Source organism: Cajanus cajan, chromosome 2 (genome assembly GCF_000230855.2).
Source record: "Cajanus cajan strain Asha chromosome 2, NIPB_CcT2T_4, whole genome shotgun sequence".
NCBI lineage: Eukaryota > Viridiplantae > Streptophyta > Magnoliopsida > Fabales > Fabaceae > Cajanus > Cajanus cajan.
Genome location: NC_138518.1, coordinates 15,750,308 through 15,818,618, shown reverse-complemented (window position 1 = coordinate 15,818,618; position 68,311 = coordinate 15,750,308). Strand labels below are relative to the sequence as shown.

The 68,311-nt window shown below is 34.1% G+C and overlaps 3 protein-coding genes across 3 annotated transcripts; all 3 read left to right on the top strand.

The window, feature by feature from the left end:
* The first annotated feature begins 25,557 nt into the window (after nt 1-25,557).
* LOC145954772 (uncharacterized) lies at nt 25,558-26,412 on the top strand. Its single transcript, XM_083069458.1, has 2 exons — nt 25,558-25,792; nt 25,877-26,412. Exons 1-2 carry the CDS (start codon nt 25,558-25,560, stop codon nt 26,410-26,412), a joined length of 771 nt encoding a protein of 256 aa, XP_082925584.1.
* A 102-nt stretch (nt 26,413-26,514) lies between these two features.
* Nucleotides 26,515-28,242, top strand: LOC145954771 (uncharacterized). The gene is made up of 3 exons (XM_083069457.1): nt 26,515-26,821; nt 26,939-27,066; nt 27,409-28,242. The coding sequence occupies exons 1-3, from the start codon at nt 26,515-26,517 to the stop codon at nt 28,240-28,242; spliced, it is 1,269 nt and encodes a 422-aa protein (XP_082925583.1).
* Nucleotides 28,243-35,603: 7,361 nt separating this feature from the next.
* LOC145954770 (uncharacterized) lies at nt 35,604-37,409 on the top strand. The gene is made up of 2 exons (XM_083069456.1): nt 35,604-36,574; nt 36,653-37,409. Exons 1-2 carry the CDS (start codon nt 35,604-35,606, stop codon nt 37,407-37,409), a joined length of 1,728 nt encoding a protein of 575 aa, XP_082925582.1.
* Nucleotides 37,410-68,311: the final 30,902 nt, after the last annotated feature.

Genomic DNA, 68,311 nt, shown 5'->3' with positions numbered 1-68,311 from the left:
AAAATTAAGAAGTTTAGAGTAGCCTGGGTTGAAGCACGCAGAGCGCTATCCTTAGAGAGAAAACGCCCCCACTGCACTGGTAATTTTGAGCCTTATAGTGCGCTCCTCTCCCAAGATACGTCAACCCATTAGACCGTTCGAGTGCAGCGAAAGATCCCCGAACCAAAGAACACCGCTCCAAAATTATAATTTTGTAGTAGAGGAAATATTGAGGGAGAGAAAATATAAACTTGCAGTATAATTTTTCTACTCCGTTTCCCGTACCAGGTTCACCATATATAAGCACAATATAGGCACCTCTTTTTACCTCAACAGTACGTGCACCGTTTTCAAATTTGTTTTTCCGCAAAACTTTCGGAGCAAGTGCACGTATACTAACTAATAGGAAAAAGAATTGTGAGGCTTGGTCAAAGTTTGAAAACGGTTACATAAAAAAAAAAGATTAATTATATTAAATATTTAATTTAAATTTTAAATTATAAAATAATTTTTCAACAATCCCCCACTAATTTAAAATTTAAATATAGAAAACAAATTGATATATATATATATATATATATATATATAAACTTAAATATTTTAATGGAGCATGATATATTATATTTTCAGTACAAGGAACCTTCCGGGTTTGAGCCTTATACCTAGTGCATATGAACTTCCATTTGAGAGAATATGGAGACATAATTGTCTTGAGCCATATCCCTTTAACCAAACTTTAGAACATAACACGTATAATAAAGGTGTTCATTTGAGTTCTAATCAGTGGAGCGCATTACGGCCTTGCGCATGTATCTTGTTTCGTGAGTGTCATTTAGAGATTGTCCATATCTCACAGTAGCGGCCCCACCACCACACTCACTAGGTGAACCCTTCCAAGGGTGGTCTGTGACACCCACCCCTACAACAATTGTCATTGGGTTCATTAAGAGGTATTTTAATTTTAACACAATAAATATAAATATTTGAATACCTCAACCTTATTACTGTCACAGTTTACTTTAGAGTACACCTCGCCATAGGAATGGAACATGCAATAATTTTGCAATTTATAATGGTGTACTTAGTTAACAAACAATTTCGTTATTACCCATTGAACTCCATTTATGGGATCGCCATTTATGTGGAGACGGGTGTCCATTGTTGCAACTAGTTGATGGACTTTAGTCCCATTCCCCTCGACGATTCAAGTACTTGTTGACGCGTTAACCCTTTTGTGAGCGGATCCGCAAGATTATTTTCAGACCTGATAAAATCAACAGAAATAACACCATGAGTTATCAAATTTCTAATAGATTTGTGTCTTATTCTCAAGTGCCTTCTTTTTTCATTAAAGTTTTTGTTAGTAACTTTAGCAATGGCAACTTGACTATCACAATGCATTGAGATTGGAGGTATAGGCTTATTTAATAATGGCAAGTCATATAGTAAATTTTTAAGAAATTCAGCCTCACTACTAGCAATATCTAAGGCAATTATTTCAGCTTCCATAGTAGAACGAGAAATAATAGTTTGTTTTGCAGATTTCCAAGCTACTGCACCTCCAGCTAAAGTAAAGACATAACCACTAGTAGATTTAGTTTCATCAGAGTCAGAAATCCAATTTGCATCACAAAAACCTTCAATCACAGCAGGATAACATGCATAGTGAATGCCATAATTAACAGTTCCTTTGAGATATCTAAATAACCTTTCTAGAGCAAGCCAATGTAAATGATCAGGATTATGAGTATATCTTCCTAACCTACCAACAACATATGCAATGTCCGGTCTTGAGAAATTAGACAAATGCAACAAGGAACCAATAATTTGAGAATATTTAAGAGGAGAGACACTTTCACCAATATTTTTCTTCAATTTAATGCTAGGATCAAATGGGGTAGAAACTGGTTTCACATCAAAATAATTAAACTTTTTTAATATTTTTTCAATATAATGTGATTGTGTCAAAACAATACCATCATGATTCTTAATCAACTTAATACCTAAAATAACATCAACAGGACCAAGATCCTTCATTTCAAAATTACTAGACAAGAAGGACTTCACATCATTTATAACATGTAGATTACTACCAAAGATTAAAATATCATCCACATAGAGACATAAAATAACACATGAATTATCATCAAATTGTTTCACATAAACACATTTATCACTATTATTAAACTGAAATCCATATGAAGAAACAACTTGATCAAATTTATCATGCCATTGTTTAGGAGCCTGTTTTAAACCATACAAGGATTTAACAAGCTTGCAAACTTTATTTTCCATTCCAGGTTCTATAAAACCTTCAGGTTGATTCATGTAAATTTCTTCTTCTAAGTCACCATTTAAGAAGGCAGTTTTTACATCCATTTGATGAATTTCCAAATTATGAACACATGCAAGTGCAATTAAAACTCTAATAGTAGTAACTTTAGAAACAGGTGAGTACGTATCAAAGAAATCTACACCTTCTACTTGTTTATAACCAATAACAACAAGTCTTGCCTTAAACTTATCTATGGAGCCATCTGTTCTCAATTTTTTTCGAAAAATTCATTTACAACCTATACTCTTGCAACCAGGAGGAAAGTCAGTCAAAAACCAAGTTTTATTGATTTTAAGAGAATCTATTTCATCATTAATAGCTTCTTTCCAAAAAGGTACATCAACAGATCTCATAGCTTCACTATAAGTTTTAGGATCATCTTCAAGTAAAAAGGAATAAAATTCAGGACCAAAATCTTTAGCTTTTCTAATTCTTTTACTAATTCTAAGTTCAAAATCCTTGTTAACAATACTACTAGAAGATAAAACAGAGCTAGAAGTATCATAAACAGGTTTAGACAATTTATTCTTTAAAGGAAAAATATTTTCAAAGAAAACAGCATCTCTAGATTCCATGATTATATTATTAGAAATTTCAGAAACTTCAGAATTAATAACTAAAAATCTATAAGTGGTACTATGTAAAGAGTATCCTAGAAAAACACAATCAACCGTCTTAGGACCAATTTTTCTTTTCTTATTAATAGGAATATTCACCTTTGCAAGACACCCCCACACTTTGAGATATTTCAAATTTGGTTTTCTATTTTTCCAAAGTTCATAAGGGGTTTTATCAGAATTTTTATAAGGAATTCTATTCAAAATGTGACATGCAGTAAACAAAGCTTCCCCCCACAAATTATCAGGCAAACAAGAACTTATAAGCATAGTGTTTATCATGTCTAATAAAGTACGATTTTTTCTTTCAGCAATGCCATTAGATTGAGGAGCATAGGGAGGAGTAACTTCATGAATTATGCCATGTGTTTCAAAAAATTCACCCATTTCATTAGAAGAATATTCCCCTCCTCTATCAGAACGAAGAATTTTAATACTCTTTTCTAATTGATTTTCAACTTCTGCTTTATAAACCTTGAATTTTTCAAATAACTCACTTTTATGAATAATCAAGTATACATAGCAATATTTAGAGAAGTCATCAATGAAGGTAATAAAGTATTTCTTTCCACCACGAGTAATAACACCATTACTATCACATATATCACTATGAATGAGTTCAAGCACACAAGTTTCCTTTTGGACAGAATTTTGAAAAGATTTTCTAGGTTGTTTGGCTTGAACGCAAACTTCACATTTTTGTTTCAATTCATTAAAAGATTTAGGAATAAGATCAAGTGTCATCATTCTTTTAATAGAATTCAAGTTAACATGTCCAAGTCTACCATGCCAAATATCACAACATTCAACATTTGAAATAGAAGATGAAGAAATGCTAGAATTTTTATTAATAAAAGAAGACATGATAATAAGTTTAAATAAGCCATCACAAATATATCCTTTCCCAATAAAAGAACCATGTCGAGAAATTACAACTTTATTGGATTCAAAAACAACTTTAAAACCTTGTTGAACTAACAAAGCAGCACTAATCAAATTTTTCCTAATTTCAGAAACATGAAAAACTTCATCTAAAACAAGACAATTTCCAGAAGATAATTTTAATTCTACTCGGCCTAGACCAATGACGCGTGCTAGGCTCCCATTCCCCATGCTTACAGTACGTGTGCCACATTCCTGATATGAAGAAAATAATTTATTATCAGCACACACATGAACATTAGCTCCAGAGTCAATCCACCAATCATTTGAGTTATAAATAAAATTTAACTCTGGGCTAGTGACATGATACCTGTTAGATGGGGAATCCGAGCTAGCATTAGCGGTAATGACATTAGCTTGAGGCTGAGATGATGATTTGGGATCAGATGTAATGTCTTTTGGTTGACGACGACGATGAAAACAATCTTTAGCAAAGTGATTGTTTCTTCCACAAACAAAGCAAAAGGACTCATTCCCTTGAATTTTACTCTTTGGTTTGTAGTTGTTATTAAAAGCTTTGTTTTTATTTTTAGAGAAATGAGAGCTTTGACCAAATTTATTATTATTGGAAAAACCAGATTTTTTGAAATTTTTTTGTTTAGGCTTATTAGCGTTTTCTACTAAATGAGCCTTAGCCTGAAAAAGGGTTTTATTAGAAACCTTTTGTTAAATACGATGTTTATCTTCAATTCGCAAGGTAACCAATAAATCAGATAAAGTGAAGTTATCGGGTTTATGTTTAAGGTTTCTTGCAAATTCAGACCAAGAAGGAGGCAATTTAGAAATTAATAAGCTAACAAGCATTATGTCAGGCAAAGTAATTTCTTTCATTTTCATATCATAAATAATATTTTCAAATTCATGAACTTGGTCAGAAAAAGGTTTTCCATCTTCCATTTGAAAATAAATCATTCTTTCACAAGAGTATTTTCTTAAACCCTTTTCAGCAGAACCATACTTTAGTTCAAGAGCTTCCCATAACTCTAAAGCAATTTTTGTATGACAAAATATTTTATAAATATTATCAGACAGAGCACTCAAAATACGACCATGACACAAAATATCTTTATCACTAGAAGAACCAGCTTCAACCAAGGCACATTCAGAAGAATTTTCAGATTTTCCATTTAAAATAATAGAAAATAAATTCAATTCTGTAAGCCAAAATTTCATCTGTTGTTGCCAACATAAAAAAATTTTCACCAGTAAATTTTTCTGGCTTACTACTCAAAGAATTTAAAATATCCATTGCAGACATGTTGATATTGAACAAGAAAATAAAATTTTTCTCTCTAAGATTGTTGGAAAGATAAATAAATTTAATAGAGCACAGTAAAATAACTATTTAGATTTATCAATAGAACCAATATCAACAACACAATGAATATTATAAAATTAAAACAGAGCAATCAGTAACAACTAGTTAAACACAAAGAGTAAATAAAATTAAGAAGTTTAGAGTAGCCTGGGTTGAAGCACGCAGAGCGCTATCCTTAGAGAGAAAACGCCCCCACTGCACTGGTAATTTTGAGCCTTATAGTGCGCTCCTCTCCCAAGATACGTCAACCCGTTAGACCGTTCGAGTGCAGCGAAAGATCCCCGAACCAAAGAACACCGCTCCAAAATTATAATTTTGTAGTAGAGGAAATATTGAGGGAGAGAAAATATAAACTTGCAGTATAATTTTTCTACTCCGTTTCCCGTACCAGGTTCACCATATATAAGCACAATATAGGCACCTCTTTTTAACTCAACAGTATATGTGCACCGTTTTCAAATTTGTTTTTCCGCAAAACTTTCGGAGCAAGTGCACGTATACTATCTAATAGGAAAAAGAATTGTGAGGCTTGGTCAAAGTTTGAAAACGGTTACATAAAAAAAAAAGATTAATTATATTAAATATTTAATTTAAATTTTAAATTATAAAATAATTTCTCAACAATATAGAATGACCACTAGTGGAAAATTAGCATATTACGTCACCTCTTTTACGTCAGAAATACTTAAATCTGACGTAAAAAAAACACGGTGACATTTTTGTAATTTTTGCGAACTTTTTTACGTCGGACCTGGTAGGGTCCGACGTAAAAAGTCCAATCTACATCGGAGGTGTGTTGTGTCCGACGTAGATTGGACTTTTTACGTCGGACGCTACCAGGTCCGACGTAAAAAAGGACGCAAATTTGAATAAGAGAGCGCGAGGCACACTGCGCGCATTCACTCTTCCTCACTTTTCATTTTTTTCTCTCTAAACCCTCTCCCTCTCCTTTGTTACTGAATCGTTTTTTTTGTCTTTTGCAGAGAGATGAACCCTTTGTTACTCATTTGCACATTGTTGCTGCTCCTCAGGTATGAATCAAGGTTTCCTTAACACTTTTCTACTTCGCATTGCTACTCTGGCTATCTGTTTTATTTGATTTTTTGGTTGTCTATTTGTATAGGTAGTGGGCGTTTTCTTTTAAGTTGTTATACGAAGCTGAATGGCTTGTTCTGCAAGCAGAACGGGCCGTTCTGCTGGCATTTTTATGTTTTTTTATTTATTTTTTTCCTACTTTTTTACGTCAGATGTCGTAATGTCCGACGTAAATTTACGTCGGTTTTACAAATCCAACGTTTACGTCTCCCACTTCTACGTCGGTATGTTTTCTAACGTAAAAAGCTGAAAATGTGTGAACTTTTACTAATTTATTAATATATAATTAATCTATTATATATATATATAAATGGAATAGTATATAATTGAACAGATGGAATAGACTAGTAAATTTACATTATGTAACATCTTTATATTGTGTCACTTGTAAAAGTTAAAGTTATTAATGTCTTTTTCAGTAATAATTGCTCCTCGATTTTTTTTTTTTTTCATTTATAACTTATTTTATCTTTGTTGTTGATTTTTGCCTTTATCATTACTTTCCATCTTTCAATTTAATTTTTAACGGTATGGCCTTCACAAACAAGTGAAAACCTTGTCTCATGTTTTGTTAACTCACCTCCCACGAGCATCCTCATCCCTCTTAGAAAGAATAGGAATCATTGTATCAACACCTAACTCAAAATCATACTATAATTTCATGCGTTTGAGAAACAATATTGTAAATAGATAACCAACATCGAAGAGCTGTCACATTCAATGTATTTTTTTTCTTTAATTGTGTATAAATTCTCTATAAGTGTTTTCATGTTTATTTGATTGAAAATGTATTTATAATTAGTTTTGTTCTTTTTATGCTTGTGAATTAGTCTTGTTTCCTGAATTTTAGGGTTTGGGGATTGTATCCTCACATGCGGAATTGTAGATATGTAGACGATATATAATCCCACTGAAAATACTTAGAAATCAATTATTGACTATGATATTGCATAGAGTGATTGATGATTGACTCTAATCTAAACTTTTATGTGTAAAAAAATATTTTTACTAAAAGATAATTCTATAGAAAGAAAATGAAGTTAATAAACTAAATCTTAAATCCTAAATAATAAATCATAATCCCTAAACACTAAATATAAAAACATTTTAAATTATCAAAAAATAAAATATTTTAAATTTCAAATATGTAAGTTACAAAATAATCACCAAAATAATTTCAAGATTTGTAAATACTTTTTAGCATAAGATAATTTTGTTATTATAAAATATTTCTTAGATTTATCGAATCATCAACACTTATTTAATTTTTAAGAAATTTTACATAATATCTAACTTATGAAAGAAAATCGGACACAATATTTAAAAAAATACAAAAAGCACAAATATAATTTACTCTATTATTTATACATGAAACAGCGTTGACAGGTAGTATGGTGATATCATGTGGGGATTAATTTTAAAAATTTAATTAGCGACCACCATTTCTTTATGAAAATAAATATTTTGTTCTCTCTCTCGCCGAAAACTCGACAACACTACACAAACTTGTTTTATTCGAAATGTCACTCAAATAATTTTAAATCAAGTCACGAAATAAATATTGTTTTTTTTGGGAGAATTTGTTTCGTACAGCAAGGTGACACTTGACACATTATTATTTGTGGATTAAATTTTAGAGTAATATATATAAGGAGAACTTGCTAACAAGTGTTAATTTAAATTTTACTCGTGTTAATTATATATATTAAAATATTTTTATAAAAAATATTTTTTTATTTAAAAAAATTTATAGATATTTTTTTTTTCATTAAATAAGTTTCGTAACATAAAATAAAATTATTTCTTCTAAATTATTTGTCCTTTTAAAAAAACTATTTTCTCTCTCCATAATTTTATTATATTGCGTATCTCCCCTCATCTCCATTAATATGAAAAGAAAGTTTGGATGAAGAGGCGTGAATATGGTCGGTAATGAAAAGACTCAATTTGGTGGGTGTAAGATGCATGAAAATAGCGTAAATTTAAAAGATGTAAAATTAAGTAATTTAAAATAAGAGTTTTATTTTATTTTAAAAATGATAAGGATAAAGGAGGAGATGACACTCCACAATTACTGAATGTTAAACGGCATGTTGACAATTTTTGAAATATCATGATGTTTTGTTTTTATGCAAATAATCCTATTAACTTCACTTGTTTAAGTAAAATATTAAGCATGAAAGAATTTTTTTTTTCAAATAATTTGATACTTCGCAGCTAAAAGGAGCTGGTCAAAATTCAAATACTTAACTTATATGTAAATATTAAAGAGTAAGTTTTAAAGATCTAATCATTAAATTAAAAGTTATTAAGATATAAATTAAATTTATAAGTTTTTAAAATTTTTGAAAATATTTTATACTCCGTTTTGCTAATTCAAATTGTCAGATAATCATAAAAATATTTTATATGTTAATTTGTGTTTATATAATGAAGTATCATATAATTTTTAAATTTTTAAAATCTGTAAACTTGATCTATGCATTAAAAACTTTTAATTAAACGGTTGGATTATGAAAATTTAATGTAGAATATGAGTTATTGAGTGGAGTAAGTTTACCGGGACTTATTCTTAGAATTAGTAGATCCCTGTGTTCTCTTTCTCCCTTTCTCTTTCTCTTTCTCTCTCTATATATGAGGGATCCATTTACTCTAAGAGTAAGTCTACCTAGACTTATCTCATTCAATAACTCATATTCTACATCAAATTTCAACAATCCGACTGTTGAATTTAAAGTTCTTAATGTATAGATCAAATCTACAAATTTTTAAAAAAATTGAATACCATTTAATACTTCGTTCCATTTATTCAAATCAATGTATAAAATAATTTTATGATTATCTATCAATTTGAATTAATGAAATGAAGTATCAAATGATTTTCAAATTTTCTAAAATTTGCAAACTTGATCTATACATTAAGAACTTTAAATTCAATGGTTGGATTGTTAAAATTTGATATAGAACATGAGCTATTAAACGAAGTAGATCTAGGTAGACTTACTCCTAAAATAAACAGATCTCTTTTCACACACATACATATACACACACACACACACATATATATATATATATATATATATATATATATATATATAATTTTATTTCTTTTAGTCTTTTTCAGCTATTTTTATAAAGATTAAAAAGCAAAAGTTTTGCACTTAAAAGAACTAAAAAAAAAATAGTATATATAAAAACTAAAATAGATACTTTTAATTATATAAGGACCAAAAGATAAAACTATTAAAGTGATTCTAATGGTAAAAAATTATAATAGGAAAAATCTTAGTACATATACGAAACCCTAAAATCGTCATTATAATTCTTATAAATAGAAAAATAGGAATAAAAGAAAGTTTCCAGAGTTATAAGAAAAAAATTAAACCATAAATTAATATCTATCTTACAAAAAAAATATTAAAAATAACTTAAATCTTCTCTAAATTTTTTATTTATTTATAAAATTCAAATATAATTTTTTAAGCATAATTGTCTATTAGTATTATTCTCTAATTAAAATTAGAGATTTATCTTAATAATATACAATTATATTTAATACAAAATTTTTAACATGTATATTATCAAAATAAATCTTTAATTTTTTGGGTTTGATATAATTGAGTCATATTGAGTAAATCGTTAGTCACAAGCTAATTGTCAATGGATCCAGAAACTTTAGTAGCTTTTATTTTGTGATCAAAATTAACACACCTCATCATGTTGTCATCATAGCATAATAATTATGAATCGATTGATGCTCGTTGGTGTGAAAAGAAACGAGACAGAAGTACGAAGTGGTATGAGTGAATTCTTTTGTAACTATTTTGAAATTTTAGCCCATCTCCAACTCACTTTACATGGCCACGTGGAAGTTTGATTTTTTTTTTATTATAAAAAATACTTTTCAAAGGATAATTAAAGACTAATTCTTTTTTAAATGTAGAAATTACTACAATAAATTTCGTCACTCCTAATAAAATCTTCTCTATACACTACCAAAAATTAAAATCTTTATTGATATACTTAAAAGAAAACTATTTGTAATGAACGTGTGATTGTCACTGGTAGCATTTTCATGCAAAATGGCCCCGTCCTAATTATGAAATAATAGAAGCATTAAATATTTTTGGATTAAATATATTTTTAGTCTCTTAAATTTAGGATAAATTTATTTTTGGTCCCTCAAATTTAAAATTATTATTTTTAGTCCCTGTAATTTTAAAAAGTCTTATTTTAGTCCTTATATTTAAATTTTGTTAAAAAATTTATCAAATATTATTGCATAAAATCTACTTATTGGTGTCCCTATTAGTGAAAATATCACATTAAATCCGGTTGATATTGCATAACTGTCTTAATTAGTCACTTTCAAATATGTTATTGATGACCTAAGGGACTAAAACAAGATTTTTGAAAATTATAAGAACTAAAAACAACAATTTTAAATTTGAGAGACCAAAAACAAATTTGTCTTAAATTTGAGGGACTAAAAACATATTTAAGCCAAATATTTTTTATATTTCAAGACATTTAATATATTTACTTTTTTTTTGTTCGTCCCTAGAATATTCACCGTCGATAGTAGTGACTAATCTCCTCGCTACGTTGGAGGCACCTCAAAGGGTGGGATAGTTGGTCCCAAGATTTAACGCGACTGCATACACAAGGCAGGATTCGAACTCCTAACCTTGCTTAAGCGTGGATCAACCCCTACCGCTGAACCACACGCTTCTACAAAATGCTTCTACAAAATGCTATAAAAAAATATAACAACAACAATAATAATAATAATTATTGTATATTTTTTCAATTATAAGTCCTTACATTTCATTTGTCATTGTTTATCAATATATCAAAAAAGGTTATTTTAAAAAGTAGATTTGTGCTTAACTCAACATTACAAAATCAGCTTAATAGATTAAAATTGTTCCTCACTTATATATAATATTATAATATTATCTCTAGTCAATGTGGGATCTCTAACATCTCCTCATGCTGATGACTTCACTTCTCAAGCTTGAAGTTTGTAGAACTAAATATCTATGGGTTATTCGATAATAGTCGATAACGGATGGTTTGATAAGTTTAATAATAATTAATATTTATTAAGATAGGCTCTGATACTATATTATGAAAGTGGTTTAAAGTCTAACCCAACCTTATAAAAGTGACTTGTAAAATTAGTGTTGTCCTATATAAAATCCTTTTTTTTAAGAAATAATAAAATAAAATTGTTAAATAATATTTATAATATGGGCTTAATTAATTTATTTAATTGAACTTACAATATAGATAAAAATGTTTTAATAAATAAAATAAGAATAAGTGGTGGTTAAAGAATAGTCTTTGGATTGGACTCTTTAGCTAACTTGGGGTCTTATTGAAATAAAAGGAAAGGGGTTTTGTTAGTTTTGCATGTCAATTCTAAAGCCCTAAGAATGTCTGTAAAGGAAATCCTAGAGGAAAACCTCGAGGAGTGTGGACATTAGCTATGAAGACAATTGAGGAGTGTGCATGTGTCTCGGAGATTGTCACCCAAGGTAAGAGAGGGAGTGAAAATGTCTCGTTGTGAACACATATAAAGGTATGGATAGTGAGACGACCCTTATTCCTCTTAGGTTTATTTGTTGAAATTCATTTGACGCATATGTTGATGTTTTGAGATTGATGTTATAATTTTCATGGTTAACACTGATGAATTTTGTGATCTATATATATTTGTTATATGTTATGTGTTGTCTCTTTAAAAGGTTGGGGTTTGAATGACTAGGGTTTGATGCAATTGATTGATTTAATATAAATTGATGTAAAATAAACGTCCCTTGAGAATATTAAGAGTAATTACCCAGTTGGATTGGAGATTTAAGTGTTAAGATGAATTCAGATAGGTTTGGAGACTCTAATTCACAAATTTTGGGATTTTGCGAAGTGCAAAATTTGTGACGATGTTAAGTGAGCATTTAACGCGCTGAGCTTAGTGAGGGCGATTCTTGGCAGAGTGGAGAGGGCCACATCTAGCACAAAATAGTGTCTTATTGGGCTCCATTTGACATGATTTTTTTAGTATAAGAAGATGGGTGTGGTCAAGGTTATATAGGGTGTGAGAGCAACAGAAGGGTCCCTGCTCCCTTATTGTTGAGTGTGGGAGTAGCCACGCTAGGAAATGCAACAAAAATGTCCTTGACTTCTCCAAGCTAGGTGCAAGCTTTGTTTTGTTGGGCACAATGTCGTTGAGTAAGAAATAGAAAGTGAATCTTGAAAGAAATAATTAGTGGCGAAGCCTGTAAGGGGCTGTTATAATTGGGAATTAAAAAAAATGAGAAAAAAGAGCTAATAACCATGGGTAGATAATTAAAAAGAAGAAAGAAATGACAGTGATAATAAAGGAGAACGATAGAAATAAATGGATGTACATGATGATCATAATTTAAGAAAAGATGAGAATAGATAAAGTGCAACCATAGTTGAGTAATTAAAGAGGGAGATTAAGAATGATGAAATATATAGTAAGAGCAAAGATATGATGATGATGATGAGATGAGGAAGTTCAGACAAAGGCTTGGTAGTGGTGAAATTCAAGTAAGGGCTTGGTATCTTGTGGAGATGATGGAAATCAAATCCCCAATGATCCCTTTGGAAGAGGTAAGACTAAGAAGGGTGAAGGTTGATTCATAGGAAAGCTCACACTTGAAGACCATTGGGCCTTTAACTAGGTCCATGGTTAGGAGGCTAGAGGAGGTGCTTCTTAGACTTATGCTCAATATGAGCATTGAGTATGATTCCTCTTTTTAGTCTCATAGTCTTTATTGTACATACCTTGTATAGTTTGAGTTCCTGTACCTTGTATATAGTAGATACTTGTATATGTGTATTTTGCCTTTGTATTTGTAAGGAACCTTTTCCTTTTCTTATAGGTCATCCCTTTAGGATTTTAGGGTATGTTGTTTGGAGACTTTTTCTCCAGTTGACCTTATATTAAGGATCATTGATTTTCATATTTTTAGTGGTAGAAGTGGGGTGACAAATAGTAAAGTGTGTAGGTGAAGCTAGCGATTGGGCCTGTAGTAGGCCTAGGTTATTTTTTACATATTAGGCTTGTTTTGCTCCATTTAATCCAAGAAATTGATTTAGCTAGGTCTCACCCTCATTAGGTGAACCTAACTAAACTAATTCCAACATCTTTTGATTGGATTAAGTGAAGGAAAAAAAGATGGGCCGCCTAACTCTTTTAGCTTCTCCCACATACTTGGTTAGGTTGTGCTACAAGCTTCTGGCTTGGCTTTCTCCACAAGCTTTCAAGCTTAGATTGTTTCACAATCTTCCAAGTTACTAGATTGGTTAGCTTGAGTGTAAGAAGGCTAACCATGGTTCTCCTTGAACCATAGTTAGCCTAGCTTGAACCACACGCCACCTCTTCACTATATAAGTCTTTTCCTTCACTTTGTAAATACTTTTGATGCATATATTGATAGAATTCCAAAAATTGTTTAGATTTTATCTCTTCTAAAAGTCTCAACCTCTTTGATTTTAATCCATTTCTTTTATCCTCTTCATACAAGAGTGTGGTGAGATTTGAGGTGGTTAATCTTCCTCCAAGGAGTGGCGCCACTTGAGAATGTTCTTCACCATTAAAGGTGAAATCCGAAGCTTCTTCCTCCATTGGAAGCTTTGGAGAAGCTTAAGGAGAACCAAGGAGCCAAAGGTCTAGGGAGAAACTTGAAGAGGAATCAACATCAATCTAGTTCCAAAGCAAGTTTCCATCAGGAGAAGTCTAGACAAAGAGGTTTGGTGAGTTAATGATATTGGCGTTGAACATTCCATTGTTTGTTGTTTGTGATATTGTATGAGAGTCCATGCATTCATGCTTAGTTTCTTTGAGAGGTGGTGTAAACCTATGTAGAAGGGTCTTTGTGGTCTTTTACCTTGACCTTGGGAAGTTATTGTAAGGAACTTCTAATGAGTATGGGGGATGACCACAACCGATTGTAATGCTCTAACTAGATCTTGATAGATCTCCCCTTGTTGAGAGTGAATTGAGAGGCCAATTTGTGGTGATCTGATCCATGTGCTCCTAGATTTCCTTATTTTAGAGCACTTTAGGTGGTGTTGGAGATTGGTACCACATGCATATATAGTTAAGAGCATGAGTTACATGAGTTGTTGAATGGTGATGAGGATGATTTTGAGTTTAATGTGTTGAATGAAATGTTATGGCTATTTTTAATTAAATGACTTGTATTGTATGAGTTGTGGTTGTGCAATGTGTTAGTATGTTATCCATATGTGTTATATGTGCTTATACGTGTGTGAGATATATTCTCATTCCTTTTTTTTTAGTTTTCTTTTGTATTTCTTATTTGGGCTAAATGTTATGCAAAAGTTGATAAGATATATGAGGTTGAGCACAAGGAATACGAAGCTTGAGTATTTGGTTTTAGGTCATTGGTTTTTCTATAATAATGTGACATTGAGGTTAGAGAACTTTATTTTTAAATTTATGCCTTGAATTTAGAGTTATTTTTATTACTTTTCATTCTCTCAAGGTTTTGTAAAGGTCAATTTGTATCTATGTTATAAACATATACTTTTTTTTTCATTCTTTTTGTTTAATAACGAAGTTTTGATTTAGTAAAATTAAGACTTGTGAACCCTTTTACAGTGCAAGTAAAAATGTTTGTTTGATATCATCCTTTGTAAGCGAAACATATGTTCTTAATAATTTTAGTATCAAAAGTTTTGGGGGAGAAGGGTGTCACACCCCACTTATATACTTTTTTATTTCTCGTATCTTTAATTGATGTGAGACTTGAGTTTTTTCTTAATATAATCCCTAGGTCCAACACTAATGGGTTGGTGCATACATAAACGGTAAGTGGACCTTTTTAGGAGATCTAGGATAACTCTAATATTATTTTAGAAAGTGGGTTTAAGTCTAACTCAACCTTACAAAATAATCTTGTTAGGTGAGGATTTCCCCACAACGATATACACTATTATGGTCTTATATTTAGTCAACATGATGTCTCCCTACTTAGGAAGTTAGTTTGGGCATAACTCAATTTTACAAAACTAGCTTATTAGGTGAGGTTTCTCTATACTTATATACACTATTATGGTCTTATCTTTAATCAATTTGCGATCTCCAACACACCTTTTACACCAAAGACTAGGACTGGACATCTCGAGTGTGAAATTTATAAGACTAGACATTTGCATGCGGTTGATAACAACCATATGTCAAGTGGCCAAATAAATCCAACAACAATTGAAAATCACTAGGATAAGCTACGATACCATCTTATAAAATTGGTTTATGCCTAACTAAATCTTACAAAATTGACTTGTTTGGTGATGATTGTTTCCTATTTATATAGACTATTATGGCCTTATTTATAATCAATGTGGGATCTCCAATAGGTATGTTTCATAACACAAAAGTTTGACTCTTCACTAAAAGATTTGCCTATATTTCATTTCTAGTAGTGACTCAAACAAGTTACATCCAAAAGAGAATACCTATTGAGAACAAAAAAATAATAATAAAGAAGCAAAGATGTCTTCCTTTATTTATTAATTGTCACTTATTTTTGTACTAGATTGATACTATTATCCATGAGAGACAATATTGTTTAAGTTTGATAAGGCCATTATTTAAAAAGCCTTAATATATTTATAAAATCTATTTAATTAATTACAATATCTCCTCTCCCCCCAGTCCCCCATACACACCATTGAATTTATGCCATGGAAGTCATAGGCCAAACACTAGGACAAAGATGCAGTATGGTCCTTGGTTAGTAATAAGTCATTAACATTGACACCACCATTTGATATTATAAGACCTTTTAGACTCCATCATATACAATTTTCCTATTGTTGTTTCTTTTGCAATGACAATAAATAAAATAAGCAATAATCACTAAAACATATAGTATTTTTCTATTCTTTTATGTGACAAATTGGACATATTTACTTTACTTATACAACATATGTTTTCATTTTTGTTTGATCGAAACTTGAAATAATATATTTAACTCTTTTTTATAATGATTGTTATTGATATTATTCATTATTGTTAAATTTTTTATAATAATGAATTGCATTTGCTCGACAACCTTTGCAAAAGATGTTGCCAATAACTTTCACTTACAATGAGTTCAAAGACTTGGAGCCTTATCAGGATGACCCTATGGTAATTATTGTGTAGATGACTAATTTTGTAGTAATGAAAATGTTGGTAGACCAAGGTATTTGTGCCAATATCTTGTATATGCTACCTTTCGGCAACTACAAGTTCCCAAGTCCAATATCAAGCCTTATAATGATCAACTGGTTGGCTTCTTAGGAGAAAGGGTTGATATGAGAGGCTATGACAATCTGTTGACTACTTTTGAAGATGGTGATAAGAGGAGATGAATGATTAACATTAGGTGTAATGTAGTCAATCCCAATATCACTTATAAAACTTTGTTAGGGCGCCCTTTTCTTAGCGAGCTAGGGGCTATAGTTTTCATGCCTTATCTAGCCATAAAGTTCCTTTCTTCCATGGGAAAGATAATGACAATATATGTTGAGCAAAATATTGCAAGGGAATGTTATACTACCAGTTTAAGATAACTCCCTTGGTAAGTCATGTTGAAGTTGACCACCTACATATGCAGGCAAATGATTACACCTCCTCAACAGGTAAGAAGTAGGTAAACTTGGTGGAATTGGACACAAGGGTGAACGATGAAGCCTAGATGGAGCCGATTGAAGAGACTGAGAAATTTAAGTTGGGTCAAATAGAGGGACAATGTACTAGCATTAGTACAAAAATGGAGCTAGAGAACAAAGCTTTGTTGATAAAATCTCAGAAGGAAAAGGCTGACTTATTCACGTGGTCAGCATCTAACATATCGTGCATTAATCCATCCTTCCATTGTCACCATTGTGCATTTATCGTGAAGCCTAATCATTAGCCTAGAAGAAGAGAAATATAGGTGAAGAGAGAAGAGCAAGTGTGAGGTTCGACGTGTCTAAGTTGTTGAAAGTTAGATTCATAAAAGAGGTTTAGTACATGACTTGGCTAACCAATGTGGTTTTGGTCAAGAAAAGCAATGGTGAGTGGAAAATGTGTGTGGATTACACCAACCTTAACCAGGCTTTTCCTAAGGACATTTATCCATTATCAATATTAAAAAACTTGTCGATGGGGCAAACAAACATCAAGTGTTGAGTTTTTTTTATCCATACTCGAGTTATAACCATATTATCATATACCTTCCTGACAAGGTAAAGACTGCCTTCATAACTAAGGAGGATAATTTTTGTTATCATGTGATATCCTTTGGGCTTAAGAATGTAGGTGCTACATATCAACAACTAGTGCATAAAGTATTTCAAAAACAAATTGGAAGGAATTTGAAGGTGTACATAGATGATAGGTGGTCAAGTCTAACAATATAGCTGAGCATATGGATGATTTTGTTGAGGTATTTCTGAGGTAAGAAAATATAATGTGTTTAAACCTTAAAAAATGTATATTTGGTGTAGGTGGAGGGAAGTTACTATGCTTCATGTTGATTGTAAGAGGCATCGAGGCTAATCCTAATAAGTGTCGAGCCGTCATCAACATGAAGAACCCATCCAATTTGAAAGAAGCCTAACGACTTGTAGGTAGGCTAACTTCTCTCTCCCATTTCTTTCCATGCTTGATCAAGAAGGTGAAATTTATCTTCACATTATTGAAAAAGAAAAAGGCCTTCGAATGGACACAACAATGTGAAAGAACTTTCCAAGGAATGAAAAAACCTTGTCGACACCACCAATTTTGGTCAAGCCTAACTGAGACCTACGACTATTGTTTTACTTATCTATGTTAGATTAGTCTATTAGTGTTGTCATTTTCCAAGAGATAGAAGGGGGGCAAATCTCTATCTACTACATCAGTTGAGTACTACAAGCTGTCAAATAAAGGTATCAAAAAGTGGAGATTTTGGCTTTAGCTTTGGTAATAATGACAAGGGAATTAAGGCCTTATTTCATAAGCCATCAATTAGTAGGGATGACAAAGTGGGCCGTGGCCCGCGGGCCAGCCCATTGGCCAGCCAAAAATTCCAGGCCCATCATTTCAACTCGCCAAGCCCGCCAACCCGTCGGGCCAAATAGCGGGCCGGCCCGTCACAACCCACCGACCCGCATATATATATTTTTTAATTTAATTATTTTTATGTTTACTTTATTTTGATGTAGAAGATGAGGATGAAGATGATCAAGAAAAAAAGTAAAGACAACTTCTTCTAAGAAAGCTTCTAATATTCTTAAAATAAAAATTAAAAGTTAATTTATTGTATTTGAACTTATTTTGTGGACTATCAAAAAATCTAGTTTATAAGTAATTTGTAAGTTTATAATTTGGTTTTGATTTTGGTGTAAGTGGACTAATTTCTATTTGATTTTGTTCTAAGTTTGTAATTTGCTTTTGTTGAACATATATTATGTACAATATGTATGCATTTTTAATTTCATATGGTTATATTCATTTATTTGTAGCAAAATTTTTTTATTTGAACATAAAATATATATTTTTTTTCCATTTTAAAAAAAAAAATTGTATGCGGGCTGGCCCGCCAGCCCGTCCTTAGACGGGGCAGGCCAGCATCCCTAGCCCGTTTTACATTGGCGGGCCGAGCCAAAACAGGTCGGGCTGGCCCGTTTTGCCATCACTATCAATTAGTAGTTAAAACTGACTACCCTATTGCTATGATCCTAAAAATATTGGCACTTGTTAGATGAATGATTGTTTGGTCTATGGATTTGTTAGAATTTGGCCTTAGCTACCAGCCAAGAGGTCCAATATAGGCATATTGATTGGCTGATTTTATTAATGAAATGACCACCAAACCTCTTCATAAACATATGTGGACATTATATTTTGATGGCTTGTCTAGCAAGAAAGGTAGACCCACAAGGATTCTCTTAGAAGGATCAAGAGGTTTAGTGATTGAGTGATCTCTCTAGTTTGGATTCCAAGCTTTAAATAACCAAGTTGAGTATGAAGTCCTTATTGTAGGGGAAATTAGCTCTTGAGATGAGAGCCAAATTTTTGGTATGTAAAAGTAATTCTTAACTAGTGGATGGACACTCGAAATGAGTATCAAATAAAGGATGCTCAATTATTAAAATATTAACATGTGGTTAATCAACTCAAAGGAAGCTTATCATATTTTCAAGTTGGACATATACCTTAGGAGGAAAACACCAAGGTAGACGTCTTATCTAAGTTGGAAAATACTCGGTGACCTATCCAACATAAGACCAATAAATCTTGAAAGAGCCCAACATTTCTGGTGATGAATGCTTATAGGTTGAAGGGGGGAGAATTGGATGACCCCTATCATGAATTATTTGAAGAATGATATTGTGCCTAAAAGCCCCTTGACTGCCAAAAATCTTAGGCTTCAAGTAATGAAAGTTTGCATCATTGGGGATGAACTCTTGAAAATAGGATTTTCAACACTGCTACTCAAGTGTATCAAAAAAGTGCAAGTCGACTACGTCATGGAAGAATTTTACTGAGGAGTCTATGACATGGACATATAGGGGTAGATTTATGGTATCTTGGATACTTAAGGTTGGGTACTATAGGCCAACAATTCAACAAGACTAAGTTGAATATTTCAATAGGTGTATCCTTTATCAACAACACAAGAATCTCATACACATTACTCCTACGTCCCTCCACAGCATAGTATCTCCATGGCCGTTCACTATATGAGGTGCTGATATTTTAGGTTATTTCCCTCCTACTAAGGCTTAGTGCAAGTTTTTGTTGGTGGCAATCGACTACTTCACCAAGTGGATAGAGACAAAAACACTTGCTCGGATCATGGCAGATAATGTTCAAAGTTTCATCTGGAAGAACATTATTTATCATTTTGGAATTTCTAAAGACTATTGTGATTAACAATGGTAAACAGTTTAGAGACAAATATCTCACAAAATTTTTTGGAAGACTCTACATACAACATTGAGTTTCTTTCGTTGAGCATCTTCGAATGAATGGACAAGTCAAGGCCATTAATAAGGCCATCTTGGGTGAATCAAAGAAAATACTAGGAAGATCCAAAGTTAAATGGGCCAACGAGTTGTCAGAAGTTCTATGGAATTATTGTGTACCCTGCATTCCACTACTTAGGAAACACCTTTTTTGGTTTACCTATGGAGTTGATGCAATGCTACCAGTAGAGATACAGGAAGCTTGCCCTAAAAGAATCTTGCATCATGATGATGATGTTTTGTCTATCTAAGTTGGACTCCATTTGGTAGATATTGTTCGAGACTGAGCTTAGATACAAAAAGAAGCATGTCACAGGAGGGCAAATTGATGAATTACTTCTCGTCTAGTCAAGAGGGAATTCCGTGAAAGAGACTTAATATGAAGGGTACAAAGTGAAACTGGGAAGGACGCAATAGAGGGAAGTTTACAACAAACTGGAATAGGCCTTTCAAGGTTACTCGGAGTTTACACAATGGGGCATATAAGCTTGAACACTTGTTTGTCCAAGATATCCTGAGGACGTAGAATGCCTCCCACTTGAAATTTTATTATAGCTAATGTACTTGATATTGTAATTAGGTGTTGCACTTTTTCCTACCATCGGTCTTTTTTCCTATAAAAAAAAGGATTTTGGTTGGGAAGGTTTTAATGAGGTATACCAATATCTTTAATAAAGTGTTGTTACTTTTATATGTTGCTTAATTTCATTGCAAAGTTGTCAACTAAGTGGAGAAAAACCTAGGTATTAAATCTTGGTACATGAAGACCTTGGCCAAGTAAAAGCTCACGGCCAAGTAAAATAAAAAAAACTCAAATATAAAATCTTGGTACGTGAAAATTTTGATCGAGTAAAAACTCTCAACCAAGTAAAATAAAAAATCCATGTATAAAATCTTGGGTACTTAAAAGTTTTGACTAAGTAAAAGCTATCGATCAAGTAAAATAAAAACTCTAAGTATAAAATCTTGGTATATGAAAACATTGGTCGATTAAAAGCTCATGGTCAAGTAAAATAAAAAACCTATGTATAAAATCTTGGTACGTGAAAGTTTTGATCGAGTAAAAGCTCTTGACCAAGTAAAATAAGAAACCCAATACTAGTGCGAGAAGACAAAGGTTGATTGTTAAACATAAATTTTGGTGCATGAAATAACAAATAAAGGTACAAATATAAGTCAGAATGTAAACTTCATTGCTAGAAAGAAAAATTACATTGCCAAAGTAAATGGGAACTACCGACCCCTCATCATCGTCAGCTTCTCAACATACATTTTCCTCCTCCAAGGGCCTTTAAGCTCTACAAGGTCTTCTTTCTTGAAATGTACGATATTAGTATGTTGGAGGAAATGAATTAGCAAGGCTTCATTTGTAAACTTAGAGGAATACTCAAAAACTTTATCTAGGAACTAGTTAAAGTATTCCTCCATGTCCATAACAAACCCCAGTATTGTGTTAAGGACCAACATAAGGTTCAAATTCTCTTCGGGAGGGGCCATGTTACTCGAACTGGTGGCCACTATGTTCTCAGCCTGATATTTTCTAGCAACTTGAGGTATTTTAGTGATCAACCTTGATGGCCCTAAAGGGAACTATTACAACACTAGGAGTAGAAGAAGAGGAAGGGTGGGAGTTCTCGGGGGAGAAGTTTGAGGAGGAAAAGTCAAATGAAGAGTTAGAAATAACATTAACTTCCATTTTGCCTAGAAGAGGAGATTCTATGCTATTATTAGAGTAACTCATAAAAAAATAGGAAGGAGGCGTACATGATTGGTACTTGACTTTTGGATACATTAAAGGAGACAAAATAACAAGTGCTTGGAGTATTTGGAAGGTAATGGTTGTAGGTAAATCTTTGTAAGGGCTAAGTAACCTTATTTATATATGTGAAGGACTCCGAGAAATGAAACATCGTGCCTCTCTAAATCGTTAGACCTCTTCAAGATCAATCGTGGAAATGAATATGAGTCTTCACATTCTCGTGACATTTTACACCCAGGCTTCTAGAACCTTCCTATGACATTTGACATGTCATCATTACACTTGATACAACCTTGATATCATGTATCCCAAAACAACAACGTATCCTATAGGCAATGATTTATGAAATTAAGGATGGTAAACAATTTTTTACCACCAATAAGACATTGAACTCTTCTTCCAAGAGTCAAAGACTTGGGGGACTTATGTATTGGATAGGCCCTAGATTTCCACACTGAGGATTTATCAATTCTCAGCCTAGTACTAGAAGGATACTTCCTTGACTACATATATAGGATTTGAATATTACTTGGTTAACCAAACAAAACATTTCCTACGGCTAAGAAATACTCAACTTGCTAAACATATTCCTCTATGATTAAGTTTGATAGATTGTAATGTTCGACCATTACACAATAATAAAAGGTCTTGAATACATTTAATGTCTCATCGATTAACGATAACCTCTTGTCTGCTATATATAAACCTACATATCACCTTCAAAAGGTACACACTCAATCCTGAGATTATATTATACATTCTGAATACTTGCATACTTTGACATTGAAGTTCTTTTTATAAGTACAAGCACCAATTTGAACATCAAGAACCAAAAATCGATTCCCAAATACTTTAGATAAATACTTTTTTCTTAATAAATATAGATAAAACTAATATAGTGTGTCCAAGGTCAAATACAATATGATAGTCGAAACAATTTATTCTTTTCCTCGTATAGATGAGAACTAAATTTAGAACACGTAGAAGGTTAATTAACCAAAACTTTGTTGTGTTGGCTGCAAAACAAAACAAAACGATATATTGTTTTCAACATATATTAATGTATTTTAGTAAGTTTATACTCGTGTTTCTTGGATTTTTTCATTGAATATATATATATATATATATATATATATATATATATATATATATATGTATGTATAATGAGTTTTTTAACTAATTTTTTTGGATATTATTTTTTTAAAAGTTAATATTAATTAACAAATTTAGATGAATATAATATATTTTAAGTATAAGATATTTTTTTAAAAAAATATTAAATATTTATCACATATATATCCATTATATTTATACAGCATCACTCCAAATATATGATAGTGTTATATCCTATACCATTAATATCTAATACATTATTATATCAAATGCATAAGCATAATACTAATAAAATTTTAGCAGATCTTACATATATTATATAGGACATTATCCTAAAATGTGTTTCGAATATACTGTTAACGTCATTATCCTATTGATATGGAAAGTCAACAACCTTGAGGAACTATATCTCAATAATTACATACTTACAAGTTTTTTATGATCACAATGTTGATAACAAGATGTGATTGCAATTCATCCTAAAATAAAAATAATAATAATAATAAGAGTGACATCAATTAATGTAGTGGAAGACACTAGATGTTGTTTGTTAATTATTAGTATATGCACTTTATTTGTTGAAAATTAAAGGTTAGGATCACATAATAATATTTGTTTAAGTTTAATTTTATAAATAGTCCACATGAGATAAGGTAAAAGAGATGAGGGAAAAACAATTAAATTTTGTTATCTAATAAATTATGAGACAATTTAATTTTTCTCTCAAACAAAAATGCATTTAGTTAGAAAATATTTAACACTTTCTTTGTTTTCCTACGGTCACTTTCCTCAAATCTCCTTTCAATCTTTTTTCCATGCTTTCTTTCTCTTCTTATCTGTTAACTATCTCTTCAAAATTATTTCTGTTGTACATCAAAACTAAACGACAATAAGAACAAAAGTATTAGTTTTATAGTGATTTTTGTTTATAGTATCTTTTAGTATGCATAAGAAACACTTTAAATAATACTGCTTAAAATTATATATGTGATTAATGAACAAAAATTAGACATTAACTTAGGTTTTAGCTATCAACGGGAAATAGTAAACAATATCTATGAATATATATGTCGATAAAGATGATTTGAGTTAAAATTGCTCATGCACTTAGTTTGGTTAATTACTCATTTGCTCAAGCTTACGGTGTGCCTAATTATTGTTGATTTTGTAATATTTTCTATTGATTAATTAAAAAAAATACTTTTTACCAATTGAAAATGAATAATCATTAAATAATATTTTAGTATGTGTAATATACAAAATAAATATTTATTTTATATAATTATAACTTGTAATAAATTAAAAAATTATGAATATATAGATTATATTATAATAAAAAAATTAATAATAAATATTTACTAATATATAAATCATATTTTGTATTTAAAGTAAATAATTTATGTTGTAATATAAAAGCATTTTAAATATTAATAATTTAAAAATATTAATAATTTAATATAAAACAAAAAATAAATTAGAAGAGAATGAAAATTTGAGAGAAATAATCGTTAAAAAAAGTCACTAGTTGAAATTCCTGTAAAAAAATATCTTATGACTTTTTCTTCCCCCTATATTCTTCAGGTATGATATTAATTAAGCCTTGTACACTTGGAATGTCCCTTTCCTCAAGTGCTTTTTCACTAATCCATGACATGACATTTCAAACCTCGAATAAGATATTTCTCATGTGATAATTATTCTTGGTAATTAAAACAAATCATGATATTTGTAGAATTTAATAATCTCTTGTTACTGTTTAATTTAATTGAATTCAAGTTGCGAGACCGACCAAACTTTAATTTTCTTTAATATCTTAACTAAAAAAGTAATTAAACACCAAATCTGTTTCTGAAAACATATCAACTTTTAAGTATTTTTAATTTGAATTAAGCAATAACTAAATTACTAAATTATGAGGTGCATATTACAAATTGGAAAATAATGATTATTTTCTGTTTATCTATAATAACAACACAATATTTAAAATTTATGAAATATGACTAATTATTCAAATATACCATAATTTTATTTATTCGTGAAAGAATGACAACGTTAATATTTGAATCTAAAATCTTATATATATTATTCTAATTTTTAAGCATTAAATTATTGTTAAGCTATTATGTTGTGGTCTTATTAGGATAAGATTGATTAATTATTTGTGATAGGATAGTTTGTTATCCGGTTGCATTTATGTTTTATGTGATTTTCTGTTTCTATCTTATCTTGTACATATTTTTGTTATTTAGAATATCTATAAAATGATGAGCATGTCAATGAGATTCGCAAGCTGCTCTTTCATAGCAACTTTCTTTATGGTATCAAGAGCTAGATTATCTTATGTAATTTTTTTTTCATTATGTCTTCCGCAACTCTTAAAATTACCGATCTTAAATCACCATTTTTTCTTCATGCCGTTGATCACCCTAGCGTCATTCTCACCACTGTACTCTTACGTGGACAATCTAATTACGAAAATTGGGCAAAATTAATGCGTAATGCATTAAAAGCCAAGAACAAACTTGGTTTCATTATGGACATAATTCACGCACCCACTGATGCTGCTTCTAATGAAGCATATGCTTGGTCCCTATGTAACTCCATGATTAACAGTTGGATTCACAATACCATAGATTCTTAGTTGTAGTCATTCATCAAGTGTTTTGAAACTATAAAAGGTCTTTGGGATGATCTCAAGGAACGATTTGCAGTTGCCAACATTCCCTGTATTTTTCATCTCAAAGCTTCTCTCGGGACTATGAAGCAGAATGGCGCATCAATTACAGATTACTACACAAAGCTTCGCTCCATTTCGGGTGAACTGGAATCCAGCCGCACGTATGACTTATGCACCACCGGTGACAGTTGTGCTTTCCAAAAATTGGTTGTTACTGAACAAGAACATGATCGCAACTATCAATTTCTTATGGGCCTCGATCATGTTGTCTATGGCACTCTTATTACTCAGATCCTCAATAGCAATCCACTTCCTACCATTAATCGAGTTTTTGTTATGGTTACTCAAGAGGAATCTCATAAAGCCGTGGTGCGTTCTTTTGAGACCCTTACCGATTCTCTTGGCTTTGCCACCACTAATGCACCCACTGATTCATCCAAGCCATGTGTCACCTGCACCCACTGTGGACGCCCCAATCATGATGTTTCTTGTTGTTACAAACTCCATGGCTACCCCAATCGCCCTAATACCGGTTGAGGTCGCTCTACTCCAGGATGCCCCGCTTCAGGTTCTGCCCATGCTACTCAATCTGGTGTATCTTTTGACAAACATATATCTATTAATGACTTTACTCCTAACATGCTTCAACAGTTGATGTCCATTGCTATTTCTTCCAAATCGTCCACCAACAAATTATCGGGTACAGTATCTTCCAAACACCCTTGGATTCTGGACAGTGGGGCTTCCCAACATATGACGGGGACTGTCTCTCTCCTCTCTAACATACGCACCATTTCCCCCTGTTCAGTAGGCTTACCTAATGGTGTTTGTACCATTGCAATCCAATGCGGGGACGTTAGGCTAACCCCTGTGTTGCTACTTACAAATGTTCTCTATGTGCCATCCCTCACGTGCAACTTCATTTCTATCTCTCAATTGCTACATTGTAATGATTGCATAGCTATGTTTACTAATTCCACATGTTTTCTACAGGACCTGTAGACGAGGAGGATGATTGGACAAGGTGTTGAATATGAAGGGGTGTATGTGCTTTGCCCAATAGTTTCTACCAATGTGATTCTGGGTTACTCTTCGTTCGATTTGTGGCATCGACGCTTAGGTCATCCTTCTCAGCAATATTTAACTTTGTTGCCATTTGTTTCCGATTCCAATAAAATGGCTTCTTGTGATGTGTGTTGCAAAGCCAAACAAATTCATCGTTCGTTTCCTATTAATAGAAAACATAGTTTACACTCTTTTGATTTAACTTATTGTGATTTGTGGGGGCCATATTGAACTACTTCTTCATCGGGTGCTTCGTACTTCCTCACTATTTTGGATGATTTTAGTCATCATGTATGGGTTTATCTTTTGCATGACAAGCATGAGACATGTTCTACTTTAATAAAATTTATCACAATGATGCACACTTAGTTTAATTCTGCAGTTAAATGAATCCAAATCGATAATGGAACTGATTTTATTTCTTCCCATCTTCATTCCTTCTTTGACAATCGTGGTATTCTCCAATAGTTATCATGTGCATACACACCGCAGCAGAATGGTAGAATTGAATGTCGTCATCGCCACATTCTTAATGTGGCTCGTGCCTTGCAGTTTGATGGACATCTACCTATCAAATTATGGGGAGAATGTGTCCCCGCTGCTTATCATTTGATCAACCGAATTCCCATTCCATTTCTTAAAGGAAAATGTCCGTATGAAGTGCTTCATAAGACTCCACCTAGTTATGATCACATTCTGGTCCTTGGTTGCTTGTGTTATGCAATGATTTTTCCTAAACCGTCTGATAAGTTTGCTGCACGCTCACGAAAATGTGTTTTTGTGGGCTATCCTTCTAACAAAAAAGGCTGGAAGGTTTTTGATTTAGATACTAAGGAGATTTCAGTTTCTCGTGATGTTCAATTTTGTGAGAATGAATTTCCATTTGTATTACCTACCACAGACATTCCTCCAACTCCTACACAACTTACTTCCCCACCTGTGCTTTTAAATGAATCATATGATGACAATGCTCCCCCTTTGGATGTTGCACCCCTACCTAACCCGAAGCCTGTTGATAGGGGGAGCTCTTCTAACACTCCATCTCCATCTTTCATGCCTCTTCGTCGCACAAGCAGAACTCATCAGCCACCAGCACATCTTAAAGACTATCATTGTCGAACAATTACTACACCCTCTTCTATCAACACTCTCTTCAACATTTCCTCAGGTATTCTGTATCCTACTGAGAATTTTGTCACTAACCATATTTTCTCCCCACAACATCAGAAATTCTTAGCAGCTGTTGGTAGCACCAAAGAGCCACGTTCGTTCAAAGAGGCCATGAAGGATCCTCTATGGTAGTTATGAAATCTAAAATTCAGGCCCTTGAGGATAACCACACTTGGGATGTCACTCCTCTCCCTCCCGAAAACAAAGCAATTCCTTGCACGTGGATTTTTTGAATCAAGTATAATTATGATGGTTTTATAGAACGATATAAGGCTAGATTAGTAATTGATGGCAATAACCAAATTGAAGGACAAGACTATAATGAAACTTTTTCTCCCGTTGCAAAAATGGTAAGTGTGCGTATTCTTCTCTCTGTAGATATTGCAAAGGGATGGGATATTTGTCAACTAGATGTTCACAATGCATTTCTCCATGGAGATCTTGAGGAGGAAGTATATATGCATTTTTCGCCTGGTTTTTCTACCGATTCTCCTAGTTTTGCATGCAAGTTGAATCACTCACTTTACGGTCTCAAACAATCACCAAGAAATTGGTTTGCCAAACTTCGTGACTCTCTTCTTAGTTTTGGGTTTCACCAATCCAAAGTCGATTACACGTTGTTCACCTATACTCGAGATCATGACTTTGTTGTTGTTCTTTTCTATGTTGATGATATCCTTTTGGCTGGAAACAACACTTCTGCTTGTGATTGAGTGAAGCTTCATCTTCAATCTTGGTTCAGAATCAAAGATCTTGGCAAACTTAAATATTTTTTGGGTATTGAATTTTAGAGCTGTCAAAATGGGTAACCCGGACCTGCCCAGCCTAACCCACCACGGGTTGAGTATTTGGTGGGCCAACCCAACCCGGCTCATTTATTAGTGAGCTCAAAAAAATTGAACCCGGCCTAGCCCACCACGGGTTGGTGGGTTAAACGGGTTGGCTCACTTAATTTTAAAAAAATGTAATTTTTTTTAATATACAACTAAAGCCCAAAATCATAATTAAATGATAATTCTAAATACAATCAAATAAAATCTAAATAATCTCATGTAAACAAATATAATTCAAAATCATCTCAAATACTCTTTTGGGCCCAATAATTCAAATATAATTCAAACCCTAATGCTCATTTGGGAAATTGGGCCCAATAAAATGAAAGTTGAAGCATAAGATATTTTTTTAACTGGTTGGTGGGTCAGCCTAGCTCACCACAGGTTCAACTCAGGTGAGCCGGGTTCAAAATTGGCCCGTATTGAAATTTTTAATTATTTTTTGGCCCAACCCGGCTCGAACCCGTGGTGAGCCGGGTTGGCTCACTGGGATGAGCCCATTTTGATAGCTCTATTGAATTTTTTCATAGCTCGTTTGGTCTATTTCTTAGTCAACGCAAATTCGCTATGGATATCTTAAGTGAATATGGCTTACTCGGGTGCAAACCAGTTGATTTTCCCATGGACCAAAATCATAAATTAGCCCTTGCCAATGGTCTAGCTTACGATGAACCAACACATTACTAACGTCTTGTAGGTCGCCTTGTCTATCTTACCATCACTTGACCTGAGTTAAGTTATGCTGTGCATACACTTTCTCAATTTCTCCAACATCCCCTACAAGAACATTATGATGAAGTATTGCGTGTCTTACGTTACATCAAGGGTAATCCTGGGCAAGGACTACTTCTTAGTTCCACATGTGATCTTCATCTCTGTGCATATTGTGACTCTGATTGGGCAAGTTGTCCCGTTACTCGACGGTCCATCACTGGCTACTTTATTACACTTGGGCAATCTCCTGTCTCCTGGAAATCTAAAAAGCAACATACCATCTCTCGTTCCTTCGCAGAAGTTGAGTATCGCTCTATGGCAGCAGCTACTTCGAAACTCTTGTGGATCAAAGCTTTATTGCAAGATCTTGGTGTTTCTCACTCCATGACCATGAAATTATATTGTGACAATCAATCTGTTATTCATATTGTCTCCAATCCAATTTTTCATGAACGTACGAAACACGTTGAAATTGATTGTCATTTTGTTCGTGAACATGTGATGACCAAAATTATTTCCACATAGCACATTCAAACTTCTTTTCAACCTGCATATCTCCTAACTAAAGCTCTTGGCAAAAAGCAGTTTGAATTTCTATTGTCCAAGTTGGGCATCTCTTCCCTCCATGCTCCAACTTGAGGGGGAGTATTAGGATAAGATTGGTTAATTATTTGTGATAGGATAGTTTGTTATCCTGTTGCATTTTTGTTTTATGTGATTTTTTGTTTCTATCTTATCTTGTACATATTTTTGTTATTTGGAATATCTATAAAATGACGAGCACATGAATGAGATTCGCAAGTTGCTCCTTCATAGCAACTTCTTTTAGGCCTTATAATTTAAATTAATATATATATATATATATATATATATATATATATATATATATTATTAAAAATAATTTATAAAAAAGTATTTTAATTTCTATGATATATCCAAGAAATATAAAAAGAATCAACAAAAGATTTATCCAAAATGATGATAAGTGATCACAACTTCAAATTTTGATTCTTCTCACTTAATTGGAAGAGAACAATTTACCTTTAAATCCCTTCAAATTTCACGAAAAGGATTAATTTCTGGAACGACGAGAGATATTCTTATAATCATCTGCATATAAAAAAATTTATAAAATTAATGCACTATGCACATAAAAAAAAGTTATGAATTAACACCAGTAAAAAATTTAAATACTATATCGAATTTCACCATAAACCATGTTCATTTATCCATCTTACTTTCTTTTTAATTTGCGCATCTTGCATGTGTCACAAAACACATCCACAAAAAACTCACATAGTATATATGAATAAAAAATTATTTTTATTTTATAAGTCGAATTTGTAAAATAGATTTAGATTTCAAATTCATATTTTAAGATAGACTTAAATATGTTTTTAGTCTATCAAATTTAAGATAAATTTATTCTTAATTCCTGAAATTTAAAATTAATTTTTGTAGCCTTTGTAATTTCAAAAACTCTTATTTTATTTCTTATATTTAAATTTTGTTAGAAAATCTGTCAAATATTGTCGTATAAAATCTACTTAATAGTGTTATTTTTAGTAAAAATATCACATTAAACTTAATTGATATTACATAACTGTTACAATCTATCACTTTCAGATATGTTATTGTGACTTGAGAGACTAAAACAAATTTTTTGAAAATTTTAGAGACTAAAAACAACCGTTTCAAATTTGAGGGACCAAAAACAAATTTACTCTAGATTAGTTAACATGTTGGTTAACCGTATTCTGAAACACGGAAAAAAATCATTGGCTTACCAAATTATTTATCGAGCTATGAAAAAGATTCAAAAAAAGACAGAAACAAATCCACTATCTGTTTTACGTCAAGCAATACGTGGAGTAACTCCCAATATAGCAGTAAAAGCAAGACGTGTAGGCAGATCGACTCATCAAGTTCCCGTTGAAATAGGATCCACACAAGGAAAAGCACTTGCCATTCGTTGGTTATTAGGAGTATCCCGAAAACGTCCGAGTTGAAATATGGCTTTCAAAATTTGATAGACTAAAAACATATTTAAGTCTTTAAGATAATATCATAGTCTATTATAGTGATGGTTGATTATTATTAGATTTATTGTTCACTTGCAATAGAATCATTTACAAAAATTCAGACTTATAAATTTTACATTTAAGATATCCAATCCTTGATATGAAGAAATGTGTTAGGGATCCTATCGACTATTGATGAGATCATAATAATATATATAAGTGAAAAATAATCTTCATTTCATAAATCAATTTTAGAAGAGTGAATTAACTTAAAAAAGTTGAATGCCAACATACCCAACCAAGGAACAAGTTGTTGGGAATAAAAAAAACTCTTTCTCTTTTATACGTAACAATGCTGAGAAATATATCAAAAACATCATAAACAGATAGAAAATCACAAAAAGTTTATTTAACATGCTTCAGTCACTCATACTTACATGCATAAGAATTTTCATTATCTCAAAATGTATTTCACATATGTTCCTATAAATCTTCCTTTCAAGTTTTACGTATAAAAGTTGAAAATCCCTCCTAATTAAATTTTTTAGTATAACTTGACAAATCCTCTTTCATATAACCTCCTATCTCATTTAAGGTAGTAACTCCTTTTATAAGTTGAATATTTTTTTCATCTCAATAACTTCTATTTATTGACCCAACATCTTAATTTAAAAAAAATCTAAAATAAATAAAATATTTTAATTTTAAATAATATTTTAATAATAAATTATATTTTTTACATCTAAATAATATCTTAAAATTAAAATTAAATTTTTTTTTTATTAAATAAACCAGTCGGTAGACAATAATAGACATTGCAAACAGCTTAAAAAAAATAGTGAACTAGATCGTTGAAATTGTAATTATTATTGTTCCACCCAAAGTGAAATCTAATCCTATGATCCTATCCTATCTATCTTTTCAAAGTCAATGGCCCAGCCATTATATGAGAGATTGAAACAAAAGAGCCAGCACATCCTTGTCAACTCTTTCCCTTAGTCACCTTTTTTCTAATAACATTAATTTAATATGTTTTAACTTCCCTCTAGGGCCACTTTCCATGTGAAGAAAAACCAAAAGTAGAAAAACGAATGACATTTTAGGAATCTTGTGCCAGAATCGTGATGAACCAATAATACACAAGGGTGCCCCATCTATAGATCTTTTCACTGTCCCCTTCCTCATCCCTTAACATACATTCATCCCTCTTGTGGTTGCTATTTGTGATTGCCACACAAAATAAATAGTAAGAGAATCCTTAGATTAGAAGTATGCTCTTTCTTCTTTTTCTTTTTAATTTCTTTTTCCCCTCTTAATTTATCTAATTAGTTTCTTTTATTATTATAAAGATCAATTTAATCTTTTAATTTTTAAAACGGAGTAATATGATTTTTTTCACCTAATTAAGACTAATGTTGGATTTTTATACGCATAATGATGTTTTATTTTTATATTGTGGTAAGGTACAAAAAGTTAATGTCTTTAGTCTCAATTAGATGAAAATACAAAAATGATTATATTACATTATTTTATAAAATTAAGAGCGTAAATTGTATATTTTAATAATAAAAAATCAAATTAAATAAATTATATTAAATGAGGGACAAAAGAGTAACTTAACCTATATTTTAAAATGTATTTTTTCAATACAATTTTTATTATTGGTTAAAAAGATTAAAATATAACTTCATAAGTAAAATTTACTAAATACGAAGTGAATTCTATAAAATTTTATAATTTTTTTAATAAATTTTAGGATTTAGGGTTTAAATAAATTTAGGCTAAATTTTATTTATTGGTTCCTAATTTCTTCAATTCATAATTTTAATTTTTTTATTTTAAAATAGAAATATTTAGTTTATGTGTTTTAAAAAATAAGAAATTTTGATCCTATCATCAATTTAACATCTATTGACCATTAAATTTTAATATTGACTCATAATCTGTTATCACTTAAGTAATATAACATTTAATGAAGTGACATTTAAATATAATTTATAAAAAAGACATGCAAAAAATCTTCATTTGTATTTATTTTATCAAACAATTGATATTTATTTTATCATTAAACTTTATTCATATGTTTCTTTTTTTTTTTAATCTCTAAATATCATATTATTAAATATTAAATTAATTAAATAGTGATACACCATGAGTCAATATTCAAATTTAACAATCAACAAACGTTAAACCAAAATTTGATATTCTAAAATTTGGAGACTAAATATTTTTATTTTAAAATAGAGAAAAAACTTGCTTATATAAAACTAGGAGATCAAAAGTGTAATTTAATATTTATATAATAAAAATTTGGTTAGATAATATATTATTAATAAAAATATTTAAGTCAAATTATTCTTCCCTTCTATCAATTTATTTAATTTATTCAATTTGATCCTTTTATTTTCTAAAACAATGCAAAGTGCATCCTTTCCATTTAATTAATTGAGATTAATGATGATAATTTTTTATACACAATATATGGTACTTGTCATTTTCTTAATGTGCCATGTGCATAAGAAGTTAATATTATTAGTCTCAAAGGTTGTTTGAATACAAACTTAAAAATATTTTTGAAAGTTTTTCTATTGAAAACATTTTATTTTTAGTACAAAACTTTTAAAACATTTCTTGTTTGTATCTAAACAGACTCTGAATCGAGAGAAAAGGATCACGTTACATTGTTTTAGAAAATTAAGAGATGAATTTAATTTTTTTAACAATAAATATCAAACTTTGTAAATTACATAAAATAAGGGGAAAAAAGTAATTTAACCGGATATTTAACATTAAGAAGAAGAAGAAAAAACAATTGGACACAAGTAAAGTGTTGCACCCTGTGATCCCAATCTGAAAACCCTGATTGTCTAGTGTGATAGGAAGAAGAGTTTGGAAGCAAAGTGAGTGGGACCCGTATTACAGATTGGCAATCATGATCATGCACCCATCACCTTAGTACTCATAACTCATAATTGAAAGCAAAAGGGTTTGGAATAGGGTTGGCCCCTAAAGCACACTGGACTGGTCTGTAACAAAGAGAGTGTAGTGTCTACTAGCATGTCTTACATTTAGTGACTTACACGTAAGGAAGGGGAGGCAAACCTAGCTAGTTGGGGAACAGCAATGCATGAACTTGTCCTATAATTGATCATCTAAAGGGATTTTTGGAATAAGGAGCAAAAAAGATGAAGGCTTTTATATGCGTGAATTGTGAAAAGGCACATAAAAGGTCGTAGTCTCGACAGCTTAGTATGGTTTGTGTTGATGAATTTGAAACCCTAGATCTTGATCTTGATCATGGATAGGATATTTAGAGAGATATAGAGTATGGTAGATTTTTTCAATGGAAAGATCCATGCATGCTTGTCGGGTAGAACATTAAATGAGAATATTTTTTGTTTTTACTGTTTTTCACTATTAAATTCACCTTTTTCTGGTTTTGGTTATTTTTTTTATTTATAAAAATTGTACAGGTAGGGGGGTCGGCCACCACCCTGTCGGCCATTGAATGGCAGAGCCAGGCAGCCGAATGCCAATCGGCCACCTGGATCGGCCTATCGTCACTTGTTACCTTTAATCAAGTAATTAGGGGTTAATTAGTTGATTAGGGTGTATTACCTAATACGGTAAGTATGCTGCGAGGCCCATGGGGTTCGGGGCCCATAAATGACAGTATAAATAGTTCAGGACAAAAGGTAACGTCACTGTTCATTAATTATCCTAGAGATTCGAGCTTGTCCTGACTTGAGCGTTGGAGTGCCTTTTGCAGGTACCAACCCCCTCTTCAGCGTATAGGATTACTGGGTCGGGAGTCTCGTTCGGCCTTCGGACTACTAGAAGACTTAGTGTGCCCATCAGACAGGTACATTTGGCGCCCACCGTGGGACCGAACCGAGACGATCTTAGAGATTAATCGAGCAAGACAATGGCGATAACAAGGAGGACGAACACGGTAGATCAGCAACACGAAGAAGAACATGTCGAGGTGGTGGACGAAACCAACCTTTTTGAAACCGTCCGTCTATTGAAACAAGAGATGGAGGCTATGAAACAACAGCGAGAAAAAGATGCTAAGGAGCTTTCGGCCTTGAAAGTTGAGAATGAGGCACTAAGGAATCAAGACACCTCATGGAAACCTACTCAGGTCACCAATATGCAAACTCAAGGGTCACACCAGTCCCATACGATCCATACATCGGTCCCTCGTGCCTCGGCAGTAGCACCTGAAAAGCACCCTTCGGCCTTACCCACTGTCGGTCGGCCCGCAGATTTGACAACTATCGGCTCACACCGACACCCTTTCACCCCCTCCATAATGCAGCTCTCTCTTTTGGACAATTGGAAATCTTTACCCATTGATAAGTATGATGGTACCACTGATCCTGATGAACATCTTGATGTTTTTCTTACGCATGTAACCCTGAGTACTACGGATGATGCTGCATTGTGTCGCATTTTCCCCACATCCCTCAAGGGTAGGGCGTTGAGCTGGTTCACTCGGCTACCCCCTAACTCGATCGACTCATTCAATACTCTGTCATCTCAATTCACAGTTCAGTTTGCAACAAGCCGTCCTCATAGCTTGACATCTTTGTCATTGGTTAACCTTCGGCAAGATAAGAAAGAATCGCTTCGAACTTTCATGGATCGGTTCAACAAGGCAGCCTTGGAAATCCGAGATCTTAACCCGGCGGTAGCACTTCATCACCTGACGACGGCTTTAAAACCAGGGCCATTCGTCAATAGCCTATGCAAGAAACCTCCTTCAGATATGAATGACCTGCGCAGGAGAGCGGATAAATATATGCAAATGGAGGAGTTGACCGAATTTCAAAATCAGGCCCGGGCTGACCAGTCGGCCAAGCCCGAGAAGCCAATCGAACAAACATACAGGGGGTGAGGCAAAGAAATAACTCTTCGGGACCGACCCGTGCGAGGTCCGAAATACTCCAATTACACCCCTCTTAATGCAAGCCGGGCCGCGATACTGGAGCAAGCTTTGGCAGCAGAAGTGTTGGCGGTTCCAAAGAGAGCTTCCACTCTGCCACGCGCCGATACCAGCAAAACCTGCAGGTATCACCGAAATCGCGGACACTCAACTGAAGAGTGTGCCGCCTTAAAAGATAAAATTGAAGATTTGGTCAAGCAAGGCAAGTTGCATAATTTTGTGGATCGGCCAACTTCATATCGTCCCCGCTCCTCGTCCCAGTATCGACACAATGATCGGCATGGGCAGGATCGGTCTGATAGACCTCGGCGCGAGCGAAGTAGGTCGCAAGAAAAGAAAGATGATTCAGCACCTTCACGTCGGAGGGTCATAAACACAATCGCAGGTGGATTTGCGGGTGGCGGCTCGACATCTTCTGCCCGAAAGAGACACCTTAGAGCTATTCGTTCGGTCAATAATGTGGATAGGCAACCTCCCCGACGATTACCAACAATAACTTTCACTGATGCTGATTTTCAAGGCATCGATCCTGAGCAAGATGATCCAATGGTGATTAGCATGGAAATTCACAACTGTATAGTAAAGAAAACGCTGGTGGATCAAGGCAGTTCGGCAGATATTTTGTATTGGAATACCTTTAAACAATTGGGTATTTCCGAAAGAGAATTGGTCCCATATGACGATCCTTTGGTCGGTTTTGCAGGGGAGAGGGTGAGCACCAAAGGGTATATTAAGCTTTTCACTCGTTTTTGTTTTGACGAACAGGAAAGCAGGGAGATTTAGATAAAATACATCGTGGTAGACGCTCATACATCTTACAACATTCTCTTGGGACGACCATCGTTGAATATGCTAGGCGCTGTTGTGTCAACTCCGCACCTAGCAATGAAGTTCCCATCCGACAAGGGGAAAATCATCACCATCCATGCCGACCAAAAAGCTGCTCGGGAATGTTATTTTGCTAGCTTGCAAGTAGCTCCAATAGAAAGAAAATCAAAGTCCAAAAGGGTTCATGTTGTCAACTCTTCGGCGTCAGTTGAAGAACCAGTTTGGGATCTTGACCCAAGAATGAATGATGAGGAGCGTGTAGAGCCGGTAGAGTCAAAAAGAGAGCTACAGATCGGCTCGAATTCGGCTCAAGTCACATACATCGGTGCCGACACATCTGAAGAAGACTGTTCTATCTTGCGCCGGGCGATAATGAAAAACAAAGACCTTTTTGCATGGACACCTTCTGACATGCCCGGCATAGACCCCAATATCATGTGTCATAAATTATCAATTTGTGCCGAAGCGAGACCGGTTGCCCAGCGTAAAAGGAAAATGGGAACGGAACGGAAGCAAGCAGTGGAAGCAGAGGTGACCAAGTTGCTAGCAGCGGGATTCATTCGGGAAGTTCACTACACCACTTGGCTAGCAAATGTGGTAATGGTGAAAAAGCTGAACGGAAAATGGAGAATGTGTACTGATTACACTAATCTCAATAAAGCATGTCCCAAGGATGCTTACCCACTCCCGAACATAGATCGGTTAGTTGATGGTGCCTCCGGCCACAGAATCCTCACCTTTCTCGATGCTTATTCGGGGTACAATCAAATCCCCATGCATCCCCGCGACGAAGAAAAAACAGCTTTCATAACTGATTCGGCCAATTATTGCTATCAGGTCATGCCCTTCGGGTTAAAAAATGCAGGTGCAACTTATCAGAGATTGATGAATAAAGTCTTCCGGCACCAAATCGGTAGAAGCATGGAGGTGTATGTTGACGACATGGTTGTTAAATCCCACGACATTGCCCGCCATGTAGTTGATCTTGCTGAAGTATTCCAACAATTGCGCCGGTATGACATGCGTTTGAACCCTGAAAAGTGCGTGTTTGGGGTATCAAGTGGAAAATTCCTCGGGTTTATGTTGTCGGCAAGGGGCATAGAAGCCAACCCTGATAAATGCATGGCAATCGTCAACATGGTAAGTCCCAAGAACCTTAAGGAAGTCCATAAGTTAGCAGGACGCCTTACTGCGCTATCAAGATTCATCCCCTGTTTGGCCGAAGTAGCCAAACCCATTGTAGGATTGTTGAAGAAGATCAAGAAGTTCGAATGGTCTGAGAATTGTGAGGAGGCTTTCAAGACTTTGAAGGAGCGCCTCGGCTCGCCACCCATTCTTTCCAAGCCCGATCCCGCGATACCAATGGTGGTTTATTTGTGCGTATCAAACGACGCAATCAGCGCCGTTCTGATTCAGGAAAAGGAGGAGCAACAACCTATCTACTTCGTCAGCCGAATGTTACAGGAGGCCGAGACCAAGTATCAGCTTCTGGAGAAGATGGCGCTTGGGCTCATTCATACCGCTCGATGCCTCAGGCAATATTTTCAGAGCCATCGTGTCATTATCCGAACTGATTGCCCGATAGCCAAGGTGTTGCGAAAGCCAGAACTAGCAGGACGGATGATGGCGTGGTCTATTAAGCTATCAGAGTTTGATATCAGCTTTGAGCCACGAGGTCCGGTCAAGTCTCAATACTTGGCTGATTTTGTTAATGAATTGCAACCGAAAGGTCGTTTCGAGAATGACGTGTGGACTATGCACGTGGATGGCTCGTCAAACAGTCAAGGCAGTGGCGCAGGTATAATTCTTGAGGGACCGACAGGAGTGACCCTTGAACAGTCTTTACGATTCGCGTTTAAAGCGTCAAATAACCAGGCCGAATACGAGGCACTATTGGCAGGATTGAGACTCGCACAAGAAATCGGGGCCACACGATTGATATGTTGGACCGACTCGAAAGTCGTGTCAAAACAAGTGAATGACAATTTCCAGGTGAAAGATTCAGGCCTACTGAAATATTATCACTTGTTTCAGAGAATGCGCAGCACTTTTGAGGATGTCCAAGTGAAACACACGCCGAGAGAACATAACGAGAGGGCCGATCAGTTAGCTCGGTTAGCAAGTAGTAATCGAAAACCCGGACAGCTACGAACCACACTTCACCTTGATCTTGCTACTCCAAGTGTAACACCGATCGAATGCATGACGATCGAAGAGCCTACACACACCTGGACGACGGAAATAATAGACTACCTGGAGCTTGGCAAGGAACCATCTGACCATGCGGCTGCCAAAAAACTCCAAACTCAAGTGGCCAGGTATTCGGTTGTTGGGGGACAGTTGTATCGCAGGGGTTTCTCGGTGCCTCTTTTGAAATGCATCGATACAGCACAGGTGGATTATGTCTTGAGAGAAGTTCACGAGGGCATATGTGGATCTCATTCGGGAGGGAGGATGCTAGCTATGAAAGTGCTTAGAGCAGGTTTTTACTGGCCAACTCTCAAAAGCGATTGCATGCAGTTCGTCAAGCGTTGTCTTTCATGCCAAAAACATGGCAATCTTATCCATGCCTCGGCCGAAGAACTACACAGTATAAGCTCGCCATGGCCGTTTGCAATATGGGGAATGGATATACTCGGACCATTCCCAATAGCTAAAGGCCAATGCAAGTTTTTATTGGTCGCTGTGGATTATTTCACAAAATGGGTCGAGGCCGAACCACTCGCCAGCATCACAGCCGCTAATGTTCAGAAGTTCTTGTGGAAGAACATCATTACTCGTTTCGGAATTCCACATGCTCTCATAACCGACAATGGTTTGCAATTCACCGACCAAAAACTCAATCGATTTATCCAAGATCTCGGCATTCAACACAGATTTATATCGGTCGAACATCCGCAGTCCAATGGACAAGCCGAAGCAGCTAATAAGGTGATACTTACTGAATTAAAGAAACGATTGGGAGACGCTAAGGGAGCTTGGGCCGAAGAATTGTTAGAAGTCCTGTGGGCTTATCGGTGCACGCCTCAGTCCACAACTCAAGAAACACCTTTTAGGCTAACATATGGCACCGATGCCATGATCCCTGTTGAAGTCGGGGAACCTTCCTTTCGGCGGTAACATTTTGATGAGACAACCAATGAAGCATCGCTCCGAGCCGAAGTCGATATGATTGACGAAGTACGAACTAAAGCTCAGATCATAGCCGAAGCTTGCAAGCAACGAATGGCTCGTAGATTCAATTCCAATCTCACCAAGAGAAGCTTCAAGGAGGGAGACTTAGTCTGGAGAGTTCTGGGACCGGCAAGACGTAATCCACGGGAAGGCAAGTTGGCTGCAAATTGGGATGGCCCGTTCCGGATTCGACATAGCCTTGATAACGGTGCCTACAAACTTGAAGAGCTTTCTGGCAAGATCATCCCCAGAACATGGAATTCATCTCACTTGAAGACATACTACAGCTAATCGTTGTAATCTGATCATAATGTAATTCCAAGTTGCACTCTTTTCCTTGATCGGTCTTTTCTCCCCTTATAAAAAAGTGAAAAGGGGTTTTGGCCGACAAGGTTTTTAACGAGGCACATATCAATAAAGTACACTTTATCTCATTGTTTGTTGTTGCCCTGTCGGAATTTTAAATCACAAGGCTTCCCTCCTGAGTTGATCAACTCAGCCAAGGATGTGCCTTCAAGGAATCACGCCAAAAGGCTTCCCTCCCGAGTTAATCAACTCGGCCAAGGATGTGCCTCGGAAAATCACGTAAAAGGTTTCCCTCCCGAGTTAATTAACTCGGCCAAAGATGTGCCTTGGAAAATCACGCAAAAGGCTTCCCTCCCGAGTTAATCAACTCGGCCAAGGATGTGCCTCGAAAAATCACGCAAAAGGCTTCCCTCCCGAGTTAATCAACTCGGCCAAGGATGTGCCTCGGAAAATCACGTAAAAGGCTTCCCTCCCGAGTTGATCAACTCGGCCAAGGATGTGCCTCAAAATCGCACAAAAGGATTCCCTCCCGAGTTAATCAACTCGGCCAAGGATGTGCCTCGAAAAATCACGCAAAAGGCTTCCCTCCTGAGTTAATCAACTCGGCCAAGGATGTGCCTCGGAAAATCACGTAAAAGGCTTCCTTCCCGAGTTAATCAACTCGGCCAAGGATGTGCCTCGGAAAATCACGTAAAAGGCTTCCCTCCCGAGTTGATCAACTCGGCCAAGGATGTGCCTCGGAAAATCACGCAATTCTGAGTGAATCCACTCGGTCTTGCTCAAGAAGCAACACAAGTCCGAGTGAATCCACTCGATCTTGCTCAAGAAGCAACATAATTCCGAATGACTCCCTCGGTTTTGCTCATAAGTAGTGTATTTCCGAGTGACCTCCACTCTGTCTTGCTCAGGAATCAACACAAAATCCGAGTGAATCCACTCGGTCTTGCCCAAGAATCAATCCAATCCTGAGTGACCTCCACTCGGTTATGCTAGCAAGACAATCCAATCCCGAGTGACCCCCACTCGATTTTGCTAGCAAGACAAGGCAATTCCGAGTAACCTCCACTCGGAATTGCTAGCAAGACAGGGCAATTCCGAGTGACCTCTACTCGGTTTTGCCAGCAAATCAAGGCAAGTCCGAGTTACCTCCACTCGGTCTTGCCAGCAAATCAAGGCAAGTCCGAGTGACCTCCACTAGGTCTTGCTCAAAAAGCAAGGCAATTCCGAGTGACTCCACTCAGTTTTGCTAGCAAGACAAGCAATTCCGAGTAACCTCTACTCGGTTTTGCTAGCAAGACAAGGCAATTCCGAGAGACTTCACTCGGTCTTGCTCCAGAATACAAGTGTTTTCATTTTTACAAACAATAATACCGATTCGGCTACTTATTACTTGAGTCTTACGTGCAAATTTGACAAGTACTTCAAATGAAGAAGACGTATTAAAGACACAAGTCAAAACGAGACAATATCATTACATTCTAAAAAGGGAGGCTCTATCGGCCCCCGGTCTACACTTGTTCAAACAAAAGTTAAAAGTTACATAAGACCTATCAAACACTAAACTACTCTTCTGGAGTTCGGGCTGCATCGGCTTGAATGACAGTTTCGGGATTTCCTTCGGCCTCATTCTCGGGTTCCGGGTTTCCCTCATCCATGGTGTTTTCCTCGGAAGAGGTTTCGGCATCTTCTGCCCGGGGGGCATCCTCTGGCTCTTCCCCATCGGGATTTGCCCCTTCAGGCATATCAGCAAAAGACATCAATGACCCATGGTAAAAATCTTGGGTCATATCAAACTCGAAGCCCTCTTCAAATTGGCCGAAGTGCTTGGCTTGCCGAACAGCGTGTTTAAACCCAGCTTCATGTTGAGCAACAATCTTCTCTTTCGCCTGCTCCTTTAGGTGGTTGTACTCGGCCTGAGCCTCCTTCAGTCGACGTCGCTCCTCATTAGCTGCTTTTTGAAGGTTCAGGCGAAAAGTATCATTGTCTCGCCGAACAGCATCCAATTCGGCCGCCAGATCCCGATTTTTGGCTGTCACTTCTTCATTAACCGCGATAGCTTCGGCGGCAGTCCTCTCGGCCTCCTCTAAACTTTGTTTCAGATGCACCACCTCGCCGATGGGTTCCATGGCTAGGTGATGGGCTAAGGCCAATGAGCGAGTTTGCACCTCGCAGTAAAGTCTCCACTTGGCTCTTGCATCCAGGCTAGCCAAGAACTCCTGCCCGAAAGGAGACACAATGTCAGGCCGAATCATCGTCTCGGCCGACACATCGTCACCAAGAAAGGCACGAGACATTAGCTGAGGTGGCACCACAATCACAGTCCGATTGGGTGATGCCTCGGGCACTGACTTAGCCTTCTTAGCACGTTCTGGATTTTCCTCAGCGCCTTTCCTTTTAGGACGTTCTCGACTGGTCTCCTTTCCCTTTTTTCCCTTCTTTTTTTTGCGTTCGGGAGAAGGGGCGCTCGGTCATCATTATCTGGTCGGGGGGTGCGTGCAACTTCCGAAGTGCCTACACCCCCGGCTTGTCTGACTTTCTTCGCCCGAGCAGCAAGCAAGTTGCGAATATTCAGCTCGTCGGCGCCGCTGGTAACCATGATTCCTGCAAAAAGGGTTAGGTAAACATCAATAGGAATTTAATTGACAACCGAAATAGGACAGATAACATACCTATCAGGTCATTCCACCAACGTGAAGATTCAACCAAGTTAATTAAAGACCTAGTCGGCAAGCGCCGAGGAAGACGAAGTAATAACTTCAGGTCATTCCGCTCTTCGGCCGTCAGCATCTTCTTCGGCACCACGTCGTAAGGCCGAGGGGCACGAGTCCAGTACAGCGGGAACAAACTTTTATCATCCTCCCCAAAGAAAAAGCGCTGTCCATTCGGCCTGATAGTCACCCGGAAAAATCCCGCCTTAAAATTCTTATATGACGAGGTAAAACTGTCCAACAGTAGCCGATCACCCACTCGGCTCAAGGAGAGCCACTTCGCCAGTATAGTAGGTCGGGAAGAGTAAAAATATAGAAAAAGGAGTGGAGAAGGCTTGATGTGGATACACTTAACAAGTGCTTAAAACCTTGCAATTGCGCCCAGCTATTCGGATGCAATTGAGTAGGAGCAACGTTCAACACCTTCAGCACCCCCACGGTAAACCCATCAAACGGCAGCTTTACCTTCAGGTCCCGAACGAGGCAATCGTACATATAAAATGACTCCATCTTTGCGCCACTTTGATCTAAACAAACAATGTCTGGGTTCGGGAAGGCGTTATTTCGGCAAGACCGAACTCCAATCGGATACGGCTCCTTCTTAGCGTCAAAATTTAAGCATTTTGTATAGTCCAGCAGGTTTGTGATCATAGTTATGTCTCGGTAACGTGAGTAGTAGGAAGTTACCTCCCCATTGACCCACTCGTAACCGGGCACATCAGAGGGACCGTATCGTTGCCGATTCGAGACACGCTTCGTCTTTTCCTGAACCTCTTCACTCCCGCTAGTAGAGGTTTCCCCCGAAGAAGAAGCACCCTCATTCGGTCCATCGGCATCAATCGGCAACCGAACGGTACTTCGATGACTTGACTCGCTGGACGATGTCCCCTTGGATGACGACGACCGAGAGCTGTCAGCCGAAGAGCTCGTAGAAGTATTAACCATGATTATAAAAGCTTACCAATTTCTTTGCAGAACAATTCCTAGTCAGATCGGCTTCGGAGATCTTCGACTACCCCAATTCGGTTGAGAGCAATACGTGCAAGTGGCCCTACCACTCACCTATTTATAGGCTCATCAAATGGGCGGGAAAATGCAACTTTTGAATTTATGTAACCGTTCGATTCACACGATCCAACGGTTACAAATGTGCAACCGTTCACCTTACCAGAGCCACTGTCTCCATTTTACCTTTAAAGAAAACTCCATCTTTCTTCAAGGCTGGGGGGTAGTGTACAGGTAGGGGGGTCGGCCACCACCCTGTCGGCCATTGAATGGCAGAGCCAGGCAGCCGAATGCCAATTGGCCACCTGGATCGGCCTATCGTCACTTGTTACCTTTAATCAAGTAATTAGGGGTTAATTAGTTGATTAGGGTGTATTACCTAATACGGTAAGTATGCTGCGAGGCCCATGGGGTCCGGGGCCCATAAATGACAGTATAAATAGCTCAGGACAAAAGGTAACGTCACTGTTCATTAATTATCCTAGAGATTCGAGCTTGTCATGACTTGAGCGTTGGAGTGCCTTTTGCATGTACCAACCCCCTCTTCATTATTTCTCACTAAGTTTTAACTTAAGATCTTACAATGTTATTTTAACTATTTCTCACTAAGTGGCTCTAATTTTCGTTATGTACATTCTTAAATTGTTATTTCAAGGGAAAAAAAGTTGAGAATTTTATTTGTTGTGAAAATAAGGGTAATGGGAATTGAAAGAACACTTTTTAGGTAGTAAATGATAAGAGTTGGAGTCCATTACCAATTAGCATATGGCAAAAGTCGTGGGCTTACATTTCAGTCTAGTTATTGATTGAAGTTAATACACGAAGTTTGAAGTTTTAGTTAAGATGACTTCCAATTCCATGCCCGAACACACTAATTCTATTATTTTGAAAAAATTTATATTATAAATGGTTATTGTTAGCATTTTTTTTAGTGTGATGAATTAATATGAAATTATTTTAATTTAATTACATGGATTAATTAGTTCAAGTTGTTATAAGTCGACTTAAATATTAGAAGGAGAGTTTATTGTTCAAAATAGTCATACTCGACATTTTAAGTAGATGATAGCTGTGGTATAAAAAATATATTCCAACTCCATATTACAATTAAGATTTAATGATCATATATTCTATTGGTATATAAACATTCAATTAAAAATCGTACTTTGTATAACTTTTAAGATATAATTATAAAAATTAACATATTTATCATTTATAATGATAAATTATAATTGAGTGATCGTATAAAAATATTTTACATTATCAGTGATATATATTATCATTAAACCCTTTACAATAATTACTTATTGTTGCCAATGAAATGTTTAAACATTTACTATATCAAAATAATTTTTATTTAATGTTTTTTCAGATAAAATAAATGAAAGAAATGATTTTATAGAATTAAATTTGTTATTAAGTAATTTTTTATTAAAAAATACCACACAACATCAACTTGTCATTAAATACTATTAAAGATATAAATAAAAATAATTAATATTACATTAGAAAAAGTTAAAATAATATGTCCCTATTTGTAACTTTTTCTTTTCCTTATTGAAACTTATTCCAGAACGGACGGAAGGAATAATTAAATTTTTTTTAGTTTTCCTATAAAGTTGCAGGTAATATATAGAAAGAAGGATTGATACGCAACTAGTTGTCAATTTAAATTCTCTTATAACATGGGCTCACATGTAACTGCTAGTGTTCGATTTCACCTAACATTTCTCTGATATGTGTGATATTGATATCCAGAATATTTTATTTTATTCTTATAACACTTAATATATCAAGAATCTGTGTGCTTTGATCATGTTGTTGTCCTGGTTCATGAATTGAAATACAATTGGTTGGTACGTGATAAAGGTACATCATGCATGCAGCAGCATGAGCATTTTCTCAAACTGGGGTATTCTTTGGTTACTTTTTCCCTAAACCAAACAAAAAAGTGTTTGTTAGAATGGGAAAAGAGTCAAGTAAATTTTTAAATTAGCCTTCAAAATTTTATAATTTGATTTCTTTTCATGAGCCATACAAATTCAGAGTGATGCTATATGGTACCAATTACTTATTTTACACGAAAGATTATGAATCCACTTGTCATATTAATAATAAAAATAAAACACTAGGAGTTTGACGGAATTTATATGCTTGGTTATTTTTTATGCAGTTTTTGTATGGCAAAAACTCAAACTATGTAGCATTTTCAAAAGAATAAATAAATTATTCAAGTATAATACTACTCTAATATTAGGTGAACCTTTTTAAGGGTAGTCTGTGACACTCACCCCTACAAAAATTGTCATTGAATTCATTAAGAATGTTAATAAACAAGTTCATAATATTGAATATTTTATCAATTAGTAACATAAAAATATATTTTACTAGTTGTCTGATGTGATTTTTATTTTTATTTTTAAAAATTTTTAATTTTACAAAATATCCAATAATTTGATTCAATCCAAATCAAATATGATTGAATCTGATTTGTTTGGATTGGAGACTAGAAAACAAAAAACCAAACAAATTCAATATGATTAAAGTTGATCGGATTGAATCAAAATAGGCTTCAAATTTAATCTAATCCAATCCATGCCCACCTTTACTTTTTATCTTCAAATATATAATTGCTACTTTTTTGGAAGCACCCTATTAATCGAAAACATTCTAATTGAGTTCCTTTTAAGCATTTTATATCTATAAAATAGGTGACATCTATAAATGATTTTGGCATAACTCTTAGGTCAACTTTTAGCATGCACAATTCTTGGATTTAAGACGAGTATCTAATCTTCACTGATAGGTTGAATTAAGTCTTAATTTATTACCGATTGTTCATTACATTATTCAGTATGCATCCAGATATATACTCAAATGTGTATAGTGAACCTATGTTAGTAATAATTGATGTCCATATGACCACATGCAATAATAACATGAGAGCATGAATAATGAAACATAAATCACCCGCTATAAAAATAATTTTCATTTAAGTTCACTATCCTTTTCTTTCCACCTTTCGAATTATTATATTAAATGTACCTATGAACTTGGTGGAAACATGTTATTCTTTTTTATTATAGTGCAATGATATCATCAAATTTGAGCAATATATTTGATTGATTTCTAATTCTACTTTACTCGATTACCTTGTTGAACAAAATATTCAACACATGTATCATAAGTTAATTGCATTGATGTGGTTATTGGTATATTTCTACAATCCTTTAAAACCTTGTTCACACACTCAAATAGATTTGTAGTCTTTTAAATCTATGGTGATGCATATCATATATGCCATAATCTATTTTTTTTATATAGTTATTATCAATCCACCTAGAAACATTTGGACTTGATTCACAAAATTACCAAGTTTCAATAAATAAATAAAACGTGTGCTTGCATGGAGTATAGCCTATATTCAATGAAAATAAATTTAGAAAGAGGTTAAAACTAATAGCAACATAAATATTAGATCACAACAAATAAAATTGATTTCATATTACCTAACTTCAACAACATTTGATTATGTTATCCATTATCATAGTAATTATCAAATTTGCATGCAATGTTTCCAATATAATACATATGATACACATGTGATGATTGCTAACCAAGTGCTTCATTGTCAACATCAAGTTTTTTTTCAATGATAATTAAAAATAAGACATATACCTTGTATATTTGTCTTATGCTCACACAACTATGCCAATGACTATGCAAGTAATGTCTTTCCTTTGATATTAGCAAAAGCAAGAGGATAAATATTGATTTATCATCTTATGTAGTTGCAGTACATAGTGTCTCAATACTTATCATATAAATTTGCAACAACAATTTGTATCATTGATCAATAATAACAAAAAATCACATTGAACATCCAAAATAAACAATAAAATTAAAGAAATTGAAAATCAACATGATTACCAGCCAAAAAGTCATCATAACACGATTGGTAATAAGAGTTTGACACTCAATCTTGAATGTATTTAAGACATCTTGGAAGTTTTGCATAAGGTTTTTCCCAATTAGTCCAAATATTAACTATTGCCTTTTATTTTACCTTTCATGCCTTGAGATATGATATCTTAAAGCTCGTCATTATTTTAATTCTCTTTTTAATCAAGTTGATCATCATAAATTAATCATCAAACACCATTCTTAAAATAAATATTAAATTATAAAATTATTATAAAAATTGAGTTATAATATAAAAATGAATTTCATAATCAAACATAAACATGTATCATGTATGGATGTGAAAATCAAATATGAATTTAACTTGTTACGGTCTTATGACAATGATATGTTCAAACATGTGTGACATTCACCCATTAAATAACTATCTAGGCATCGGATAATCATCTTATGTATTAAGACATTTTACCATATACTTTATTTTAGATTCAACTACAATAAAATTTTACTGCATATTCGTAGTATATTATTCTACTAGATACTTTATTGCATTTTTATTGCTAAACTCCTAACCATCATATAAATCTTGTCCAACTCTCCAAGTATTAGGCATATCTATTCCTGAAATTTCTTCCTAGTCAAGGTAACTCTAATTAATGTTGGTATAATAAGGTAAACTTGACCAGAATTGACGTTGACTTCCCCTTATCAAAAACTATTATTATAATTAACAAATATAATAAAAATAAAATAAAATATAAAATAAATGTACCTTCATCAGATGGATATATCGAAAGGGATTGGATCATGTGACTTGATTGAAAAGTTGTTTCCCCATCATCAAATGAATTGGCTTCAAGTAGATCATTATCATAGGATACCTTTTTCATTTTCATATGAGGAAAAAATATCATAGTTTTCACCCTCTTCATTTGAATCTATAGCCCATGGAATATTTGAGGTTATTTTTGATTAACGACAACCGACATTTTTCCCAACAAACAATCAAGAAACTCTTAAATTTTTTGGTGGGATAATAAAAATACCCAAAACATTGACTTCAACATACAATTTCATTATTGTCATACCAGTTTGAACATGAAGTACTTCTATCATGCATTAGATATCTTCAATGTTACTTAATTCTAATGTAGCATATTTATTGTCTTTACTTTATGAAACTATGAATATATAAGTTATAAAAAAAAACACCGCCTAATTGGATTGAAACTTATATTTGTTTTCCATCTTTTACTTTAAATCATTCAAAATTATTCTACGTACTTTTAATATTCAACCCTTTCTTAGGCTCTTCAAATGTCACACCCCCAGGACTTTTATACATTCTTCCAATTGCATACACGAAGGCTACAATTTTATCTGACTCTAGGCAATGTTCCTACATAAAAAATAAATTATATTTAAATATTAATACATGATTAATATATAAAAAAAAATAAGCATAATTTAAATATGTAATCTGACAAAAACAAAATTAACATAACACAAATAGAAAATTTCTAATAAAAATGATAAAGTAAAATAGGTAGAGCATACATTGTAAACAATGATCTTAAATTTTTTTTAATGCTAATGGTATGTAAATCTTTAGAAGATGAGGTGAATTTATAGGGGAAAACTCAAGTTATTGTGGTCCCCACCAAAAATGCTAGCCAAATACTATCTTTAAGTGTGAAAATGCTAGTCCATGACTAGTTATCATGAAAACATTGAGCAGAGACTAGTTTCCTATACTAGATGACAAAAAAATAAATATAATGTGACTACCATGTCATGTGAAAAATACTAGTGAAAGACTAACTTTCCACTAGAAGATGATACCATCAAATTGAAACACTCCAAAATATTCTACTTAATTATTATATAATATTTTTTAAAAGTTAAGTAAAACTTAATACTATAATACAAACAACACTCATAGTGTTATTATATTTATATAGATTTATATTTTACAACTTACTAATATTACATCTATCCTATACTCTTGATAGTAAGGGAAAAAAATTATTTATATACATTTTTTTCTCCCATAACATTCTACTATTTTACTTCATATGACTAGTAGGAACATAGATGCAATTGGGTTTTCATGACTAGTAGGAGGAAGAAAAAAAATGGCTAATATTGGTCCTTTTGTGACATAACATTCTTCTGTTAGAAAAGAATGGCTCAATCCAAGAGGGGGGGTGAATTGGATTCTATGACACTTTAAAAATTTTCAGAGTATTTAGGATCTTTATTTCAATTAAACTTTTCAAAAAATGAATTTTCAATGAAGTTTCTTAAAAACTTGTTATTTGAAGAATGAATCCTATATGTTTTCTTGATTAACCAATAGAACAATATGTAATACTCAGTTCAAATCAATATTACTCATGCAAACACGTTAATCAAGAACAATCTTTTCAATACACAATCAAGATATTACACAAAGTAAAAGATAAGGGTAAGAAAAGATTGCACAAGTCTTTTATCTTGGTTCAGCCACTCCACATGTGACTTACATCCAGTCCTCAATCATAACCTGATCAAGATTTGTTCCACTATCTTAATGAAGAAGGTTTACAAGCATACCACACATGCATACACTCCTACATTCAAGATAACCACTTTCTTGACCTCAAGAAAGCACCCCTTGTAGAAACCCACTACAAGAATTCCTTACCACTTGAGAAACCTACTCAAGATTTACAAGTATTCACAAAGAATTAAGGAACGAATTCACCTGGAATTCAGAAGCAAATCTTAATCTTTTCCCTTTCAAGAATGTGATGATGATGATATTTTCTCAAAGCTTTTGAAAAACGTTTTTCCTTCTTGGTTTCACAAAGAAAACTCCCAAGAATGTCACAAAGACTTCACAAACACGTTTTTCTAATTTTGATTCTCAATTCTAACTATGTTCCGAAGTTTCAAAATGATCAAACTATTTATAAGCTTTTCAGAACCAGATAATCGATTATTTTAAAGAATAATCGATTATTTTGTTCTTCAGGTTTTCTGGAAACCAACCAAGAACAATTTAATCGATTATTTTGTTGGATAATCGATTATTCTAGAGAGTCATTTCTAGGATAACCGATTATTTCACAAATAATCGATTATCGCAGCAAGGCATCCCTTTTTTCCTGTTGCTGGAATAATCGATTATATTTAATGATAATCGATTATTTTGAGTTAGTTTTCAAAACTTTGTTTTAAGTCTCAAAATAACTTCTTAACCTTTTAAACTCATCATCATACACTCCCTAATCAGATTAGATATAGATTTAGCCAAAGCACAAAGCACACACAAAAGATAAACTCAAACAAAGCAATTTTATAAACTATAAACTACTCCTATTACATAGCATTTTTCCTTTGACTTTGTTTTTGACTTCTAAGTTGTTGATGTCCTTGGTCAGCTTTGTTCCACACATTTGTTATCATCAAAACTCTCAATCTTCAGAGGTGATCTCATCAATCTCAGGCTCCCCTAATCTCAACAATCTCCCCCTTTTTGATGATGACAAACCATGCTAAGCTTAAGCCATTTTGTTCATTTTGCTTTTGCCTTTTTTTTCACATTCAAAACCTGCAAAACAACCAAAACAAAACCTTTCTCCCCCTTTGGACATCATCAAAAACAAATCAAGCTATGTATGTCCACAACACACAGTATGAGCTTTATGCATACTCCTTATACGCTCAGAATAATACCAAAAACTGATCAAAACAGAGGTATTGGTCATTCACAAAACTTTGTGAACTTGAATCATCAAATCAGCAGCAAAAACATTAATTGATCAACCAAAATCACAAGATACAGTTCAGAGTCCAAAACCGTGATCAAATATGCCAACCAAATTTCAAAGAATCCATATAGCAATGTTCAAAAATAGAACAACACCATATATCAATGCTCAAAAAACAGAGCATCATACCATCAATCAGCCAAATCAAAATCATTTAACCACAATATCAGAAATTAAACTTCAAATTTCACCTGAAATTAAATTGTTGAACATCATAAAGCAATAAAATTGTTCCGGAATTAAAATGATTACAACCAAATTGAAATTAAAAAAAAACAACAGAAATTTAAATTTCCTAATTAAAAATAGAACAGAGCACTAATCAATCTGAGTCTTCAAGCATCCCAAGGTGAGTCTTGAGTCGGTTAATTTCATGATCAAGGGTATCAAACCTATCAAGAATACCCGAATAAATTGACTCATGCCTTCTAGACATCTCCATCACAGCATCAAGCTTATTAATCATAGTTTGCTCGAATGGAGAGAATGGCTTAGGCTCCGCTTCTTGCTCTCGGTCAGGTTTAGCTTTGACCTGTGGTGGCTGGTCCTCATCATGAGATGGAACGCCATCCTCATCTGTTGTCGGTTCAGGGGTTGGAGGTACATCTCCCTTGAATACCCACTTATCTTCCTGTTTGAGCATCCCTATGTGATGCAAGGAAGATTTCTCAATTTTGTTAGAAGCATGGAGAATAATTTTCTTCTCCCCTGACACTTCTACCCTTGCATTCTCAAAAATTTTAGACAGCAACAATGCATAAGGAATTGGACCATCCTCTTTCCTTCTGGCCTTCCATATACAGTCATTCACCACCGATACCCAATCAATCTTGATTTTCTTTTTAATCACATACATTAGAAAAATGTCATCCCTTGACATTTGAGCCTGATTATGCAAACGCGATTTAAGCATCCAATCAATAATAAACGAAATCAAACGGGAATTTTTCTTCATACCTCCCGCCAAGAATTTGTTGTAGTTGGTGCTTTCAGGATTTCTCTGACTATCTTTGAAGGTCGTCAGCTCCTCAAAATCACCAAAGTTGAAGGGTTGGGGTTTTTCACTTCCATTGCTGCTCAGCCCGGCAGCCGCCTTCAAGGTTGGTCTGTAAAGCTTTATCAGCTTGCCCTTCATAATTGATTGCATAATGCCTTCATTGCTTGTTGCAAAGCAAAGAAACAGCCTGATCAGCTCAGGGTAGTAGGGTCCTTCCATTTCCAAAAACTTTCCAAGTTCTTGGTGCCAGAGTTGGAAAGCTAAACCCTTCATTTTTGAACCACTCCAACTCCAGGGTTTTGGGAGGGATGATTCTCCGACCCGCATACCACTCGAAGTAATACTCTTGGGTTTTCTCATCCGCGAACCACTTGGAGATTAGTTGCCCTGAGGGCAGAGGACGCTTGCTCCCCCTCACTTCCAGCTTCTTGGGTCTTTTGGAAGAAGAAGCCATGGATGGGTTTTGGTGGAGAAGGAGAATGAGAGAAACGGAGAGGTTAGGGTTTGAGAATTTGAGAGAATGTGAGAATGTGGAGAAATGAGAGAGTTTAGGGGTTCTTATGCCCTAGCACGTTTCTGAGTGGGAGAAGTTTCTTAACTGAAGAGTAATGGGAAGTTAAAGGGTTTGGCGCGCATATAAACCGTTCAAAATGCTTCAGGAATTCCTAAGGGCGCGAAGATAATCGATTATTTCTACAAATAATCGATTATTTGTATCAGTAAAAACCTTTAAAAATCCTGTCTGCACTAAATAATCGATTATTTTTAGAATAATCGATTATTCTAGAGGTTTGTTTTTCTCAACTTTGCCCAGATAATCGATTATTTCCCTAGATAATCGATTATTCCAGAGGCTCTTCATATTCTTCTTCCCAGATAATCGATTATTGCCCAAATAATCGATTATTCCAGAGGCTCTTGGAATTCTTCTTACCAGATAATCGATTATTGCCCAAATAATCGATTATTACAGAGGCTCTTGGAATTCTTCATCTCCTAGATAATCGATTATTACCAAATAATCGATTATTATTATGGGCTCACTTGAAATAATCGATTATATTTTAAAATAATCGATTATTCCAGAGAAGTTTTGCTTCTCAGAAATTTAACTTTTCAAATTACTCCAAGTCTAATTCACTTCTTGAACACTCTCTTTTATGCATCAATGTTTCATACTTATTCCAAACAATCATACAATCACTCTCAAATCACAATCAATTCAAACAAGATTCATTGACTATCCCTAGTTCAATTCTTAATTGATTAAATCTTTCCCTTGGTAGAGGTTTTGTAAATATGTCAGCTAATTGCTTACTAGTCTCAACAAACTCTACAACACAATCATTTCTTTGAACATGATCTCTTAAAAAGTGGTGTCTTATCTCTATATGTTTTGTCCTAGAGTGCAAAATTGGGTTTTTGGTCAAATTTATTGCACTTGTATTGTCACATCTTAGAGGTATTTTATTTAGCTCAGTTCCATAATCTCTTAGTTGTTGCTTCATCCAAAGAATTTGAGCACAACAACTCCCAGCAGCTATATACTCAGCCTCAGCTGTACTTAAAGCAACACAAGCTTGCTTTTTTCTATGCCATGAGACAAGTGCACTACCTAGTAGGTGACAAGTACCACTTGTGCTTTTTCTATCTAGTCTACACCCAGCATAGTCTGAATTTGAGTAGCCTATCAGACTTAGTGAGACTCCCTTTGGATACCACAAACCTACATTAGTTGTACCTTTCAGATATTTAAGAATTCTCTTTACACTTTTCATGTGAGATTCTTTTGGATTAGCCTGAAATCTTGCACACAAGCACACAACAAACATTATATCGGGCCTACTAGCTGTCAAATATAAGAGTGATCCAATGACACCTCTATACTTTGAGTTATCAATAGCTACACCTTTCTCATCTAAGTCAAGATTGCAAGTGTTGGATATTGGTGTGGCAGCCTCCTTACACCTTTCCATACCAAACTTTTTCAAAAGTTCATTGCAATACTTGCTTTGACTTATGAAAATTCCATCATTCATTTGCTTGATTTGCAACCCCAAAAAGAATGTAAGCTCCCCCATCATTGACATTTCAAATTCTCCTTGCATGGTCTTAGAAAATTCTTTGCATAGAGAGACATTGGTAGATCCAAATACAATATCATCCACATAGATTTGAACATACATTGTATCATTTTTAAACTTTTTCACAAACAATGTATTATCTACTTTCCCTCTTACATAGTCATTCTCAATCAAACATTTGCTCAACCTGTCATACCATGATCTTGGAGCTTGCTTCAAGCCATAGAGTGTCTTTTTAAGTTTGTACACATGATTAGGATTTTTAAAATCCACAAAGCCTGGTGGTTGCTCCACATACACTTCCTCTTATATCAACCCATTGAGGAAAGCACTTTTCACATCCATTTGATAAATCTTTAAATTCATTATAGAGGAATAAGCAAGAAGTAATCTAATGGCTTCTATCCTTGCTACAGGGGCAAAGGTCTCATCATAGTCAATTCCCTCTTCTTGATTATACCCCTTAGCCACTAGTCTTGCCTTATTTCTTATAATAATTCCTGATTCATCAAGCTTATTTCTAAAAACCCACTTGGTTCCTATAATTGGATAATCAGTTGGTAATGGCACTAAATCCCATACTTCATTTCTTTCAAACTGATTTAGCTCCTCTTGCATGGCCATTAACCAATGTTCATCTTTTAGTGCTTCATCAATACTCTTAGGTTCAACTTGTGACACAAAAGCCATAGTATTGCAAATATTCTTAATGGCACTTTTGGTTGAAACACCCTTACCAATATTTCCAATTATGTTTCCATTGATAAGTCCCTAGAAGTTTTCCATTCCTTAGGCAATTGTTCATTTGTATCCTTAGTGTTTTCATGTGATTCACTCTCTTTAGGCTTTTCATTTGGTTCACTCTCCAATAGAGGTTTATCAAGCAAATCAGTCAAGTCTTCTATTTCAGATTTCCTTGTCTCTTGTTTGTTAGTCTCATCAAATACAGCATGGACTGATTCTTCAATAACTAGAGTTCTCTTGTTATAGATTCTATAGGGTTTGCTATTTGTAGAATATCCTAGAAAGATTGCCTCATCAGCCTTTGCATCAAATTTTCCAAGTTGCTCTTTCCCATTGTTCAGCACAAAGCACTTACACCCAAACACTCTAAAGTATGAAATATTGGGCTTCCTTCCATTGTAAATTTCATAGGGTGTTTTCTTTAATATAGGCCGGATCAAAACTTTGTTTAACACATGACAAGCTGTGTTAATAGCATCAGCCCAAAAATATTTTGGCAATTTTGTCTCATTCAACATAGTCCTAGCTAGTTCTTCAAGAGACCTATTTTTCCTCTCAACAACCCCATTTTGTTGAGGTGTCCTAGGTGCTGAGAAATTATGGTTTATACCATGTTCCTCACAGAATTTTTGGAACAAAATGTTTTGGAATTCACCTCCATGGTCACTTCTTATAGAGGTAATGTTTGAATTCTTTTCATTTTGAACAACCTTGGCAAATTTTCTAAAGGCATTAAAAGCATCATTTTTATTTGCAAGAAACATAACCCATGTGAATCTTGAGTAGTCATCTACAATAATTAAACCATAGTAGTTTCCACCTAGACTCATGGTTCTTGAAGGACCAAACATCCATGTGAATTAATTGCAAAGGTCTAGTTGTGGAAATATGATTTTTGCTTTTAAAGCTAGCCTTCACTTGCTTGCCCTTTTGACAAACATCACATAGTTTGTCCTTACTAAACTTGAGTTTAGGTAATCCTACCACTAATTCCTTCCTACTCAGTTTATTTAAATGATCTATGTGAATATGTGCAGCTCTATTATGCCAAATCCAAATATTGTCTTCTTGGGTTATTAAGCATTTAGTATTAGAAATTGCTATTGAGTGTTCTAAGTCAAGCATGTATATGTTGTCAATTCTTTTTCCAATAAATCTGATTTCCTTTGTCTTTTTTATCACATATCAAGCAACATGTATTATCAAATTCAATTTTAAAAACTTTGTCACTTAGTTGACTTATACCCAGCAAATTATGTTTCAGCCCATCAACAAGCAATACATTCTCAATCAATGTTTGAGAGGAGGAGTTACCAATATTACCATGACCAAGGATTCTTTCTTTGTTGTTGTCACCATAGGTAACATACCCTTCATTTTTCAATTTCAGACTTGATAATTTTGTAGGATATCCAGTCATATGCCTTGAGCAGCCACTATCAAGATACCATAGTAATTTCTTGGCCCTCAAGCATTCCTACAACAAAGATTCAGAGAAAAAATTTAGGTACCCATGTGAAGGGTCCTTGTAGGTTAGTTCTCAACCTTTGGCTCTTTTTAATCCAAAGCATTTCTCCATTTGGAATTCCATATTTCCTAGAGTAGCAGTTTCTTATTGTGTGACCTCTTTTACAACAATAATAGCAAGTTGTTTGTCTAGAGAAATTGCTTTTAAATTTTCTGAAATTTTGGTTTTTCTTAAAAGCTCCTTTCTTTGACTTGAATGGCATGCTCATGCTTTGATTAAAACCAAGTCCACTCCTATGAAAAGTGTTTCTTTGTTTTCCCAAAAGAATATTCAAATTTGCATTTCCATTTGTGAACTTTGCAAGAGTGGTTTTTAAATCAGCATTTTCTTTTTCAAAACTCTTGCAATTTTCACAAACATCTTTTGAGAAGGAGGTGGTTTCACAATGAGCTTCACTAAAGTTGAAAATAGTTTGAAGATTTTCATGCTCATGTTTCAAATCCTCAAGCTCTTATTCAGCTTTAATTAAAGCATTTTCATACCATTTCAGCTTGTTTTTAAGCTTTGAATTCAAGGCATCTAATTTCACATCCTCTTTATGAATTTGTATAAAAGCTTCTTGGAGTTGATCATAGTCTGGATTAGATTCAAGGTCAGAATCACTTACAATTGTGTCTTGGTCAGCTCTAGCCATCAAACACAAGTTGTTCTCTTCAAATTCAGATTCATCACTTGTTGTGCATGAGTCATTATCTTCCCAAGCAATGTAGGCTCTCTTCCCTTTACCATTTTTCTTCATTTTCTTCTTCTCTTGTTGCTTCTTCAAGAGGTTTGGACACTCAGCTTTTATATGTCCTGGTTTTCCACACTCAAAGCAATTATAAGAGGATGTACTTGCTTCCTCTTTCTTATTGGTCTTTTTACTAAACTTGTAGGGGGAATTCTTCTTTTTCCTTAAGAATTTTCTGAACTTCTTCACCAGCAAGTTGAAGTTCTCAGTTTCGGAATCATCGGAGGTTGATTCTTCACACACCTCTTTGCCTTTGGCACTTTTCAAGGCCTTTAGTGACACTCCTTTGCCCTTCTTGTCCTGCTATTCATTTTCTTCAAATATGTGCGTCTTTTGCTCATGCTCTCTTAGCTTCCCAAAGAGAGTAACAAGGGTCAAAAAGGTCAAATCCTTTGATTCTTCTATGGCTGTCACCTTTGCTTGCCATGATCTGTCCAAGCATTACAGCACTTTCAAATTCAGCTCTTCTTTTTCAAATTTTCTGCCAAGGTCAACAAGGTGATTTATCAAGTGTGTAAATCTGTTTTGAAAGTCAGAACTAGATTCACCATTGTTCATTCTAAACAATTCATATTCTCTTATGAGAGTATGCTTTCTAGATCTCTTTACATCACTTGTTCCTTCATGAGTGACTTGCAAAGTATCCCACATTTCTTTAGCAGATTTGCATTGTGATATTCTAAAAAATTCATCAATAGACAATGCATATGTAATAATGTTTTTGGCTCTATAGTCATATTGGGCTTTTTTCTTTTCATCATCACTCCACTCACTCTAATGTTTTTCTCTCTTCTCATCATCATCTTTTGTCATAGGGATATAGGGTCCATTTTCAATTGCATCCCATACAGCAATATCAATTGCTTCAATGAAAATTCTCATCCTAATTTTCCAGTAGACATAGTTTTCACCATTTAAAATAGGAGGTCTATGAATAGACACACCCTCACCATAGGGTAGGTTGCTATTGGCCATTTTTGAAATCTTGAATAACTATCAAGAACCTTGCTTTGATACCAATTGTTAGAAAAGAATGGCTCAATCCAAGAGGGGGGTGAATTGGATTCTATGACACTTTAAAAAATTTCAGAGTATTTAGGATCTTTATTTCAATTAAACTTTTCTAAAAATGAATTTTCAATGAAGTTTCTTAAGGACTTGTTATTTGAAGAATGAATCCTATATGTTTTCTTGATTAACCAATAGAACAATATGTAATACTCAGTTCAAATCAATATTACTCATGCAAACATGTTAATCAAGAAAAATCTTTTCAATACACAATCAAGATATTACACAAAGTAAAAGATAAGGGTAAGAAAAGATTGCACAAGTCTTTTATCCTGGTTCAGCCACTCCACATGTGACCTACATCCAGTCCTCAATCATAACCTGATCAAGATTTGTTCCACTATCTTAATGAAGAAGATTTACAAGCATACCACACGTGCATACACTCCTACATTCAAGATAACCACTTTCTTGACCTCAAGAAAGCACCCCTTGTAGAAACCCACTACAAGAATTCCTTACCACTTGAGAAACCTACTCAAGATTTACAAGTATTCACAAAGAATTAAGGAACGAATTCACCTAAAATTCAGAAGCAAATCTTAATCTTTTCCCTTTTCAAGAATGCGATGATGATGATTTTTCTCAAAGCTTTTCAAAAACGTTTTTCCTTCTTGGTTTCACAAAGAAAACTCCCAAGAATGTCACAAAGACTTAACAAACACGTTTTTCTAATTTTGATTCTCAATTCTAACTCTGTTCTGAAGTTTCAAAATGATCAAACTATTTATAAGCTTTTCAGAACCAGATAATTGATTATTTTAAAGAATAATCGATTATTTTGTTCTTCAGGTTTTCTGGAAACCAACCAACAGCAATTTAATCGATTATTTTGCTGGATAATCGATTATTCCAGAGAGTCGTTTCTGGAATAATCGATTATTTCACAAATAATTGATTATTGCAGCAAGGCATCCCTTTTTGCCTGTTGCTAGAATAATCGATTATATTTAATGATAATCGATTATTTTGAGTTAGTTTTCAAAACTTTGTTTTAAGTCTCAAAATAACTTCTTAACCTTTTAAACTCATCATCATACACTCCCTAATCAGATTAGATATAGATTTATCCAAAGCACAAAGCACACACAAAAGATAAACCCAAACAAAGCAATTTTATAAACTATAAACTACTCCTATTACATAGCATTTTTCCTTTGACTTTGTTTTTGACTTCTAAGTTGTTGATGTCCTTGGTCAGCTTTGTTCCACACATTTGTTATCATCAAAACTCTCAATCTTCAGAGGTGATCTCATCAATCTCAGGCTCCCCCAATCTCAACATCTTCTTGTTGAGGGAAAAACTCCAAGGAAGATACTCCTACTCCACTAAAAGTCATTGTTTTTTTTACAACGTCAGTGTTTCAGCTAGTGATGGAAAACCCTTTGGAGAGATTAGATTGGTGTAGTTCTTCCTCCAAGTTCCTTGAACGAATCTTTTCCTTCTTGGTCTCCTCCTATCTTTTTCAATGGCTTCCAAAGGTGTTAAATTCCATCTTCAAACACACATGGAAAGGTAAAGAGCCCCTCTTGCCACACTCAAGAAAGGATGAGAGAAATGGAACAATTTTCAAGGAGAGAAACAAGCTTTGAGAGAGAATTAGGAAAAATGCATCTAATTCATTAATACTTAGTTAAAGTTCAACCAATACAAAGAAATCCTATATATAGGAGTTTGGTTGGCTTATGGTGCAATCTAGACTAACCATGGTCAAGTGTATCCATGGTTAGCTATCATGTACTTAAGCTAACCAATTCTAGTTAACTTTCTACAAGTTTAGTTAGTTGTCTAGAAGCTTATGGAGCAAGCTAAGCTAATCCTAGTTTAAGAATAACCTAGGTTAGCTTAAGTTAACTCCAACTACCTAACCTAATTATTACAACTACTAGACTAATGATTACTTTGACTAGTTTGTTGAGATGTCACTATCAAGGCCATGTGACTTATTTAACAAGCTTGGATGGCTTGTTCATTAAGCTTGGACGTCCAAACCACTTGCTTAGGCAAGTGGACGTCCAACCGTTATGGGCTAGAAAAATGTTTAGGTCAACCAAGCCCAAATAAGTTTATGGCCTAGGCTAGTTACACCTTCCCTAAACTACTAATTACACCCTTAAAGAAAAATACAAGGACAAAAATTTCTATACTACGTGACCCAAAATACATGGTCAAAAATATCCTATACAATCACTACTAAAAATATAAAACAACAATAAGAGTCCTTAAGGTAGGATGGACCTCCAAATGTAGGGTACCCTGCAAAATAAGGGTAAATGTCCTACAATTCTTCAGACCATCTTTATCATCCTTCACCCTTCTTGGTTCTTTTTCTTCCAAAGGGATCCTTGGGAAGTATGTTGCCATCATCCCCTCCCTCTTCAAAAGGATTTGTCCTTAAATTAAGTGATTATTCCACATAAGCAACATCACCTACAAGAAAACATGAGACAAATCATTAGAGATGATATATTCATATAATATGTGTAGAAGGTGCACCCTTTTAGGAATTCCTTCTATAGTCCTAACAAGGCTTCCTAGAGTAGGAAGGATAGACTCTATAAGAATGAAGATAGGATCCTTACTACTATGTAGTCTATATGTAAAACTAAATCCTAAAAATGTGAAGGTACTAAAACTATAACAAACTAAGGAAGTACTCCTATATACTAAGGTATCTTGCCTAAGGTACCCTATGTAGTAACCTAGGCGCATAGAATTATGCAAGCTAAAAACTATTAGAAAACTTCCTAAACAACTCTTAAGAATGTGATTTATTAGATGTATGTAAGAATTCAGTGAAATGATAAGTCTAAAAGACTTGATCAAACTATCATAAAATCCAACATTAGTTTTGAAATTAGTACTCAATGTGGTTTCAAAAAAGGGTCTAAAACATTAGAAGATGATGATGCACCACAAAAAAAGGGTCTAAAAAATCACATACTTTAAGAGTTGGGTGCTCAAGCTTAATAACTATAGAGGAAAGTGTTCTACTTATAAACATGTTTTCTCCTCTGGGCACCACCAAGTTAGAAGAGGCATAAGGATTAAAATTCTTTGGAGTCGAATCCTTCTTCATCAAACTTTGATCTTGAAATTCTTTTTCTTTTATGACTTGGGGTTTTGAAAGATTTTGTTCCCCATCTTGTTAGAATCTCAACATCAAAAATTGTGGTAGTGTGGGAGATAAAGTTAAAAGTTTGGTGAAGATAAATAGTCTTTTTGATATCATCTTTAATAGTAAACCTACTATCTTTCTTCACAAACCCTTTGGAAGAGACACTTTCTTCCTTACTCTTCTCCAAAATTTGTGTCTCTTTTTGTTTCTTTTCTTTTTCTATGGATAGTTCTCTTTTAGTGTGATTCTTGGAAGAGTACTCATTTCTTTCAAATTGATTTAGTTCCTCTTGCATGGCCATTAACCAATGTTCATCTTGTAGTGCTTTATCTATTGTCTTAGGTTCAACTTGTGAAACAAAAGCCATAGTATTACAAATATTTTTTTATGGATCTTCTAGTTGACACTCCTCTACCAATATTTCCAATTATATTTTCCATTGATAAGTCCTTAGAAGTTTTCCATTCCTTAGGCAATTGTTCACATATCTTTTCAGTGGTTTCATTTATTTCACTCTCTTTAGGCTTTTCATTAGGTTCACTTTCTAATGGTGGTTGATCAAGCAATTCAGTCAAGTCCTCTATTTCTGTTTGCCTTGTCTCTTGTTTGTTAGTCTCATCAAACACAACATGAACTGATTCTTCAACAATTAGATTTCTCTTATTATATACTCTATAGGCTTTGTTATTAGTAGAATAGCCTAAGAAGATTGCCTCATCAGCTTTTGCATCAAATTTTCCAAGTTACTCTTTTCCATTGTTCAGCACAAAACACTTACACCCAAATACTCTAAAGTATGAGATATTTGGCTTCCTCCCATTATAAATCTCATAGGGTGTTTTCTTTAGAATATGCCTAATTAGAACCTTTTTTAACACATGACAAGTTGTATTAATAGCATCAGGCCAAAAATATTTTGGTAGTTTGGTCTTATTCAACATAGTCCTAGCTAATTCCTCAAGAGACCTATTTTTTCTTTCAACAACCCCATTTTTTTTAGGTGTCCTAGGTGCTGAAAAATTATGATTAATATCATGCTCCTCACATAATTTTTGGAACAAAATATTTTGGAATTCACCTCCATGATCACTCCTAATTGAGTTGATATTTGTATTCTTTTCATTTTGAACAAGCTTGGCAAATTTCTTAAAAGCATTAAAAGCTTCATTTTTTTTTGCAAGAAACATAACCCATGTGTATCTTGAATAGTCATCTATAATAACTAGCCCATAGTAGTTCCCACCTACACTCATGGTTCTTGAAGGACCAAACAAATCCATGTGAATTAATTGTAAAGGTCTAGTAGTTGAAAAATGATTTTTGCTTTTAAAGCTAGCCTTCACTTGCTTGCCCTTTTGACAAGCATCACATAGTTTGTCCTTACTAAACTTGAGTTTAGGTAATCCTATCACTACCTCCTTTCTACTAAGTTTGTTTAAGTGGTCCATGTGAATATGTGCAGCTCTTCTATGCCAAAGCCAGATATTGTCTTCTTTGGTTATTAAACACTTGGTGTTGGAAATTTCTATTGAGTGTTCTAAATCTAGCATGTATATGTTGTCAATTCTTTTTCCAATGAATCTAAATTCTTTTGTCAATTTATCACAGATCAAGCAACAAGTGTTATCAAATTCAATTTTAAAACCTTCGTCACTAAGTTGACTTATGCTCAGCAAGTTATGTTTCAGCCCTTCAACAAGCAATACATTCTCAATCAATGTTAAGGAGGAAGAGTTACCAATGTTTCCATGACCAAGAATCCACCCTTTGTTGTTGTCACCATAAGTAACAAACCCTTCATTATTTAATTTCAGACTTGAGAATTTTGAAGGATCTCCAGTCATATGCCTTGAGCAACCACTATCAAGATACCATAATAAGCTTTTGGCCCTCAAGAATTCCTACAACAAAAATCAGAAAATTGATTTAGGTACCCATGTGAAGGGTCCTTGATGGTTAGTTCTCAGCCTTTGGCTCTTTTTAATCCAAACCATTTCTCCATTTGGAACACCATACTTCCTAGAGTAGCAATTCCTTATTGTGTGACCTTTCTTACAACAATAATAACAAGTTATTTGTTTAATGAAATTGCCTTTGTATTTTTTGAAAAATTGGTTTTTCTTAAAAACTCTTTCCTTTGTTTTTAATGGCATGTTCATGCTTTGATTAAAACCAAGTCCACTTCTATCAAAAGTATTTCTTTGCTTTCCCAAAATGATATTCAAATTTGCATTTCCATTTGTGAACTTTGCAAGAGTGATTTTCAAATCAGCATTTTCCTTTTCCAAAACCTTGCAATTTTCACAAACAACTTTTGAAGAAGAGGAGGTTTCACAATGAGCTTCATTGAAGTTCAAAATAGTTTGAAGATTGTAATGCTCATTTTTCAAATTTTAAAGCTCTTGTTTAGCTCTAATTAAAGCATTTTCATACCATGACAGCTTGTTTTTAAACTTTGAATTTAAAGCATTTAATTTCACAGCCTCTTTGTGAATTTGAATGAAAGCTTCTTGAAGTTGATCATAGTCCGGATTAGATTCAAGGTCAGAATCACTTACTATTGTGTCTTGATCAGCTTCAACCATTAAAAATAAATTGTTCTCTTCAAATTCAGATTCATCACTTATTATGCTTGAGTCATTTTCTTCCCAAGCAATGTAGGCTCTTTTTCCTTTGACATTTTTTTCACTTTCTTTTCCTCTTGTTGCTTCTTTAAGAGGTTTGGACAGTCAGCTTTTATGTATCCTGGTTTTCCACACTCAACACAATTGTAAGAGGATGTACTTGCTTCCTCTTTCTTATTGGACTTCGTGTTGAACTTGTAGGGGGAATTCCTCTTTTTTCTTAGGAATTTTCTGAACTTCTTCACCAGCAAGTTGAAGTTCTCTGTTTCAGAATCTTCAAAACTTGATTCTTCACACACTTCTTTGCCTTTGACTGATTTCAAGGCTTTTACTGACACACCTTTTCCCTTTTTGTCTTGTTGTTCATTTTCCTAAAAAATATGCAGCTTTTCCTCATGCTCTCTTAGCTTTCCAAAGAGAGTAGTAATGGTCAATGAAGTCAAGTCCTTTGATTCTTCTATGGCAGTAACCTTTGCTTTCCATGATCTATCCAAGCATTGCAACACTTTCAAATTTAATTCTTCTTCTTCTTCAAATTTCCTGCTAAGATCAACAAGGTGATTTATCAAGTGTGTAAACCTCTTTTGAAAATCAGAAATTGATTCACCATTGTTCATTCTCAACAATTCATATTCTCTTATGAGAGTATGCTTTCTAGATCTCTTTACATCACTTGTTCCTTCATGAGTGACTTGCAAAGTGTCCCACATTTCTTTAGCAGATTTGCATTGAGAAATTCTAAAAAAACTCATCAATAAACAATGCAGATGTAATAATGTTCTTTGCTCTATAGTCATATTGGGCTCTTTTTCTCTCATCATCACTCCACTCACTCCAATGTTTTTCTCTCTTCCCATCATCATCTTTCGTCATAGGGATATAGGGTCCATTTTCAATTGCATCCCACACAACAATGTCAATTGCTTCAATGAAAATTCTCATCCTAATTTTCCAATAGACATAGTTTTCACTATTGAAAATAAGAGGTCTGTGAATAGACACACCCTCACCATAAGGTAGGTTGCTGTTGGCCATTTTTAAAATCTTGAATAACACTCAAGAATCTTGCTCTAGATACCAATTGTTAGAAAAGAATGGCTCAATCCAAGAGGGGGGGTGAATTGGATTCTATGACACTTTAAAAATTTTCAGAGTTCTTAGGATCTCTATTTCAATTCAAACTTTTCTAATATGAATTTTCAAAGTTCCTTAAAAGACTTGCTAATGAAAATGAGTCCTATATGCTTTCTTGATTAATCTTTGATAAAGTTCAAAGTTAAGAACAATCAATATGCAACTCTTTGATTCAGTTTAAAGCAATGTTGTGCATACAAATATGTTAATCAAGATTATTCCCTTTAACACACACCCAAGATATTACTCAAAGTAAAAGATAAGGGTAACAGAAGATTGCACAAGTCTTTTATCCTGGTTCAGCCACTCCACATGTGACCTACATCTAGTTCTTAATCATAACCTGATCAAGATTTGTTCCACTATCTTAATGAAGAAGGTTTACAAGCATACCACACATGCATATACTCCTACATTCAAGATAATCACTTTCTTGACCCCAAGAAAGCACCTCTTGTAGAAACCCACTACAAGAATTCCTTACCACTTGAGCCACCTACTCAAGATTTACAATTATTCACAAAGAATTAAAGGAACGAATTCACCTGGAAGATGAACAAATCAGACTGTGAATTCAGAAGAAAATCTCAATCTTTCTCTTCCAAGAATGTGATGATGATGATGATCTTTTTCAAAGCATTTTCAAAAATGTTTTACTTCTTGGTTTCACAAAGAAAACACTCCAAGAAGGTCACAAAGACTTCATAATAACGTTTTTCTCTTTTTGATTGTTAACTCATTCTCTGTTCTCTCTTGTTCTGAAGTTTCAAAGTGTGAAAACTATTTATAAAATTTTCAGAACCAGATAATCGATTATTTTAAAGGATAATCGATTATTTTGTTCTTCATGATTTCTGGAAATCAACCAAGAACAGATTAATCGATTATTTTGCAGGATAATCGATTATTCCAGAGAGTGATTCCTGGGATAATCGATTATTTCACAAATAATCGATTATTGCAGCAAGGTATCATTTTCACCTGTTGCTGGAATAATCGATTATATTTAATGATAATCGATTATTTTGAGTCAATTTTCAAAAACTCTGTTTTATATCTCAAAATAACTTTTCAAGTATCTAACTCATCATCATACTCACTCTTAGTCAGATTAGATAAAGATTGACTTATGCACAAAGCACACACATGCAAAATAAGCTAAACAAAACAATACAACTTATAAGCTATCCCTATTACACATCATAATAGCCATATTTTCTTCTTGACTTTTTTTTTTACTTGTTGAAGTCCTTGGTTAACTTTGATTCTCAGAATCCATATTTTGTTATCATCAAAACTTTCATTCTCCAAGTTCGAGTTGATTCACCACTCCATGAATCTCAACAGTATATACAGCCACCAAAAATAGAGATTAAATCCAAGAAACAAGTTCCAAAAAATATAAGATCAAGTGCACTAAAATTTGTTTTGTTTTCTTTTCAATTTTCACAAACCTTGTATGCTATTGTTCTTTTTCTCTTTGCTTGCCTTCTTGACTCTTTCTTTTCTTTTTTTGTTTTTTTTTTTAAAACGAAATGTGAGAACTAAAAACAAAGTATGTAATTAGGAACAAATGACTTATTAATGGTGGAGGAAAACTATAGAAAGTGTGAGTGAACTAGAGAAATTTTAAATTTAAGACTAGTTTTGTTTCTAGTTTTGTCCAGGTTTTGAAACTTCTTTTAATTACCTTTCTCATACTTTCTATTCAGGTTTTGTTGTTAAATTAATGCACAAATGACTCAAAGGAATTGTTGGCCTTAAATTGCTAAGCAAGAATTAGCAAATGAAGTTCACAAAATTATGACACTAGAACATGTTAGATCTAATAACATGCATAAAATTCATATGATGAGCACTTCTAAGATTTATAATATGTGCAGTCAGAAATATTTAA

What these genes read in the sequence shown, in the direction of transcription:
- LOC145954772 (XM_083069458.1), top strand. Translation starts at nt 25,558, where the DNA reads ATGTCTTCCGCAACTCTTAAAATTACCGATCTTAAATCACCATTTTTT. An exon ending in AGCATATGCTTGGTCCCTAT is followed by an intron (nt 25,793 to 25,876) that starts GTAACTCCATGA and finishes AAACTATAAAAG; the next exon opens with GTCTTTGGGATGATCTCAAG.
- LOC145954771 (XM_083069457.1), top strand. Translation starts at nt 26,515, where the DNA reads ATGCTTCAACAGTTGATGTCCATTGCTATTTCTTCCAAATCGTCCACC. An exon ending in TATCTCTCAATTGCTACATT is followed by an intron (nt 26,822 to 26,938) that starts GTAATGATTGCA and finishes TTTGCCCAATAG; the next exon opens with TTTCTACCAATGTGATTCTG. An exon ending in ATAAAATGGCTTCTTGTGAT is followed by an intron (nt 27,067 to 27,408) that starts GTGTGTTGCAAA and finishes ATTCTCCAATAG; the next exon opens with TTATCATGTGCATACACACC.
- LOC145954770 (XM_083069456.1), top strand. Translation starts at nt 35,604, where the DNA reads ATGGCGATAACAAGGAGGACGAACACGGTAGATCAGCAACACGAAGAA. An exon ending in ATCGAACAAACATACAGGGG is followed by an intron (nt 36,575 to 36,652) that starts GTGAGGCAAAGA and finishes TCTTAATGCAAG; the next exon opens with CCGGGCCGCGATACTGGAGC.